This window comes from Vigna umbellata, chromosome 2 (genome assembly GCF_029865625.1).
Source record: "Vigna umbellata cultivar VRB3 chromosome 2, Vumbellata_1.0, whole genome shotgun sequence".
Taxonomy (NCBI): Eukaryota; Viridiplantae; Streptophyta; class Magnoliopsida; order Fabales; family Fabaceae; genus Vigna; species Vigna umbellata.
In genome coordinates this window covers 3,773,800-3,845,888 of record NC_142166.1, presented here as the reverse complement: position 1 = coordinate 3,845,888, position 72,089 = coordinate 3,773,800, and the positions used below count along the sequence as shown (strand labels likewise).

At 32.0% G+C, this 72,089-nt stretch overlaps 6 protein-coding genes across 12 annotated transcripts; 3 read left to right on the top strand and 3 right to left on the bottom strand.

Annotated features, from left to right (window-relative positions):
* Nucleotides 1-1,052: 1,052 nt before the first annotated feature.
* Nucleotides 1,053-3,256, bottom strand: LOC124824846 (isoflavone 2'-hydroxylase-like). The gene is made up of 2 exons (XM_047297352.2): nucleotides 2,184-3,256; nucleotides 1,053-1,801 (listed from the first exon to the last, which is right to left on the bottom strand). Exons 1-2 carry the CDS (start codon nucleotides 3,072-3,074, stop codon nucleotides 1,193-1,195), a joined length of 1,500 nt encoding a protein of 499 aa, XP_047153308.2. The 5' UTR covers nucleotides 3,075-3,256; the 3' UTR covers nucleotides 1,053-1,192.
* Nucleotides 3,257-14,157: 10,901 nt separating this feature from the next.
* Nucleotides 14,158-21,824, top strand: LOC124842234 (Transducin/WD40 repeat-like superfamily protein). Of its 3 annotated transcripts, none has more exons than XM_088105777.1 (13): nucleotides 14,158-14,325; nucleotides 14,427-14,551; nucleotides 14,658-14,810; nucleotides 14,890-15,020; nucleotides 15,866-16,099; nucleotides 16,759-16,937; nucleotides 17,409-17,509; nucleotides 18,646-18,792; nucleotides 19,801-19,856; nucleotides 19,962-20,019; nucleotides 20,752-20,872; nucleotides 20,953-21,063; nucleotides 21,163-21,824. In XM_088105777.1, exons 1-13 carry the CDS (start codon nucleotides 14,310-14,312, stop codon nucleotides 21,255-21,257), a joined length of 1,527 nt encoding a protein of 508 aa, XP_087961903.1. In that variant the 5' UTR covers nucleotides 14,158-14,309; the 3' UTR covers nucleotides 21,258-21,824. The 3 variants fall into 3 exon arrangements, with proteins under 3 accessions (XP_087961903.1, XP_087961902.1, XP_087961904.1); XM_088105776.1 differs by having other exon boundaries at nucleotides 14,652-14,810; XM_088105778.1 differs by having other exon boundaries at nucleotides 14,165-14,325; nucleotides 14,678-14,810.
* A 12,284-nt stretch (nucleotides 21,825-34,108) lies between these two features.
* Nucleotides 34,109-35,799, bottom strand: LOC124820649 (peroxidase 7-like). Its single transcript, XM_047292390.2, has 3 exons — nucleotides 35,395-35,799; nucleotides 34,961-35,303; nucleotides 34,109-34,631 (listed from the first exon to the last, which is right to left on the bottom strand). The coding sequence occupies exons 1-3, from the start codon at nucleotides 35,782-35,784 to the stop codon at nucleotides 34,225-34,227; spliced, it is 1,140 nt and encodes a 379-aa protein (XP_047148346.2). The 5' UTR covers nucleotides 35,785-35,799; the 3' UTR covers nucleotides 34,109-34,224.
* A 4,426-nt stretch (nucleotides 35,800-40,225) lies between these two features.
* LOC124820648 (uncharacterized) lies at nucleotides 40,226-44,708 on the top strand. Its single transcript, XM_088105775.1, has 2 exons — nucleotides 40,226-43,900; nucleotides 44,112-44,708. Exons 1-2 carry the CDS (start codon nucleotides 40,477-40,479, stop codon nucleotides 44,480-44,482), a joined length of 3,795 nt encoding a protein of 1,264 aa, XP_087961901.1. The 5' UTR covers nucleotides 40,226-40,476; the 3' UTR covers nucleotides 44,483-44,708.
* A 2,457-nt stretch (nucleotides 44,709-47,165) lies between these two features.
* LOC124820651 (uncharacterized) lies at nucleotides 47,166-51,965 on the top strand. Its single transcript, XM_047292391.2, has 7 exons — nucleotides 47,166-48,934; nucleotides 49,029-49,150; nucleotides 49,649-50,350; nucleotides 50,500-50,929; nucleotides 51,023-51,161; nucleotides 51,245-51,341; nucleotides 51,435-51,965. The coding sequence occupies exons 1-7, from the start codon at nucleotides 47,840-47,842 to the stop codon at nucleotides 51,550-51,552; spliced, it is 2,703 nt and encodes a 900-aa protein (XP_047148347.1). The 5' UTR covers nucleotides 47,166-47,839; the 3' UTR covers nucleotides 51,553-51,965.
* Nucleotides 51,966-55,867: 3,902 nt separating this feature from the next.
* On the bottom strand, nucleotides 55,868-60,993 carry SOS5 (Fasciclin-like arabinogalactan family protein). 5 transcript variants are annotated; one of them, XR_015784032.1, is made up of 4 exons: nucleotides 60,107-60,993; nucleotides 59,439-59,967; nucleotides 58,888-58,963; nucleotides 55,868-56,170 (listed from the first exon to the last, which is right to left on the bottom strand). XR_015784032.1 is itself a non-coding variant. In XM_088105773.1 (4 exons), the coding sequence occupies exons 1-3, from the start codon at nucleotides 60,956-60,958 to the stop codon at nucleotides 58,899-58,901; spliced, it is 1,422 nt and encodes a 473-aa protein (XP_087961899.1). In that variant the 5' UTR covers nucleotides 60,959-60,993; the 3' UTR covers nucleotides 55,868-56,170; nucleotides 58,888-58,898. The 5 variants fall into 5 exon arrangements, 3 of the variants coding, with proteins under 3 accessions (XP_087961899.1, XP_087961900.1, XP_047160686.2); XR_015784033.1 differs by having other exon boundaries at nucleotides 55,868-56,165; XM_088105773.1 differs by having other exon boundaries at nucleotides 58,888-58,939.
* Nucleotides 60,994-72,089: the final 11,096 nt, after the last annotated feature.

The following is a 72,089-nucleotide window of genomic DNA, read 5'->3' as shown; positions in this document are numbered from 1 at the left end:
TTAAAAGTAAAATTTGAGTAAGCTATATGTCAAGAAATGTCTAGGGAGGAATTCTGACTCAAGTAGCAATTTCGGGCTTTATTTAAGTTGTCCCTTAAATGATAATTTTACATATATATATATATATATATATATATATATATATATATATATATATATATATATATATATATATATATATATATATTTGTTTTTAAGTTTGATATGTGGAGTGATAAGTTGTAAGACTGTTTTTATATAATTTTATTTAATTTATATTTTATTTTTTATATTTTATGTACCGTATTTTTAATTATATTAGTGATATTTTAAATAAATATTTATGGATTTATTTTTTATATTAAAATATAATTGCCTGTTTTTGTTTGTGATGATGATAAATTTGTTCTTAAAGTTGATTTTGACATATAAATTAAAATAGTAAATTAAAATGAAATATATTTGGTAAATTTAAAGTATAATTTTACATGGAAGAGAAGTAAAATATCATTTATATCAAGTGTAGAATTTCTAATATTTATTTTCTGGAATTGATTTAAATTTACTATAATTTACTTTTGTTCATTTACATGATAAAAATTAACTTTAATCACAATAAACTTAAGTCTAAGTTAAAAAATTCATAGAATTTTTATCATGATAAATAAAAAAATACATTTTCCAACTTAAAAAAAACTAAGCATTATTTTTAAAAATATACTTATTTAATTAAAAAACACAATTAGTATATGTAAAAAAACTCAGTAATAAAAATAAAAATGAGACTTGAATATCAATAAAAAATTAAATATATAAAAATCGTCTTATAACAGACAACTTCTATGTAAAATTACCAAAAAGAAAATGATTAAGTGAACTTTAGTTTATGAAAAATGAAAGTCATTATTAGACTACCCAATTCTGTACGGTAAAGCAATAACTTTAGTTTTAAAAGAAAGTAATTCTGTACCATTTATCTAAATTAGATTTCATAAAATAACAAAAAGTTTTTGCATTTCCTTACATCAGTTACGAATGAAAATGTCGCTGTAATTAATTAATCTAAGTTGAAGTTAACTAAAATTCCAGATTTTTTATTCTATATCCGACAAAACCTGACACACACGTATTTGTGATATATATGACAGGTCTTACCCTCGTACATGACAGTTATTATGAAGTTGACAGATAGAACATCCAGTGATGAACATCATTAGTTGAAGCTAATCTCGTTAACAAGTGGTCGAGCTTTACACATGGCATTCAATGGAGTTAATCTCGACAAGGTGAACCAGTTTGCCTCTCTCATATCGATCTCATCCTCATTTACTCGTTTCCAATCAAAGCACTGAATCAACAATCCCAAAGTTAATCCAACGTTTTGCAGAGCCAAACCTTCTCCTGGGCAAGCCCTTCTTCCCATTCCAAACGCAACTACCTTTTTCTCCAATCCCTCTTCATCAAACCTCTCCGGTTTGAAACTTGTCGCTTCAGTCCACGTCGCTGGGTCTCTGTGCATGGCCCAGATGTTAGCCATCACTAGGGTGTCTCGTGGAACGTTGAATCCCTCAATGATGACGTCTTCCGAGGACACGTGTGGTATTGCCAGTGGAGCAGGAGGGTGCAATCTCAGTGTTTCGAGTATTATCTTCTTAAGGTATGTCAGTTTTGGAAGGTCTGACTCGTTTACCAAGCGATCTTTTCCGACGTTAAAGTCCAATTCATCTCTTGCTTTTTTCAACATTTCTGGGTGGTTTAATAAATTTGACAGTGACCATTCTAACGTCACGGCAGAAGAATCTGTGCCCGCGAACAGCATTGCCTACAAATCAAACCCAATATCTTTTCAAATCGTTCAATTATTTATTATCAACATATTCTTTGTTATAATCTTCAACTTTGAATGACAATTAAAAGTGCAACATCATGACTAATTAAAAAAATCATAATCCAATAGTTTTTTTTTTCTGATTACATTATATATATATATATATATATATATATATATATATTTAATATAATAAAAGCTTTGAATTTACAAAGTATGACTATATTTTAAAAATTGTATTATGTAAACTATATATATTAACTAGTTAATTTTTTAGTCATAGAGAATTGGTTAATTAAATCTTATGGAAAGTATAATATTGAAATTTCTATGCAATTATCAAAATTAAATTAAGACAATTTTATAAAAGCATTACCAGAACAAGGCCTTTGATGATATGATCACTGTAATATTGAGGCTGTGATTCCTGCAGAGTGAGAAGATGATCTATCATGGTATTCTCCCTCTCCTTCTTGTTGCGTTGCTCGTGAATGAGTTCATCCAAGAACGTATCGAATCTCTTGTTAATACTCTTCAGCTTCTTCTCCAGGTTCTGAAAATCGAACCACCGAAGGAAGGGCAAATAATCTGCCTTGTTTGACACTCCCGCCAGTTGCAGCAACTCCTCCACCGTCTCTCTGAACTCCTTCGCCTTCACCAAATCCTGCGCCCGAATCTCCTTTCCGTAGTATCTCTTCCCCGACAGCATTCTCATCATGCTGTTATAAGTCATGTCGTGGAACATGGAACTCATCTCCACGTGCGCGTACTCCATGCGCGAGGCCTTGGCCAGGGCGTGGATCACCCTCTCGGTTTCGTCCTTGCGGATTCCCGCGAAGGAATGGATGCGCTGCGTGGAGAGAACGTCGAGGGAGGTGATGCGGCGGAGGTTGCGCCAGAGCTCGCCGTAGGAGCACGACCCCACGGTGGTGTAGTTGTAGAAGATGTGCTTTCCGGAGAGGGAGCGAGGTCGGTTGGCCAAGGCGACGTCGTTTTTGGTGAAACATTCTTGGAAGGCGGAGGGCGATGAAACGATGACGGCGAGACGGGAACCGAACCAGAGGGAGAAGACGTGGCCGTGTGTTTGGGACATGCGTTGGAGGAAACGGTGGAGGGGGCGTTCGAGGAGGTTAAGGTTGCCGATTATTGGAAGAGGTGGTGGGCCCGGTGGAAGGTTTTTGTGGTTTGTTTGGAAGAAAAGTTTGAAAATGATGAGAAGAGAAAGGAGGAAGAAGAGAGAGTACGTGAACAAGGGAAGTGTTTCCATGGCTGGTTACTGCAGTTCGTGGTGGATATTATGGTGAAAGCTTGAGTTTGCAGAGAACATACTGCCTAATGTTTCCATGTGAAGCAACTTTTATACAGCAATTTGGGTTGAGGAATTGCTTTAACTACATAATATTTCTGTTTCTTTTTTTATATTTTAAGTGGAGACTTTATGTTTTTATTTATGGATAATGATATTTTAAGAACATTATTTACGTATGATCTATGTTTATGATTATTATTGACTGTGAAATAATATTGGAATAACGTACGTTAAAATGTCAAAGTATCATTATGTTTTATTTATTAATAAGGTTTGATTCGACTTAAAATAATAAGTAGGATAGATCATAGTCAAGACACCTGCGCAGTCTTGAAAGTGAAGAAGATTCAAATTCTAACATGAATGAATTTGCCTTCATATTTTAGTCAAATTAATTAAAGGAATTTGTCATTTTGAAACCACTGCCTTGGTTTTAGGTGCGAGGAAATTAAATGAATGTGACTTCTGGAAGCAATATATTTTCTTATCAAATTTCACGCTAATATATTATTTTTAATTTTCTAAATTATCCTCTGAGAATACGTAGCCGTCAAATGAATAAAAAAATTCATGTAAATTAAAGGAAAAGAATAGTTAGATAATAAATCCATATATATGATAAAAGGAACTAAAATATGAGAACCAACTAAATATAAATTTAGGTGATCCTAAATAGTTTCTAAAAAGATCGTCCCGTAGAATAAGAGTAAAGAGTGTAACATCCCAAAATACAGTAATTACCATAATCAGGATTAATTACAATTAACAGTAAAATAAACAGTCTTTAATATTAACAGCATTCATTAATCCAAAGCCGAACGGCTTCATTACAAAAATAATGAGTGTATCAAAGTAACAGGAATTAAAGCGGAACGAACGGTTTTACAAAAGAGTAACCGAACGTCCCAAAACGAGCTAACACTAACTGTCTATCATCTACGAGCACTCTAAGGCTCGGCCTTCACTTCAACTTCGACCAGATTTGCATCATCCAAATTTTCTTCTTCTAGCATTTCTTCAAGAGATGCACCACCATCTGCTCACATCCACAACGGATGATCATTGCATTTAGACAAGACGGAAAATACATGGACAGGGAACAACACAAGGAACATGGCAAGGGTAAGCTTATAATATTTAATTTATACAATCAACACATATATTCACGTTTCAAAACACACATACAGCATGTAATTCATCAAATAATAATCATATAAAGACATATAATAAGACAGACCGTCCGGACTGTATGAACCATGTAGTTACAGGCGTCCTTGCACCCGAGTGGTGTAGTAACTGATCAATCCCCAACTGCCACTCGAGGTTAACCCTATCTGTCCGGAGTACTCAATGGACTAGAGCCTCCTGCCATTCCCACGCATGACTACCCCCTTCTACTTGAAGAGATGTATCACGGAATATCAGGATGGACCAAGCCAGCATTAACTAACCACAGTCATACCTTACCAATTCAATATTCAATCATATAAGAGACGTTCCTCCCTGGAACGCTCGTAAAAATCCAATTCCAATAATTCGTTCAACATATCATTCGTCCACATTAAACATTTCTCATTTTCACATTTTCATTCTATGTTCCACTCTCTTAAATTCACGAATGTTCACCATTTAATCAATAGGGACCAACATGTTACAGTACTCCTACCTTCTCGTTTCTGAACAAAAGAAACGAACCATTTATCCACTTAATACGTTTCGACACTTAATAATTTGAAGGTACTGATCTTAGAAAATATGGATGATACTTAGAAAGATTTTTAAGTGTAAAGAATCCAGGTAGAATCCAAAGGATAAACCAGTAAGAAAGTATTTAGATAAACAACCAAATATGAACTGATTTCAGAAAACAACACTGCCAGTCAAAGAACGAACGTTAATTAACAATTTGGACGAACGCCAGTTACGTTCGCTCAGAATTCAATGATAAGGACGAGCGTTCAGTTATAAAACCGAACCCTCCTTGGACGAACGCTGGGTCAATGACCGAGCACAAATCAGAACGAACGCTTGGTATAAATCAAGCGCTATCTAGGACGAACGCTTCGGTATAAGACCGAGCGCCAATTGGGACGAACGTTCAATAAAATGACGAACGCTCTGTAAAACGAACGTTCGACATAAGGTCGAACGACATTAAGAACGAACGCTCGACTTAAGGCCGAACGTCACGTATTTACAAAGTTTCAAGTATTTATCTATACTGAGCTGAAACGAACGCTCATTCACAAAATGGGGACGCTCGTTCTCGAGCAGAATTTATTCCAAATGAATGAGTTCCAACTAAGTTATTCTAATGAAAACCGAACGGTCTAAGACCGTACAGTGACGAGCGTCATTTTTCAAAGGGAAAGATTAAAATTTCCAGATTTCTCAAGCTTAACAGAATTTTCCAGATTTCCAATTTATAAACTTTATAACTTTCATTACAGATTTAATTCACCAACAACATCGTTTCTCATACAGATCTCAACATTTTAATCATTCCAGCTCTACCATAACCATACTCCAATCATACATAATCAAATCAACATGCATTTCAAACCACCAACAACATATACAATCCATGCAACAGTGATCGTTCATGACAGATAAATCAAAATCAGAAAACCAGATTCCATAACAGTAGTTAACCATACAGCTCAAACACCATGTTGTTCATACATGCACAATAACAGTGATCATCCATACAACTCAAACCTTATATTTTTCATTCGTACAACTCAGATCATACCACATACAGTATAAATTAAATATATAAACTTCCCTTACCTGATCTAGCAGTGTACTTCCAAATGTTTAGAGTTTCTCTCGTGCTCTCACGACTTTCTATCAGAAGTTCACTCAACCACTTCAACTTAATCTAACACACCAAAAATTTTAACATATCAGACGTCTAACTCATGCATGCAACCAGAATTTTGGTTTGCATGAACTAAATGGAAGGAGGCACAGAGACGAGAACTTACCAGTTCAGTTCTCAATTCTGTTTGGATCCGAATGATGCTCACAGTGCAGGGAAGGTTTCTATGGTGTCTGAAACAAGATCAAAGGTTTGCTGGTGAATTTTCTTAGGAAGAAGATGAAAACAGTTTAGAGAGAGGGCAGAGAATTTTGGAAGCATAAATTCTGAGAAGAAGATGAAGCATGCAGGAGGAAGAGGGAGAGTTTTTCCAGAATTATTTTTCTCTTTCCCTGCAGAATAAACTCCCCATCCTCCACACGCCACTTGTCTCCCACTAACCTTCTCAGAATGCTCCAACCGTGACACATGGCAGGCGCATGCAGTGGAAAGGTGAGTGCATTTTGACGTGTCACGGTGCATTAAATAGTGATCAGAGATTGATTTAATGTGTACTAATTATCAGGTTCTCACAAAAGAGTAATACCACACCATTTATACATGTAATCTAAGATTAGTTACATAATTTTTTTTCCTTCAAGAACATAATTTATTTTATATTAAATTTATTTTGATGTTTTGGTCTCATCAAAACCTCCTTTTTCTTTCTTCCTCTTGCGTATTCTTTCTCCAATTTGTTTATTATCTCCCTTTTCTGAATAACACCCTCTCTCCTTTTAATTTTCAAGTTTTCTTTTGAATCTTCTTACATTAATTATGAAGAAGATATATGTAGGTAACATATGTATCCGCAGACAACCTTATTATAAACACTTAATTAATAGAGTGTGAGATGGTCTCTTGATTGGAATATATTTTGAAAGAAAAAAATAAAATTTGATTACGATTATTGAATATTTAAAAAAAAATCATTATTGTTTCATCTATTTATTTAATTTGAATAAGATTGTCTTCAGTAAAAGGCAATTATAATATTTAAAAAGAAAAGACTAATCAATTAGTTATTATTTTAAGATACCAGTTTAAAAAAAATGAAAAAAGAGAGTAGATAATTGTATAATTTAAAAAAAAAAAACTGTGGTTCTTTTTATTAGTACAGTGGTGTTTAAAAATTACAAAATCTACTGTTAGATTTTATTAATTATAACATTTTTTAAAGAAAAAATATACGATTGAGACAGGTGAATAAAATATTTTCAACGTCTGAAGGCAGTGTAATATGTATTAAAATTCAAAATATGATAATGTAAAATTCAAAGTGCCCATTGAAAAGTCATCGCTTTATAATAAAATTCAAACCAGCTGAAATAAAAGGGTTTCTTTAGTTAGATTAATTTTAGGTTATTTTTTCTGTCTGCATTTGCCAAACAGAAAAGAAATATAAGATAAAAAAAATTGAGTGAAAAAGAAAATAATTAGGTCAGAAACGGGCACGTGGTAGGTGGTGCGAAGAGTAACAGAATCTGGAGAAAAAAAATCTACGTTGGAGGAATATTTGTGAGTTAGTATTTAAGGAAAATGGTCATTTGAAATACTTCTTTGTCTAACTTTTAGACGATTTGACTTTAGAAAAATTTTTCTTTTTTCTATTTAAATTATTGAAATGGACACATTCAAAAAAAATTACGAAAATAAACGTGAATTTGATATGATTTTATTATAAATTAATTGTATTAATTTGATACAATTTCTTTTAATGCATTATAATATAAATTATATTATCATTATCTTGCTTAGTTATTGGCTAATGTATTGAGTTATTCTCAAGTTGTATATATTGTCGAATCAGTGTGAAACTATAATTGAATTGTTGTCAAATTATCTATGATAGAGCGGTGGGACTTTGACACAAGAAAACAATAAACTAATTACATGATTAAATAATAATATTTTAATTATAATTATATTATATTTTTAATTTAAAATCATATTGGTAACTTTGAGTTAACCCAACCCATCTACTTATTAACGAGTTGAAAAAATTTTAACCCAATTCGACCCATCACCATGATCAGTGGGTTAAACGGGTTGACTCATTTAATTATAAGTTTTTTTTTAAATAAAAAAAAAATGTTATTGTTTTTAATTCAAATCTAAATAAATGTCACTCTAAAATGATGTTAAACTCTAAAAACAATTCAAAATAAAAAAATTATCATACAAATAAATTTTTAATATTGATAATTTTTGTATCACTTGTCCATTTATAATATTAGAGTCTTGAATAAATAAATCTATAATATTTTTCTCTCTTAGAAACATCTTCTTTATTATTATTTACAGTATAATAAAAAAAATGTTAACTAATAATATTGAAACACAAAATAATAAATAATTAAATTAAATTAGGTGAGTTGGTGAGCCAACCTGGCTCACCATGGGTTCAACCCGGTGAGCCGGGTTGAAAACTGGCTCACATAAACAAATTACATTTTTTTCAAACCCAACTTGGCTCAAACCCATGGTGAGCCGGGTTGACCCTCGAATTACAATCTATTTTGACAGCACTATAATATATATTATATTATTAAAAATAATGTTAAATGAATGTTTTTTAATCTGTGTCAAACAAACTTTTTTCTTTATGATATTTTGTCTGGTCGAATGTGTCATATATTATCTGTAACACCCCGATTTAGGCGTTACAATTTATTTTCCACAAGAATACATATATAATTTTTTTTTTAACACCAACATAATATTACGTTCTTTATTACAACACAAGTCTTCTGAAAGTAAAATTCCACACAGTTAATAAACTTCTGAAATTTAAAATTTCACACAGTTCGGAAATTCAAACATAGATTTATTTTAGAAATTCCCCATGTCTCCTTTTTCCCCACAGATCTCTCATCTTCTAAGCATGTCCAGAACCATCTGCTAATTCATCTGATATAGTTTCTGCTCCCGTATAATATCACACATTATACGATCATTGCATTCACATGCACAAACACAAACAGTAGGGTGAGCTAACCAATTCAAGAAGTATGCATCATCCACAATCTTACTAACATCACAAGTGTGGCAATCAGTCAAATACATGCATCTCAAACATACTCAAAAAAACCAACTATTACACTGATACTTTATAATATTTCTTCAGTCAAAATCATCAGTCGATTCACTAGAGTCAATACAACATATTATTAATCTGCTTACTTACCAAAGAACAACAGTCAACAATCCTTCTGTTTACTTACCAAAGTAGTATAACCATGATATACTGATTACTTACCAAAGTAATCTAACAAGGTGATTTTTATTATCTACTTACCAAAGTAGTATAACAAGGTGATATTGTCTACTTACCAAAGTAGCACAATAAGGTGATATCGTCTACTTACCAAAGTAGCACAACATGGTAATACTGTCTACTTACCAAAGTAGTACAATGAGGTGATATTGCCTACTTAACAAAGTAGCACAATAAGGTGATATTGTCTACTTACCAAAGTAGCACAACAAGGTAATATTTAGCCTACTTACCAAAGTAGTACGGTTTATGTTAAATTCACCTCTCATTTTCCCACCTACTTACCAAAGTAGTTTCCGGCTTCAAACCTTTCCTCTCTCGACTTACCAAAGTCGTAGGAAAATAAATAAAAATTCAGATTTACAATTATGGCAATAATGTCTATACTACTCATCCAAATTTACCATCAACTTATTTACAATTCATGATTTAACTCAAATAATTATGACAACTCAGAATGTTCAATATAATTAAATTTTATAATATATAATATATTATATTACTCATCCTCCAATCTCCAAAATACAACTACACATACAATCTAAGGATATAATTATCCAAGTTTTTTACTCAATGCAAATAAATTTACTATTTCGTGAAAAGATTTTTCTTCACTCATATCATTAATTACAGATCTGAATCAATCAAACTAATAATCAGCATGTTTAACTCATATGATAAAATTTTCAGTCCAATCCAATGGTTAATGAGGCGGAAATCATAATTTTTGTATAAATGATCCAAAAACATAAATTAAGCAGTATTGAGATCCCTGAGAAGATACGAAATTAATATCTCTAAATCTGTAACTCCGATCTAAAATCCGAACGGTCGAAGTATTCCACTATCTCTTAGGAACAACATACTAAAAATTCATGGTAATCTAACGGCTAACTAAGTAGATATGGAGGTTTTACCGAGGTAACTCAGAGACAGAAATTTAAGTGGTTCTCGGTTTAACTCAAAATGCAGAATTTATTCCTCTAAGAACAGATATCCAATTCCAAATCTGAACGGTAAAAATCACCTAATATGTCTTATGAACTACATACTAAAGTTTGGACTCAATCTAACGGTAATTGGAATATATATAAAATATTTACCATTATAACTTAAGAACAGAATTGCAGTGTTCATCAAATATTTCAAACTTTCGAAATTTCTTTCTCTAAACATAGACCTTCAATTCCAAATCCGATCGGTCAAATTATAATAATGTATTCTAAGAATCATATATCCAATTTTCAAGTTGATCTAACAGTCCCATAAGTCAGAATCTATACTTTACTAAGGGAACTCAGTAATAGAACTGCAGGGGTAATTAATTCACTCAAACATGCAGGATATATATCTCCAAGTACAGACTACTAATTACAAATCCGAACGGTCAAAGTGTATTAATATGTCTTAGGGATCATATATCAAATTTTTAGGTTGATCTAACGGTCCAATAGGTCAGAATCAATATTATACCGAGACAACTTAGTAACAGAACTACAGGGGTAACTAATTTACTCAAACTTGCAGTATTTATTTCTCCAAGTACAGACTTCTATTTTCAAATCCGAACGGTCAAAGTTTAGTAATAGGTCTTAGGATTCACATACTAAAATTTTAGCTAAATCCAACGGTGAAAACAATTAATAAAAATTTTTCACCACAGTAACTCGAAAATGAGAAATTATAATCTTGAAAACCAAATTTTACACAAATCAATATATAACTACCATTACCAATTTTAACACATGCATACTCATATTCATTATCATAATCAAGAAAGGATTAGCTCCCCTACCTCTTTTCCAATGAAGATTTTCCAACTCTTGATGCTTTAAATCTCAAGCTTCCTCCTTTGCTTACTTCCAACAACAATCTCTCCTAAGTTTTAGTTTGTGTTCTTTAGTTTTATTAAGGTAAGAAACCATGCATTTAACCTTGAAATCAGCAGCCTACCTTAGTGTTTGGTGGTTCCTACCACAAAGAAACCACTACCCCTTAGTCTATGCTTAATGATCACCACACCATTATTTCTACTTTTGTAAGTTTGTCCTATTTGGTTTCATTGGGTAGAAGTTTTGAGTGGAGTCAACATTTCAAAGTTGTTAGGTGAAAAGAAATGCATTATGAGTGAATGGGAAAAAAAAGATAAAGTCTCATTATGGAAGAGAGAAAATTAATATGGTATATTTTCATTAGTCAAAATAATGAGTATTTTTACTATAGAAAACTCATATACTAGATGTATATTCTAACTTGACAAAATATTGATATATATATACTCTAGTTATACAATAGATTAAAATAAAATATTAAAATCATATATTCAATATTTTAACATCATATTATTATCATATAACAATAAATATTTATTAATTATGCAACAAAACGAAATAATACATCTTATCACAATAATTTTGGGTCAAACAACTTTCACTATACATTTTTCACACCATAATTAATTATTCAAAACCACAACATATATAAATTTTTTTTTTTTTTTTAATGGGTCTTACATTATCAAATTTCATAACCAATATTTATAAGAGATGTTTTCTTTCCTTTTTTTATGTTTAGTATCTTATTATTTTTTTCATATATAATATACTTTTATATGCAACTATACATATATATTACTTTTTTGGCTTAAATGTTTACTTCGTCTCCATGTTAAGAGGTGAATTTCTATTTACATACAAATAAATATCTTAAAATTTTGGGACACCAAAGCATAGTCCATTCACATAGACAACATCATTTACTCAATCCACATCATGCCAAAAAATATCAGCACACCAAAATGGACAACAAACAAAAAATAACATAGTGCGACGAAAGCCCTAAACCCCACAACAAAATACCAACAACAGTATGGATGACGAACACAAATTAAGAAGTGAAACTCACTTGGTCAATGATATACCCTTTCAAATTTCAACAAACGATGTTTACAATCTACCATACCACGCTCACCACCACTTAATGTTGACAAAATTTTTAAACCCCAACGCAAATGATTTTGTTGGAATAAGCCTTCAATTAAAAAAAACTAATTCCATGTCACACATTGCCTAATGTGTCAACTAAGCAAAAACAACATAATCCATTTAAATAATGCCACCTTGTACACTCTTTGGTTAACAATTTAAATGTGGCCATGAAAAATGATCAAATTAAACAACATTTATCAAAATAGGGACCTAATTGAATGCACACAAAAAATGAGGATCACATTGAACATGTCCACTTCTGGTGATTGAATGTCTTTTTGAAATTTGTTTTGCCACCATGTCCACAACTATGATCACTAGTACAACCACAACCACGACCAAAGCCACAACTATGACCATGAAAATACGAATCAAAGATATTGTTGTACTCACTTGTAGGAATAGAGCAAAACTAGTTAGGCAAGTCTCATGATATTGTTGTTACAGGAGAAAATTAGTTACTCAAATGCTTTATTTCTTTCTTTAATGGGATTATCAATACTCATTGCATCTAAACGTATTTTAGCATATAATATCCAAGATAAGTAATTCTTCCTTGTAATGGTCACAAATTCAAAATTTCCAAGATTTAACATGTGTAGAATCAACATATAAAATATTAATAATAATTACTTTCAATAATAATATACAACAATATTAAATATTGCAATAATAATATACAAATCTAATTAATAAATCATAATATAATTAATAATCATAATAATAATAATAATAATAACACATAAAAATTGATAAAGTCAAAAAATTACTATTGGAAAAATAAAAATATAAGATAAATTTGTAAATGAAAAAAATAAATAAAAAGAATCTAAATTGAGACACGTAGGAAACCGATAGAGAGAAAATACCCCATTAGATTAGAGCATTGTGATGATAATATGTTATAAAATAAAACTGATAGAGAGAAAAGGAAAAAGTATTGCTGTTAAAATGGGTCACCCGGCTCGACCCACCACGAGTTGGTGGGTAAACGGGTTGGTTCACTGATTTACTTACTTACAATTTAAAAAGAAAAATTACAAACTTTATAATTCAAATCTAAACAAATTTTACTTCCAAATTTCACTCCTCGTGTTTAATTAATTTTGAAAAGAGGGAACTTAAATAATTTTTTCAAGCAAAAAAAATAATAAATATTTATTTATAAAATTAAAATTAAATTTTAATAAAATAAAATTAGGTAGGTGGGTTGGTGGGTCAATCCGGTCCACCACGGATCCAACCCGCATGAGCCGGATTTAACCCAGCCAGGTTGAAATCTGATCCTGCATAAAAAAAATATAATTTTTGGCAAATTCAACCCGATCCGAACCTGTGGGACCGAATTGACCTACAGGATTAGTGACCTATTTTGATAGCTTCTAGGAAAAATAAGGAGGAAAAGAGGTTAACAATGAAAATTAATTTATCTGTATATAATAGAAAAAGTTTTATTTATATATATAAAACGCAAGCCAAAAATGATATAAATAAAGTAGTTAATATAAATATTTAAATTTTATCAAAACATAATCAAGAATGTGTGTGAATAATTGTAGCAAAGCAATGTGAATAAATATAAGAAATTAATGAAAAATTATTAATTTATAACATTAATAGTATAATTTTTTCTGTAACAAATCAAGCGACAATCAATCTTGTAATATTTTTTCTATCTCTAAATTAATACTATATATCTCATTATGAAATTAGACAAAAGAATAACATTAAATATTTTAAAATTAAAACACCAAGTTAAATAATTTGACTGGATTTTTTTAATGAGAACTGAAATCTAAAAATATTTAAAATCTCAAAAGAATATATTAAAATTATAATCTTATAAAAAATAACCTAATAATAATTGATTATTATATTTGAAAATTTAAACTGTAAGTTCTAAAGGGATTCAGAGAAGTGAAAGCTGCAAACTTATTTCGCCGCTTAAAATCTGTGGTACCGTTATTTTCCTAATTCCCAAACCTAATTACCGGCAAAGTGTTTCCTCTTCCGACGAGCGAACCTCACGCTATTCCGACGAGCGAACCTCGCGCTATTCCGACAGATATATGGCACCGCCCCGAGGTTAATCAATTCGTTCCAATTGTATTCATCCTTATGTTTGTTTATTCAAATTCATGGTTAATTATTGATGATAATGTAGTAATTGTCTATTTTTGTGACAGAGCTTCAGGGCTTTTACTATGATCCTGAGAAGAACAGGTATTTCCCCATCAAAGGCCCCATTCCGGGCTCTTCTTCTAAACCCAAGAACCCTACTCCCAAAGGTCCTCAAACCCCTTCCAATCAGGTATTTATAATGTTTGTGAAACCATAATATTGTATTATATGTCTTATTAGGGTTATATTTGAGTGCTTGAAAATTCAACTCAAAATTGGAATGATTTTAGTTACAGAGTGGTAGGAGTTCTTGCAGGAAGCTCAGAAACAGAACCTTGCCGAAGCTGCTTCAGGCTAGAGAGTTGGAGGGTCGCCATGTCATTTATCCTCATTATTGCAGATGTAACTTTGCCGATGAATATGAGAAAATTCAAGCATCTAAACCTGTGGTGGGAATGACTTTTGCTTCATTTTTTCTGCGGTTCAGTCTTTCGAGTTTTGAATCTAATCTAAAGATGGAATTTGTAGGTCTGGAGATACCGGGGAACAGATAAGATGGGTGTTTGTGCTTTGAAACACTTGCGCGTTGATGTGCAGACTTTGCAGGGGCAAATTGAAACTGATGTTTTATTGACGGGCAGCATAAATGGCTCCTTGAGGTAACTTGTTTCGATTGTGTGCATGCATTTACATTTTCTAGTTTCTTGTTGTGTTTGTTTTGCATTTTGTAATGTAATTATTTGATTGGAAAAATCTCTATTTTTTAACTTTTCTGATTTAATCATTGTTAAATGAATGTAAATACGTTTTATCAGTTGTTTCTAACTATTATCCAAGTTAAATATCCTCTTTCACTTCGTTTTAAATAGTGCTGATATAGTGCAATGTTTTAATTCTAAAAAATTCCTCTGAACAGAGACATTGGGGCTCTTTAGGGGTTATTTCTGATATTTTTAATAAATGAAATGTCAGCTAGTAGTGAAAATGATTAAGAAGTTACCTTGGATTTAAAGGATGATAATTGTTGATTCCCATCTAATAAACTTCTTTTTGCCTTTTGTTGGTATTGCTTGTATGATTTGTTTAAGACACATGTTTTTTTAATGTTCATTATGAATGTCATTAATTTTCAGTATTTTATTTTTATCATTTTTTATAATTTATAATGTAACATGCTATTTATAGTTTTTGAAATAGAAGCTATCCTGTGTACCACTAGCTTGCCTTAATCAATTGGTGTGTATCTTTTCTCTTCACATCAAATTATTCATTATTTTTTTCATTTTGCTTTAATATTATTTTGCAACATTGCCCTATTACTCTAATTGATACTGATATCAACTTCCCTGAATATTTTCTGTACTTTGATGATCCTGCTTACTAATAGAGCGACACTGGTTGCATTTGAACCTGGATGTTGGTTGTTCTTTGTTTGGTTCTTGTTGACATTGATGCATAATGTGGATTACTGTTTTCTATTTGATTTTGAAATTTTTATTTGCAGTTTTTCTGAAGTTGGAGGGGTTGGGCAATATTTTGATGACGGGACAAAATGGATGGCAGATTGTGTGAGGAATTTTGTTAAAGGGAAAACATTTGAGCGTGATGAAGTGCGTAAGCCAGTTTTCAGACCTAATCGAGCTGCATTGCTTATGCCCTCCAGAATATCTTGTATAAGGTTGGGTCCAAAGTGCTCACCTCAGGCAGAGAATGATGGTTCTGTTGCAGGACGTGTTTTGTATCCTTTTTTGGTTATTCTTCAGTAAGCATTATATAGTAATGTAAATATATATGGTCAAAATTAGAACATTTAGTCCTATGACCTTCAAGTAACTTCTAATCTTGATCATCCATGTGACATTGTATTACCAAGATTTTCTATAAGGTTCGTCTTATCTCTGGCCAACTTCAAATGAAAATTGGAGATTCCCTTCCCTCGTCTGCTCTCACTGCTCATCCTATCTTACCCTTGGCTGCTATGCCATCCTGATAAGATATCAAAGAAAGAACTGGGAAAGAATCCACAAAATGGGAGCCCCTGAGCATAAAGCTCTCTTATCCCAGCGAGTAAAGAAAGATAGGGGGCGAAAGGGATATGAGTATAGAGTGATTAAGATACCTTACCTATGGAGTAAAATAAGAAAGAGAGAAGTAAGTGGGAGTACTATTCTAAACTACAGCTATAGGAAATAAAGTCCCTTTCAGAATGGGTTTATTGCCTTAAGGCTAATTGAAGGACAAATGGCCTTCCCTAGCACCTTTCGCCTGCTATTAGGTTAATCACGCATCTAAGAGAGCTTATTTGGACTCCTCATTCTATCATGATTATTGGAACAATGTGTTTCATTTATTTTATTAAAATTGATCTTGAATTGAAAGATCTTAACATGAAAATAGATTTACTACACTGGGATCAGAAACGTCAGGTGGATCCGTTTATACTCTTGGTCTTGTTGAACCGTTAAATCTTGGACCAGGTATACTGAACACGTGGAGTGGACTTGAGGAAATTGCTTCTTTCAGATGTACCCTTTGGACAGCAGAATATGATAATAATAGACACCGGGCTGTAATTGGTAAGTGACATATTGCTCTTCATATTTTCTGACACACATTGGATTGTTGAGGGACTATATTTGCTTATGTTTACTGCACAGATTTACAATGTTTTGGTATTTTTCATCCCATGCGAATTTGTAATATGTTAAGTCTCTTCACTGTTTGATTTTCAGCTTAGAAAATTTTGCTACATAGGATGATGTTGTCTAGCCAGTATCGATATGGCTGTGGGTGGTTGGTTTTCTTTTGTTTTGTGTTTTAGTTCTCTCTTGCCTTCAATTTGTGTCTGTTTTTGTCACATTATGAGGATATAATATGTGGCATAGGGAATGGTATGTTAATTCTTGGTAATTTACGAACAGAACTTGTGATATATGCCATCTTCCATGAGAATATCTGAACAAACTTTTAGACATTACAATTTCCCCCTTGTAATTTTTGTCTAATTTTTTTGCAAGATATTTATTGGTGTTCTATATCTTTATTAGGTACAAGTTTAGGAGGTGCTTCAGTGGATCTGGAAACCAGGATGGAAACATGGTTTTTACGTTGCAAAAGTGATGTTTTTGCACAACAAATTATTAATTCTGTAAGTTATCCCTTTTTATTTTAATAAGTTTGCAAGTTACTCTTTTTAAATTTCTGCCCGGGACATTTTCTTTCAATCAAATATATAATTAAATTGAAGAAAAGATGAAATTTTCATCATGTCCTTTGTAAATGAAAATGTTCTTGTAAATTTAAGTATCACATTCATGAATATGAACCAAAAATTTACCTAGTGTACATAACTGCTGGAACTTGTACTACTATTCCATATCACTTACACTATTCTTATTAAACACTTGAATTAAATCAGAGTTATTTAATTGTTTTTTGCTCATTTTGCAAAAGACATAATAGTGATAAGGTTCACAAGGAAATGCTATGCTTGATGTTTGGAAAAAGGAATCTATTTTTAGCAACTAGATACCACATTTAGGTAAAAGGTGATGTCCTTTCCATCAGATGTTTACGGGGAGTACGAGTTCACTTGTTTTTGTATTTTGTTTGGTCTTATATCTAGATCAGAAATACAGAGACTAGCACAATGAGATCTGTATGAGAGCAGCATTCAATTTAATTAGCTGTCAAGAGTTTACATATTATGCTTCATCCTGTAACTTTTTTTTACAGTGTCTATAACTAATTGAGTCCATTAGTTAAAATGGTAAATGTTAGGTAAAATAGAAGGGCAAGTAAGAGTCTAGGTAACAGTTGTTTGTTGTAGGAATAATGATTGTAACAGCAGTCAGTAATTGAACATCTGGGAGTTAGTTTGAATAAGTTACACGTTTTATTACACTGACGGTCCTATTTATTTATTTGTGTGTGTTCTCTTCTTATATTTTTGCTCTCAGAAATATCTTATCCTCTGATTTAGTTCTATTCGTTCTTTCCTGTCTTTAATTTTCTTTAGAGTTAGTTTTGCAGAGGGATTTGTGAGTTTTATTACATTGAGGATCTTATTATTTGTCTGCTTGTGTTCTTTTTTATTTTTATTGTTTAGGAAAATATCTTATCCCCTGGTTTACTTTTATTCCTTCCCCAAAAAAATTATTTTATGTAAAATGAAATGTGATATAATGCTGTCATATTTTATGTTTTATAATTTCTTAAAAAATCACTGACATATCTTTGTGCATATTATGTGGTTAATAATATATTTTCTTATTGTTGTTGCAGGGAAATGTGATTTTATGTGGGCTTAGAAATGGGGCCATTGTCACTGCAGATTTTCGTGAGAAAAGAGAAAGTCTTTCTGATAGACTTATTAGCCATCGGATACCATATAGTTCAAGCATTGGAGGGTGTAAAAAGGAATGGTTGAAGGTATTTTTTTTGCTATGAAATTAGAAGTGAGGAGAGATAGAGCAAAAGCAAAATATAGCGTAATAGAATATTGTAGAGATGTCAAAATATATAATGTAAATATTGATTTAAAAATTATGGGGTAAAAACTGTAACAATCTATTAAAAAAAAAGTTGAAAACTAAGATTTCTCATTGTGTGCCAAATGATGCATGCTTGCTGATTGAAAAAATAATCCCATAAATTGTATTTAGTAATGCATACTAGTAGTATCAATATAAAATTTCAAACAAGATCTTTTCTTTGATTTTTGAATTCATCCTTACAGAGAGTAGTAGTTTGAAGGCACCCAATTTTAACATTATCTCTACAGGGAATTGTTATTGACTCTTTTGTATTAGAAGTTGAAGAATTTATTTAAAATTTACTTTCTTGACCAGTAAGGACATGTTTCATGTGGCAATTGCATCATTAACCTAAAGCAAACTAATTAATTTATGGTTGTCACGGTACATTACTTTCTCTTTCATTATATCAGGAACAATATTCGCCCTCGTGGTACCATTAAAGCAAACTAATTAATTAATGGTTGCCATGGCTCAAATGAATGTTTTACTCAAATTTGAGCAATTCTGTTGATAAAACCTTAAAAAAGGAGGAATAATAAACTTAACAGTAGAAATTAAAAGCATTATAGGCTTGGTTACAATTTGGGTAAAAGATTGGATGAACTATATCTTTGTAAACAAGTTCTTGAATGACTTTTACATGTTTTAGTAGTTTCCCCATTTACTTGTTTAAAAATTGAACTTTTTTTTTCATTATTTAGTTATTATTGCCTGTTAGTAGTTCCCTCTGTTTTATGCGAAACCGTTTAAGTTCCTGTGCAAATTTAATTTTTATGTGTACTAATAATTTCTTGTATTGTGTTCAAAATTTGTTCTTTTATGTCTAATGATTCACTTCATGATTCTCGTTACTATTAGCTTTATCTATTGTTGACATGCTTATGTTTCAACCTAATTGCAGCTCAAAGGAGACATATTTCCTTCCCACACAATTAGGATGCCTTCATCTATATCTTCGTTAGTCATCCTTTTTCCCTGCATTTGTCTACTTTTCATGTATCTTCATTTGAATAATATTGATTTTTGACTATTTTCTGTAATTTATTTTGGGTTTGACGCCAGTTTGGTGTCACTTCAGTTTGATGAGCAGTACTTTCTAGCTAGCGCAATGGACGGATCGGTTAGTACACTTTCCGGGAAAATTGTTACCTATAACATTCATGTTTGATGTTACGTTTCATATAATACCAAAATGTTGCATGTATCTCATGATTAGCAGTTGCATGTATTTATTCCTCATTTAAATTGGAGAAAAATTATTTACATTTAGGTTATATTTGGACAAACTTCTTCATAAACACTTCTAGGAGAAAAAGAATACAAAAATATAAGTTTCTCCAGGAGTTAAAATTAGTTTATATACAAGTTGAATAAAAGAACTCGGAGAAATCATGAGAGAACTTTTATGAATTAACTTTGAAATGGTTGGAAGTAAAGTATATTTGTGACTGAAAAACTCACTTTACAAGTCAGTTTTATAAGATTGAGTTAGGCTTAAAGTACAATTCCTAATCGAAATAATGTAATTTTAGTTTATGGAAAATATCATTGTTTTTCTTTTAATTCCTAAAAGTTTTATAGGAGAAATTTGTCCAACCAAATCCTTAGTTTACAGATTGTAACAAATCCTGTTTAATTGAATTTTCTTTTTCATGGGACATTTTATTTACTTTATCCTCTAGATCTAGCGTCACCTTGATATACAATGATCAATGAAGGCAATATATGTTATCAGAGCTTACAAGACAATGGGTGAAACTGTTGATTTATGTTATATTGGTTGTCACCATTTCTTGCGGTCTGCATATCACGAGAGAAATTACTAAACCATAAATATTCTTTTCCTTTACAGATTAGGCTATATGATCATCGTCTACTTCAGAGGGGTGCTGTTCAAAGTTATGAAGGGCATGTGAATTCTCATACTCGTATACAACTTGGTGTCGACCCAACTGAGAGATTTGTTACGTCAGGTGGGTGTTGTTTCAGTGACGTTCTCAGTGACGTTCTCTATTTTGCATTCTAGGTCTAAATATTTTGTCTGACATTTCAGGTGGAGAGGATTGCAAACTACGGTTATGGAGTCTCAAGTCTGGTGAATTGATTTTTGAGGAGAAGTTCTCTGATTCAATTATCTCAACTATGTGCTATAAAACATACAGTAGTGAGGACGATAAGCTCTCAGCCTTTCTGCTTTAAGTTTTATAAATTGTACCATATTTTGTTTGTCAGCTGGTTGTTAATTTTAAAGTTGGTTGCTTAGGTTGTAAAGCAGAAGAGGGAAACCAATACAAGCTTGACTCCTCTCAGGGTGCATGGCTTGGATCACATGAAGGACTGTTTTATATGCGCTGGTGATGAGTGTGAATGGTTCTGCATCTGCAGGTACAGAACCTCAAGCTGTTGCTGAGCTACCCTATGCTCACGTGACCGAAAACACGTGATCAAAAGGTTTTAGTCTATGGAAAATGGAAAATAGGTTATTGCTGAGAAGATCTGATATTGGGTTTAGAATTTAGTGTTTAAGATAACCGATAGCTCGTAGATATGTGCTTACATGGAAAAAATTCCTGTTAAAGGCTCTTTGGGAATTAAAGCTGATACTAGCAGGAGCAATCACATAGCAGAGATGGCCAATGCTTTGTAGAACACACTAGGAAAGATAGGCCAAAAAGAAAAAGAAAAGCATTGTGCTGCTAATGGCTTTTTAGCACCAAAAGTTTCTAGTTGACGTTGTGCCTCTACTTTGAGAACCATCATATGCAGGCCAGCCTTAGTAGAGTTAGTGGCCAACATGGTTTTGTTAATTAGTGGTTAAAAACTTTCAATATTTATTTTGCTTTTAGAAATTGAAATCAAATGGCTTCAATAAATTCTGCAAACTTTATTGAAATAGAATATAATAACGATGTTATTTGTTTTTAACTCACTGAGTAAACAAATTCACAAGCAATTTTCAATATTTAAACTGTAATCAAGCAAACAGTATATTTTTTTATAGGCTTAAATACGTTTAATTTCTAAAATTTGTTGTAAGTATTTTTTTTCTTCAAATTTAAAATTGATTTTTAATCCGTGTAATTAAAAAAAATGTTTTCGTTTGTTTGTCTAAATACCAATAAAATAAATGTTTGAAAGGAATACATGTACGTGGTAGGTTGTTTTTATAGTAAAAGTGCAAAATTAAATTAGACCGTCGTAAAAGTAATTTATAATCTTCAAGTTATTTTATGGGATTAAAACATAATTTTCTTTTTCCTTAAAATTTCAGAAACTGAAAAGTTGAATTTTAAAAATTTAAGGAACAAAAGTACAATTTTAAATTTAAAAAGGTATTTATGTAATTATATCTTTATATTTATGAATAAAAAAACGCAGAGTTTAATATAGTTTGACATAGGCTTTATACGGAAAAATCGCTCTATTACCCACTTCTAATCCTACCATCGCATGACTAGTGAATTTCAAATTCACTACTTTAAAATCATATTAGTATCTTGTAAGAAAATAGTTACATAATAACTAATTTTAAAAACAAAAATAATTATTAACTGAATTTAAATAATTTTATAAATTAAAATTTATTTCATATTTAAAATAATCCCTATTATAAATAAAAAAGTTATAATTAATTTATGAATTAAAATGTAAATTGGTCTTTTACATATATTTTAATTATTTACTATTATTTTATTAATTATAAATTAATTTTAAATTTTAAGTGACATATTAATTTAAACAATAATTCGATGATACCTAATGTTAGAAATTAATCCTCTAATTCATAAAATTAACTATAATTTTTTTTATTTATAATAGAAACTATTTTAAATATTAATAATTTTTAGTTTGTAAAATAGTATCTAAATTAATCAATATAATATAATATTAATTATTTTAGTTTTTAAAATTAATTATTATTTAATTAGTTTTTAGTGCATTTATTAGATAGAATTATAAATTATTATAAACTCCTCACACGTGTTTAATTTTTACTGATTAAAAGCATTGACATTCATTAGTAAAAAGGAGTAACTCGAATTAATATAATTTGAAAATCTAGTCCATATTAATCACTCCGAAGAACTTGTTCATGACAAATTAATCAGGTGTTAATTTTGTATCTCTTCTTTTATCCTTCTGTTGGTAAGTTTTGCTCCTTTTGGATTCAACTATAATGTCAGTTATCTGTGATGCATGCAGCTTTGCACGTACTAAGCTTTGTCTGGGGCTAGATTTAGCACTTCATCTCAAATCCTAACACAACTCCTTCTTTAATCCATTTTATGCTTACACAGTAAATGAAAGAACGACTGAGTTTACGTTTCAATACCACTTTCATCACTCAAATCCCTCGTCCACGTAGTAATACATATAGAGAGTTGTTACTGTCACTAATTAAATCACCATTATTTAATATACAAAAGAAATGAATATGTTAATGAAAAGTCAAGAAACTGGTAGAACTCAAAGTCTACTCTGCATATAGCAGATGCTCTCATTTTCCATGATCATGAAGTTTAAATTAAATTACTTTTGAAATAAGTATTTAGTATTTCAATGTTTGTTTTACCTAGATACCCATATGGAGCTGCTCACATGTAATCACCAATGAGAATCAAAATTAATTTGAGTGAGATTATCATGGAGGTTTGTTTTATATTTCTATGAATTTTTGTACTAATTAAGATATCTTACAAAAATCCAAATTAAGTGATTTTAAAAAAGGAAGTAAATGTTTATGATTTGACATGCAAATTTTAATATTTAAAACACTGAAAAAAAAGTTTTGTAAAACTTGATTTAGGATCAAAGTAATAAGATTAAATGCTTTAAAGAAGAATCCTAACGAACTTTTTTCTCTCTCTCAAAGTAATAACAAAAACATTTTATGTATTTTATTCATTTTCAAATTATTTATACAATTTAATTATTTTACGTTTAGAAGTAAAAATAATATAATTCTAACAAGATAAGCCTAATGAATACTTTAATGATTAAATGATTAAATGAGACACACTTAAACTAAGATTAGGGATATGAATCTTACTGTAATATTTTAATATTTTATACACCTTTTTACTACAGTATGGACAGGTCTTTCCATATTATAGGAGAGACGTGATTTTCAAAATCTTTAAAGGGCGACGTTAATATTTTATGTTCAAAAAGTTAATATAGATATTTAAGTTCAGACAATAGTCTAAAATTCAATGAAAAAGTTAGTCAATACTTTAAAACTATAATTTTGGCTAAAATATAGTTTAAGCAAGAATCGAGTTACATAACTTTTTTAGGTGAAGTTACAATGTTGATTATAGGAATGTTTACAACGTTGTTTTATTTATTGATGTCTCAAAACTGATAACAAGAATATAACAGGCATCACATCATATAACAAAAAATTGACATGTCAGTAAGTAATTTACTTTTAGAAGAAGAATCAAACTACACAAGATTTACCCTTTGCAGAAGTGAGAACAGAAAAGAAAAAGAAAGGGAGATAAAATCTTGAATGAAGATGAGGAAGAATTAAAAAGGAAATCTAAGTAACCAAATAAAGAAAACAGTCATGAAAAGAGAAAGCTGTGAAGGCACTTTGATAGCTTTTGTCAAAGCAAGATAACAGTTCTTTTGATATCTTTCTGTTTGACAAACATTCTCAAACCAGTAGCCATGTATGCTTACCACAAAGCTTTTTGAGTTGAGTCTTGCTAACAAATTATTAAAGCGACAAGACCCCTTCAAAACAAAAGTGAAGGCAAAATCATGTCCAGAGCCTACCCATATATCTCTTTTAGCTTGCTTCTCTAACATGTACCTTCATGCATGTTCAGTGTTTTTAAGATAAAACAAAAGATTAAATGTGATGGGACAGCAATGCAGTGAAAAATGTCCAATGCGTCACACCAATTAAATTCACCAATGAACTTGGTAAATGGTACTCCATCACATGCTTCCAATGTCAATGCTTTTTCATTCCATAAACTGCTAAAAGATAATTTATGATGATTAATTAATTAGCAGTAAGGAATCTCGGTAGCTATATCCCAAAATTTGAAATCATGATCAGAGCATATAGCTACAATTGAGCTTCCAAAAATTCAGTAAACAGATTATTAGCTAGTTCAATTGTCCAAATCAGTTTGGCAGTTTCATCTGATAAACAAAACAAGAAGGTACTATCAAGAGGAAACAGACAGTGATTTATGCATATAAAAATTGAGTCGGCCTGTAATGGTTTATTTTTTAAAGGAAGGGGACAAAGGATACCATGGAAGTGTAGAGAAAATGATGAGGACATTTTAGGTAATTGAGGATGAAAGATATTGACCCTTCAAACACTGCTTTGCATGACAAATCCGTGTAACTTTTTCACGCAAAACAATGCTGAATGAGGGATGTTTCTGCATACTTTTTTTAGGAAAATATTATTTGGACAACAAAAGTTTGACACAATTTTGACAACGGCGACGTGGCAGCTGTGCATTGGCTCAGTGAATTGAAAACAAACCAGAAAAAACCCAAAATACCCCTCACCCCGGTTCACTGAGCCAATGCACAGCTGCCACGTCGCCGTTGTCAAAATTGTGTCAAACTTTTGTTGTGCAAATAACATTTTCCCTTTTTTTAACCCCAATTCCCCTTTCATTATTGTGTGCAATAAGCAACTCCTCGTCGTAAACAAAAGCCACATTCATTGTAACTTGAATCATTATGTCCGCTTTTATTCTTTTGGATTATTAGTGTCCAATAGGCAGATTGATAGAAAACCTTTGTAACCAGTAAAGGGTATAGTATGTTTTTCCTTATTGTTTTGTTACGTATATTAATACACATCCACGGACCTAAAAACAGAAAAGGTTGGATACCCTTTTTCAAATATAAGATGTCAAAAACTAGCCTTCCTATTAAACAAATGCAGTTCTAAAAAGTACTCACTTTTATTCTTCCAATCTTCCTATTTCAATTTATAAAAGTCACTCAATAAAATATCAGTTTGTCTTTGAGGAAGATGCGATATCTTCTTACATGTTACCGGCAGAGTTGTATAGGGCGTCGCATTATTTACTTTATCGTGGACTCAGTTTGCTAATTCAGCAAGCCTAGTTTAGCCTTGTAAAGACTACTAACTGGAGGATCTAGTGAAGATAAGTTTGACTGTAATGGTTAAAAATGTTAGTGATTGAGAAAATCTCTAGTAAAGAACGTTATTTTTAGTAAGATAAAGAGGGAAAAAATATGATGATCATTAAGAAAAGAAGCAACCTTATATATACATATATGAACATCATGATGACTAGAAATAGAATCTCATGTACACATATCCTCATGATTAAATGATTGGTACGTGTGGTTCAGTTTCGTGACAACAATATGAACAGAACTGCACTCACATATCAAACTGCATGTTTTTAATCCTTAGCTAGCTAACACCCCAATTCAATTCTTAGACAAAAATGAACAACAAAATAATAAAATGATGATAAATAACAAGGAAGACAACATAAACAACCTGAAAACAGCGAACCTCTAGGTTGGTAATCTTAATTTTTGTGTCGGGGGTTCTACCCTGATGTTGAATATTTACCTGTTTGAAATGGGGTTTGGACCACTAGGCACTTCATGCTTATTAGCATTGAAGATCTTGTTTTTCCATTTCAATGGAGGGCGTGGAGCTCGAGAGCTTCCTCTTTCAGGGCCCTTCAAGAGATCTTGTTTGGTAGTTTGTTTTGGTGTGATTTCCGTGTTGAGATTTTGCGAGCTTCCGTCCCTAGATGAAGCTGCGACCATGGTGTTTCTCTTCTTTAAACCATCTTTTATGGAAGCCAAAGTGGATAAGCTGCGATCTGGGACGGCCATAGCAAAGTGAAATGCCAAGAGCAAAGAGAACAAGAGGGTGACCATGGAAGTGGTAGAGGGAAAAGCTGCATCACCAGCCATGCAAAACGAAGTGCCTTCTACAAATCATCCAAGAAGCGTACACAGCATATTAGGTTGGCAAACAAGAAATCAAGAGGGACAGACAAGGGTTGAGAGTATAACGTATGTGAATGTTTTTAAAGCTGGAAGATAATTTTTCTGGAGAAGATATCTAGGTTGTAGGGTTTTGTTGTATTGTAATGATAAAGAAGTTCAACTGAGAGAAAGAGAAAGAGAAAGAGAGTCATGAAATATGAAAAGAGGAAAGGGGAGATTGGTGAGCTTCTCCTTTGACGGTGTGTTAATTGATTGTTAGGTACATAGCTTTATCAATATGTTCTGTCTTATTGAGCAAGGAAAACTAAAATACAAATGAAGATTTATAAGTTGAATACATACATATGAGTGGTGTGTAAAGAAAAATCGATTAAGACAAATGATGTATACTTTGGTGATTTTTTTATGGTTGAAAGAGACTAATCTATAGATGAGGTAGCTTTCTTGAGAAAAATAATTGGTAATAGATGTGATAATTGGAGCAATTAACTGAGAGGAATATTAATGTTAAGATTAGGAAGGTTGAGGAAAAAGTGGGATCCATATACAGTGTAACTTTTTTGGTTGAGAAAAAAGTGTGTGTGAAACACAAGACTCTAAAGGGAGAAAACTTGGTCACGAATCACGATCTGTAAGAGAGGGAGCGCGCGGTCAGAAGCAAAGATAGCCCCCACACATTGTGGGAAAAGACACACACAGAAAACACCACAGAAACAAGTAATATCAATGTTTATGGTGAATCATGGACAACATTAGATGCTCATAGATATACACAAATTTTGTGAAATAATTAAATAAATGTATTATAGAATGTAGTTAACTTATGTTTTCTTAATTTTATGTTTTTTTTAGCTTTTTAAAAAATAATTTAAAGGCTTAGTCTAAATAAAATTGTACCGTATTAATAAATTACAAAGAGTTCATGTGTAATTTCTTTTTATTTTACTTTAAGTTAAAGTATTATGTGTAAATTAAGGATATTTAAGTTTTTTTTTTATAAGTATCCATAAGTACACCTTATCTCCTCTCTGTTAGGAAAATACGTTTAAAAATGTCGGGATTTTATATGCATATATTTGGGAGTGCGAAATGTAAGCATTTTATTAATTCTACAATAACTTATGGCTTTAATATAGGTGTCAAGGGATCTTTTTTTTTTTTTTTGTAAAAAGGAATTGAGCACGTTATATATTTATAAAAGTTTATGAACCTAAATTAATGGAGTTAGAACTTGTAATCTATAATTTCACAGAAGGATTTTTTTTGTACAAATAAGAATTGATCATGATATATATTTATAACAATTTATGCACCGTATCCAAATAATTAAGTTAGAACTTTTAATTTACAATTTTACATTAACTAAATATATATGTATTTCTAAAACTTGACAGAGCTTGGTAAGGTGTGTATTAAGCTATCTTAATTACAAACATATAGAAGTGTTTATAACACTTTCACATTCTTCATTTTATAAGCAGAGTTTATCAAAATTGAGACATATATAGATTTTTAAGTCTAAATTTAATAATGGCAAAAGTAATTTTTCCTAACAAGTTTGGTGGGAAATTTAACAGTGTTTTAATGTATAGGAATTTGTCTCTTGCTGAGTATTAGTGGTGAAATAAACGTTGAATAAAGAGCATAAACTATTGCGTTGAACTTGTTTTTTTTTTTGGTATAGCAGATAGAACTGTTATAAGAAGGGAACTTTAGATGGCTGTGTTAGTTCCCAGCATTTAGAGTTTTACATTGTCAGCTTGGAAGGGTTGGAAAAAGAAAAACATCTCATTTCGACCTTCTGTTGTTACCCATTTGGCTAATAAATTTGAAAAGGGTAGAAAAAGGGTGTGAAAAAGCAATACGTGCATGAAAAAGAACGCCAAAAGTGAAGCTCATTTAGAAAAGTAAAATGTATATTTATCAAATTATCATGCTTTTGAGAGAGATATATATGCATTATGCATATACCATTCCTGTGGTATAAGAGAACTTGTTTGTCAGAAACCAGAGCACGGAATCAACCATAAAAACGATTTTAATGACTTTGAGACATGCATGTTGTGAACATTAACAGTTCATACATGTGAATAATGCCGAATGTTACGTCTTACTTTTTGACAAAGTAATACATTGTATTGTTTTTAATTTAGCAGTTATGTTTGAATTTTTGACCTGCTAAACAAATGGTATAATGAGATTCTATTTGGGTGGTAGTTTACTTGGTTAGGGTTAGATTTTACACTGCATCGTAGAAAAACTCTGATGAAGGTTTGGTGCTTTTGTGGTACAGATATATATGTGTATGATAATAATAATGAATAAGAGAATAAAGTAAACAGTGGGTAAAAGGAAAGCTGTGAAAGCACTTTGGATAGCTTTTGTGAAAGCGGAGAAGCAGTTCTTTAGTTATCTTTTTGGTTTGACAAACATTCTCGACCGGTATAGTCACAAAGCATTGTTTGGTTTGAATGAATTCATAAAGCGATTATGAGACCCCTTAAAACCAAAAGTTAAGGCAAAATCATGTTTCACCATCTTCCTGCCTTCTCTTTAATTACCTCTTTCATCTAACTCCTACATATATTGTATATATACATAGATTAGTTATCAACAAAAAAAAGAAAATCTGAACTGAAGGACTGAAAGTTATACACAGTATCTGCTGCTATTTATACCACCTTTTCTTCTTGAATTGCAGGCAATTAAACTGCTTGTTCTCCCCTTAATGAAGCCTTTAATATCGATTAGCAAATCTTCATTTAATATATTATTGAACACCCCATCTATATTAGTAACCATGGTTGCTTACTCCTTCATCTGTTTCTTTCCCATTGCAATTATAAAAGTCTGATGGGTCTTTGTCAAGGAGAGTTAATAGTGAAACTTCAATTCTGGTGAGATCTAAACTCAATTCATATAAATGATTGATATCATCATTCCCAATAAAATTTTCTTAGATAAATTGTTGTTATAAAAGGAAAAGAAACAAATAAAAAAACATTAAATTAAGCTAACATCAATTTATATACTATGTTTATAGTTTTTTTTTTTTTAAATATTATAATATAAGTTTATCTTACTTTATAGTTCAATATATTTTACTTTCTTTGTTTTCTTCTTCTACTATACATACATATATATATATATATATATATATATATATATATATATATATATATATATATATATATATATATATATATATATATATATATATATATATATATATATATATATATATATATATATATATATATATATCGAAATTTATATAAATTTACTTTTTTCTTACATTCATTTTTCGTGGTTTTTAATCTTGTCTATCGTAGTGAAGTTCGAGGTTATATAGTTAGATTTCAATTCTACAACTAATTACTAGTAACTTTGACGACTAAATTTTCAACTTTTTTTACTAGTGTCATAGATTAGTTCATGGTTTCCAATCAAGTTTCTATGGAACAATACTCTATTTATATATACTTTTTTTACTTAGGTTATATATTTATATTATTAGAATTTTGTATATTTTGATGTAATTTTTTTACTAATTTTTTATAAGGAAAAAAAAAGTATTTCCAGTTTTTTTATTGAATTTTTTTTGTCTACCTTATAAGTTGGGTAATAGGTTGAGAAATTTGACTAATAAAATGGTGTTTTAAGCAGCATTTGGCTTGAGAAGCCAATAATACGGTGAGATGATAGGTTTATTGGAAGTTATGTTTGAAGAAAAGAACTGCAAACGTGTTTCATCTCACAGAACAAAAAGACAACAAGTTATGATAACAAGTTTGTAATCTTGGCAGCTTTGGTCCAAAATTTGAAATCATGATCAAAGGCAGCAGCTAATAGTTTCCAAAATTAAAATACTGCTCATCTTCTAAACATGCAGACCCAATAATTACAATAAATCTATGTCAATAGTGTTATCTTAAAAAATGTGAGGTTTTATTTTATTTCTGCAGTGGATATCATTAAAGCCTGTTTCGGGTTTTTGTTTTTGTTTTCCTTCTAATTTCCTTTTAGTTTATATATATTTTCTAGATTGATGAATAAAAGATTAAAAATATATTTTTGTTAGTATTATAAATGATACTAGATGAAAGGATGCAGCACAAACCTATCCTTACAAACCTTTCCTTACAAATATCTACATTACTATATTAATGAATACTCCAAGAAATTACAATTATTAATATATATATATATATATATATATATATATAGTTTTTGAACAATTTTCATTTTTTTTGTGGGGTTCTCCATCGTCACCTTAATACTATTCATGACTACTTCTGCCCACATGTGTCTAGAGAATATTATGAGTCTTGAGTACACACTTTTTTTTTTTTTTCGTTTTTTATAATTTTTTTAAAAATAAAATTATTTTCCTACCTTCCTCTTGAGTACAAAACTTGTTTACCTTATTGTGATCTTCAGCTCTAAAACATATCATGATCACAACATTCAAATATTCAACTCAACTTTTTCTCACCATATGATATAAGACACTTAGGTTTTTTCACATGATTTGCACTTCATTTTGCATGGTTGTTGGTGCTGCATTCCCTTTTACATGAACATGTTCTTCTGCATTACACTTAACTACATATGTATGGCCTTCCCAAAACATCATGAGATGGTATCAAAACGAGGAACATCATGATGCATATCTGCTTCAGCTAGAAAAGCCAATTTGCACAAACTACAAAGACAGATATGACACGAGAAGAAACTGTCGCAACCTTTCATGCATATTTCCCTCATCAACTGCAAGCTCTAAGTATAGAATGCTATAATCATAAACCACTGTCGTAATCATCAAACACCATCTTCAATGTTCGTGTGCATTAAGTTTGGTCCAAACCACGCTCATTCCCACCATTATAGTAATTAGTTTAACTAGCAAAAAAACACACTAATATTTAGATTTTTTTTTAAAAATAACTATTTTTTTCTTCCTTCTGTTGTGAGCTATTTACAAAGGGTTAGTTTGGAGTTCTAGGGTTTCAAATCAAAGTGGATTAGTTCACAAGTGTCTATTCATATTTTTGTTTGACGCTCAAAACTTGATCATGTACCTTCAACACGAAGATATATTTTGTATGTGAGATTCTACTTCAAGTAATGATTATGTTTAGATATATAATTGCTGCTTTTCAGAATCGCCATCATATTATTGTGCCCCTTTCTATCCATCGATGAATCATGCATACGTGGTTTTGTTTCTCCCAACTCACCATTTTATTAATGAGTTTTTTTTATCTAATATGTGTATATATATATATATATATATATAATATTATTTAAGTTGGTGTAGTTGTTTACTATTTGAAAAATAAAACTTTTACCTTAATATGATAAAATCAATTTATAAATTAAGATTTATATATTATAAATTTATTTTATTTTCAGTTACGGAATATTTTTCATATTTTTTGTGTCGATATTTGGTAAATTTTATCAATATTTAACTTTTTGTGTTTGATATGTTTAAAGTATATTGATAATATACTATTATGTTTTCTCGTAAGTTTCTGTATGCAAAGCAATTTTTCTGGAATGGATATTATTATAAATATGGATATTATAATAATACCTATACACTCACACTAAAGAAATTTGAACATAACCAATACTTTACTCATCATTGCAGAGATGTTCTAAGAATATAAGCTGTTAATAAATTTTAGTCCTTAAAAAGGTAGTGGTCCTCCTACTACAGGCTTTAATTAGATTTTACCATGATCAAATTAATTTAAATAATTATATGAGTAGGTTATTTCTTTGTCTGTTAAGGACACCTGATGAACGTACTGCTCCAATCCAAAGTAAAACACTTAACATATTGCAATGTATATATATATAGAGGTTTCAAGGAATAGTTTAACTGTGTTTTGCTTTTTTATTTTTATTTTTTTCGTCTGTTTTCTGTTTTCTGTTTCTAGATATTTATATAAAGATAAAACAATATTTTCTTTACATCTCTTGTATAAATATTTAAAAACAGAAAATAATATAGATTTGATAGTATTTTTTTTATGCATAATTAGTTTGGAGAATTATCTGTATATGTAAAACGTTGGTCAGAAAATTGGAACAGAGGCAAGAGAAGTAGTATGTAATAATGTTAGTATTTGAAATCTGAACAATAAGGAAAATCTGAAATTTTATACGATAATTAAAATTTAATTAATTTTAAAAAATCAAATCAATGGTAAAAAGCTTACTGAATTTTTCTTTGAAAAATAGTTTATTGAATAAAATTTACATATGTTATCAGATTTTTTTGAAGTGTCACATCCATTTTATCAAAAGAAAAACGAGGGTGAATGTCATTAATTGTGAATTTCTGAAAATATGATATCATTTTCTCTGCAACTCGCATGGTACCAACTGTCTCCTTCTTTCAAAACTGATGCAGACAATTAGAAGTTCAGTCTTTCTCTGTTTATTTATAAATATCAAATCCACTGTTTCCTTCCTTAATTTATTTTTTAATTTTCTATGCTGTAAAATTTTTATAATTATATGACTTTTAAATTAAACAGAACAAATTCAAATATATACACCAATTTGTGATTGAATAATTTGCACACAATTTTTAAACTACATCTAAACCCAGTTAAATAATAAAATTTGCAATAGGATGTGGTTTTTGTGAAGAAGAAAAAGTAATATTATATATATATCCAAAAATATTATGAAATACTTTCAAAATATTTATAAATAATATTTTATAATATAATAATTAATTATTTGATTATATTTCTAAAATATTTATAATAATTGATTTTTTAATATATATATATAATTATTAATTTCAAATAAAAAAAATGAATTTAATATATATGTTTATTTATAACCTAAAAAATCCATAAATACAATATCTCATCATATAGATTACTTACTCAAGACTCAATAATCAACCATGAATCATCAGACTCACTCATATATCTCTTATATTCACTATTAATCTGATAGAGATCTTAAACTATTACTAAGTAGGAAGGAACAACTAATCTGATAGAGATCTTAAATTATCTTATACATTATAACTGATTATGTATAAAATTACTTTATTTAATTCTTATTTTTCAATATAATGGTTGCAATGCTTATTTTCGTTATTAGTATATGTATATATATAATTAATATAGGAGTTACGTTATTAAAACCAAAAACAGTCAACGAGAGATAGAATGAAAGGAAGAGAAAACAAAGAAAAAGAAAAAAGATGTAACAATTTGAAAGCATTGGCATGCAGAAAAGAAGAAAGTGGGAATAAACAAATCCCAAGTACAAAATAAAAATAAAAAATCATGGGAAGCAATTATAGATTAAATCAATAAGCATTAACAAAATTGCAATTGGTCCTGATTTCTCCTTCATCTTGGTCAGTCAGAACATCAACAATGCCAAGTTTTCCCATGGACACTGCAAATTGGTGTTCAAAGACAGAATGCGTAGCAGTCAATGCTGAAACAAGAGGTGCAGTCCTTGGATCTGAGTACAGCAACTGATCAGTAGATAACAACCCCATTTTCTTCTTCAGATTTATGTAATAAACATTGTCAAAGATCTTTGGTGTTGTAGCATCAAGATCCACATACTCTGAGGCCCATCTGCACTTCCTTTGCAAGAAATTCAGATACTTACCATCTATTGTTGGGTCTGGTTTTCCTGTTCCTTGGTAATTGTATAGCCTATGTTGAATGGACCCACATGAAGTTCTTCCAATAGTATGAGCCCCTAACATAATCATCATCACATACATAAAACCATAGCAATCAGAGGAGCATTTTGAAATAAGTTGCTACATCAAACTATACAACTTGAATAAGCAAAATATATTAGTATTTTCCATTCACCAACACAAATAATCTTACATACTATGATAACAGACTCAAGAGAATGATCATATAAACTTCGTTACAATAGTTTCTGATAGGTGGACTTAAACTGAAACTTATAAATGGATTATCTAAGGACGAGTGACTTAAAATCTGTTTTCTAACATGGTATACAAAAGTTGTTGTTTAAGACAATAAACGTAAGAATGGTTCATTTAGTTTATTTACCTGAGAGAACGACCAAGTCAAGCACAGACATGCCTCTGGACTGGAAAAACTCAATCATGGAAGTGATGTTTTCATGGCCCATAGGCACCAAAGCTGCTTCCTCAGCAATGGAGACCTTACCATCTTTCCTACCGTAAGGGACGGCCCAATAAGGTCCACCTACCTCAACTGTGGCATCCCGTGCAGCAGCAGTGAGAATGTCAGCACAAGACACAGTCTTGGGACATTGTTTCTCTAATTCTGTCTTGATATCATCCACCACTTCAAACCCTCTCAGTGTCTTGCTAGCTTCTGCTGTCCTCTCACTTCCATCATGCTTCAACAGAATAGACCCGTCACATCCCTGCATTGTTTCAAATAATATTGATATACTGTGTTATTGTTTGAGTAAAACACTTTTTCACTCTCGGATAATGATAATGCATGTTATGTACCCTGACAGAGCAATCATGGAAGTGGAGCCTCATGAGACTAGCTCCTAAACTGTAGTCCTTCTTGATCCATTCTTTCAGTTTGTTGTGTAGGATGGACTCAAACTGGGGGCAGCTTTTACGGTAGTAACCAAAGGATAGAAGATCATCGAATGTGGTTTCATCTAACGTTGGTACTTTAAGAGAGAAGACAGTGTCACTTGTTGTGGTTGTGTATGAAGATGATGAAGGTTTATAGTCAGAGTTTCCGTAGTAAGGATCAGCTGAGGCTAAAACGATGCAGAGAACCAAAAGAAGAAACAATGGGAGCGAAGAGTTACACATATTCTCTCTTTTTTGGGTTATAGACACCACAAATGAACTGAAATAAGGTATATATGATAGGTGTGACATGGGTGATAGGTGAGTGATTTATACAGAGAAGATGATCTTGGGATTATTTTAAGGCTGAGACAAACGTGCCAAGCACAAAATGGAGCAACACATGACATGTTAGCATGTTCCCTTGTTTTCTGTTATTGTTCACCTCAAAATCTAGCACAACTCTTCCATACTTTATCTCTCTCCTATTATTATGACGAAAAATGATACTTCTATATAGCTAGGACATGACTGAATAATTCGTTAAAAAATACTAGTAGTACAACTTCCATATAATTTTCCAAAAGTATTCAAGGATAAAATTAATTGCTGAAATGCTTTATTATATTTTTAATGACATCACTAATCACTAATATTTATTGTATCTAAATTTTTTAGTAGAATATCTAAGATAATAATTTTTCTTTAAAATATCAATGGTCACAAATTTAAAATTTTCAAGATTTTACATGTATAAAATTAGCTTATAAAATATTAATAATAATAATCTCTTTTAATGTATAAAACTATAAGATTAATATAACAATATTAAATATCAGAAAACTAATTAAATATAAATAATAACTATAATAATAATAAGGCAGATGAAAATTGACAAAATCAAATAATTATTATCACAAAAATAAGAATATAAGATAAAATTATAAATAAATAAAAAATTAGAAAGAACATGGGTTGACACACGCAAAGCCGTATCTAGAGAGAAAATACCCCAATATAGGTTAGAGTATCGTGTACATAATGTGTGAGAAAATAAAACAAATAATAGAGATAAGAGAAAAAAATGAAGAGAAAAGTATTACAGAGAATGAAGACTAATTTATGTGTATATATTAATAAGAAAAGTCTTATTTATATAAAATGTAATCCAAAAATGATATAAATCAAAAAGTTAATACAAATATTTAAATTTCATTAAAAATAATCAATAATATAAATAATTGTAACAAATCAATCCTATGAATAAATGTTACAAATTAATAGACAGTAATTAATTTATAACATTATGCTATATTTTTTCTATATAGCTATATTTTTTCTATGTAGCAAATAAATGGACAATCAATCAAAGAACATACAATGTTTTTTTTTTTCTATGTCTAAATTAATACTAGATATCTTATTATGAAATTATACAAAAAAGTAACAAGTTTCAATTCAGCAAAAATGAGTATATGAGCCTAAGTGCAGCAACTCATGTTCTAAAACTGAATTTGATGCTGTATCACTGCCGTATATTACTTTGCTGTATCAGCTTTCAAAAACAAGTTTTTTTGCACAAGCAGCAAGATCGACAGTTCAATAGTATCAAACAGCGTGTAATATAAGGAGTGTTTGCCTAATTAATCACAATTAATGAACCAAACTGGTCAAAACAGATTGCACAACTATCCAAAACCAGATATCTAAAAGGCTTAAGAAATCTGAAATGGTCAGATGTGGTTAGTTTCAATTCTCCATCTGTGAATGTCAATTAAATCAAAGGCTGCACAAATCTAAGTAATTAGCACAATTCAGATTTAGGAAAGAACTTTTTCAGCAATTGAAATATAGTGAAGAGTTTCTCTCGGCCCAAAGCTATTTGGCTTCATGTGCATTCACTCAAATCTCACTTCCTGTACTGTTTCAGGTGTTTTATCTCCACTAGCAACTTTCTTTTAAATGATAGATACTCAATCTCACCATCACTCAACTGTTTGGCTTGTATCTCAAAATTTGGCTAGTGAAGTTGCCAAAATTTTCACTGTTTTTCTTGCTGAAATGTTGCTGGAACAGTGGCAATTTCACTTGCTGGTCAGCACTCTCATGCTACCATTCAACCCCTTCTCCACTCCCTAAAATGCTACCTTGGTAGGTATGGTTACTGAGGCTTTGAAACTCCAATATGACGTCACAGCACCAATGAATTCAGCCAACACAAACACCAAACAGAAGTAAATTCACGGCATCAAAGTTCTCAGCATAACAGATTTGGAATGGACATTCTAGAGGTCAAGAAATGCAAAATCAAATGATTCTAGGAGTTGAACAACAGTAGGGACACAAAAGGAACCTGAGAAAGGTACTAGAATGGATTAAACAAGCAAAGAAATCAAAATCGCAGATCAAAACACATCCAGAATCAAACTGTTTGATATTTTGCAAAGTGTTTGATAAAATGCCCAAATGAATTTCAGATTTTGAATTTTTGAGTTTTAGGGCCTCTAATCTGGATTGCAAGGTTCTATACGCTTTCTATCACTTGATTATACTTCTTTTGATCATTTAATTTCGATCTAAACACTGAACCAGCTTTTTCCACAATCCAGAAATGAATTTGAAGAAGAAATACCAAAACAGTGGCTGGAATAGCTATTCTGCACCAGAAAAATGTCCCTGGTTTGGTGGTTTAACACTCAATTTCGTATGGAAGTGATTCAAAAGCACAACTGACTGTTTAAGCAACTTTCTTTAATGATTTTAAATGTGCCTAAACTCTGAAATGAATTATAAATCGCTTGCAACTCAAAATCACTACTCCACTTCCATTTTTTAACCCAAAAAGTGATGGTTTAAAAAGCAAATTTGCACATAGGCCAGGATATGATTAAATGAACTGTGCTAGCAAGTTTCAAACATCAAATTAAACTTGTTCAAGCTTTCCAACAGCACAGAAACAACATAAACCGAAATCACACCTTGCTATAGCCAATTATGCAGTAAAAAATTCCATCACACCACCAAAATCAGGTTTCCAAGAATCAAAAGGTTTAAGCAACAGTGAAAATGGCTCAAAGAAGTATGAATGCAATGAACTAAGCTAGAATTAGAATGCTTAGTATGACCAAACTCAGAATAGACCAAACAAATAATATTAGCCCGGTGAATAGCTGGAATTAAAAACTGAACAGTGAGATGCTATTAATTGTGAGCAACCAAGCTATGGAAATTGCATTTCATTGCTTGTAATGGTCTGCTACACTTTTAGCAACCTTCAACAACATCAACCAAGTTTGTATAAAGCACCAGAATCAAAAGAAATCAACTGGAAAACAGATTCATGATTTAAAACAGAATTGAAATTCTGCAGCAGAGTTCAACACAGATTTGAAATCAAAATGGATTTATAGTGCTTTAGCTTGTATCACCAAGGCTAGAACAAATTCTCATTGCCTTTATTGGCTGATATATGGCTTTAAGGATGATAACTCAAAATAAGAGTTTGAAAGATTTATGAAGAGAGACAAGAAAGTTCTTTAATGAATGTGCTAGATACGATTATAATTGTTATCATGTGTTCACATCCATTTGAATCTGTGTTAATGTACAAATTTACAACTACCAATGCAAACCTTTTCTGTCAATTCAACAAAATAATTAATACACAGTCAAAGAATCTAACAACATATACTCATTTAAAAGAAAACATTTTAGAAATCAATATATTATCAAAGTTGAATAAAGACTTAATTAAAATTTTCGAAATTTATGATAAACTTAAAGTTTAATTAAACTTAAAATATACTATTACTAGTTTATTAAGTAATGCTACAGTTACAACAGTAACCTTGTTGGTGGACAAATCGGAAAAAAAAAGACAAGACCAGTTAGATCAGCCAAGAGGGTTCAGTGCATGCAGAGTGTGACGAATCAATCAAAAAGACGAAAGCTCTACAAAACCGTGTCTTGGTTTGGTACATCAACCCATTTTAAGCTTCCCAAGAAGAACAACAACAATATAACATCAACAATAACAATTTCCATGCATAAAATACACAACTTTTCTTCAATTTACTGCAATATTTTTACTTTCTGTTTTATTTGTTGGTGATGCGCGTTACTTGAAGAACTGCACAACACAAATGTTAACCATTGATTGAACCCCTTACGTGGCTTACGTATAATATGACAAACACTTTGTGGGGACTCCATTGACTTAGTAGAACAGACAAACTACAGATGCAGACACAAAATGATTTTGAAGGGAAATTTACCTGTTCACTTTCTTTCAATGGGGTTTTCTTCTTCTTCAAACCTTGTAAAATCCAACAAATGATATTTCCCTGTTTGTTCACCCAACCACTCTATATTTTCACAACTCTAACCTCAAATCTTCATGACTTCACCTTTTTTTTTTCTTTTTCTGTTGTATCACATCACAAATTCTTAATGAGATATTTACTATTGGATCATTTGTTACCACCTTTTCTTTTGATACTATTTCCAATGCGCTCTTTTAACCCTCAGTTTGACCTTCTCAGCTTTGAGCTCTTTCACATTTAATGAATAAGCGTTATTGCCATAAATGGTAATTGGTCACTGTTGCAGGTGACTGACACAGTTGCATGCTCATTTATAGTCATTCATGGATGATACGCATGCTTTATCAACATAGTCTCAGCTGCTACCAACTCATCTATATATCTCCAATGCATGTCATGCAGACGCATCATAATCAAACCTCTCAGTTTTCTTACACGTATACACACTTCAAGAGAACATGTGAAAGCATGCACCATTACCATGAAGCTTGGGACTTCTATCTTCTGCCAATAATACATGCTCACAATCCAAGAACAACCACTACCGCTTTCCAACCCACAACTACACCATTAAATTTCACTTGTCTTCATGTGTCTTTCTGTTAATAAGAGCAACTATTTGAGCTAAAGAACAACCCACCACCGCTTCCCTCACTAACTCCTTCACTTGTTCAATCCCAAAATGAGAGAAGCATCAATGAGGATTTCAACCCTTGGCATTGTGCTCTTGTGTTTTTATTCTGCACTCCTTTGCCGTGGAAATGAGAGCACCATGAGAGTGCTTTTGGAGGTGAAATCATCGTTCACTCAAGACCCAGAAAATGTTTTAAGTGATTGGTCAGAGAACAACACCGATTACTGTAGCTGGAGAGGAGTGTCATGTGGATCAAAGAAGCTCAATGCTTTGGATGATGACGACGACTCGGTGCGAGTGGTGGGACTCAACCTTTCCGATTCGTCACTCGGTGGGTCCATTTCACCTTCACTCGGTCGTTTGCAAAACCTACTCCACCTTGATCTCTCTTCTAACCGCCTCGAGGGTCCTATTCCATCTGCCCTCTCCAACTTAACTTCGTTGGAATCTCTCCTTCTCCACTCTAACCAACTCACCGGTCATATCCCCACCGAGTTAGACTCGCTAATGCAACTCCGAGTATTGCGAATCGGTAACAACCAACTCAATGGCCCGATTCCCGAGACACTTGGGTATATGCCCAGCCTTGAGTACCTTGGTTTGGCCTCATGCAGACTCAGCGGTCAGATCCCGGCCCAGCTAGGTCGACTCAGTGAGTTGCAATATTTGACTCTGCAGGAAAACGAGTTGACTGGGTCGATTCCGTACGAAGTGGGGTACTGCTGGAGCCTTGAAGTCTTCAGCGCCGCTGGGAACAGACTCAATGGCTCGGTTCCGAGTGAACTGAGTCTACTAAGGAAACTTCAAATTCTGAACCTCGCAAACAACAGCTTAACCGGGTCAATTCCGAGTCAACTCGGGCAGCTGAGTCAGCTTACATATCTGAATTTAATGGGTAACGAACTCGAGGGTCGTATTCCACCGTCTCTGGCTCAATTGGGTAAACTTCAAAATCTTGACTTGTCAAATAATACGCTCACTGGGGAAATTCCAAAGGAGTTAGGGAACATGGGTCAGTTACAATATTTGGTTCTCTCTGGGAACAAACTCCATGGAACCATTCCAAGAACCATATGTTCCAATGCAACAAGTTTGGAGAACTTGCTGATGTCAGATTGTGGACTTCATGGTGAGATACCAGCTGAGTTGGGTCAGTGCCAATCCCTGAAACAACTTGATTTATCAGGCAATGATCTCAATGGGTCAATACCTATTGAGGTTTATGGGTTGATGGGGCTAACTGATCTCTTGCTTCACAACAACACTTTGGATGGTTCAATCTCTCCCTTCATAGGAAACCTCACTAACATGCAGATTCTTGCATTGTTTCATAACAACTTGCGGGGTAATCTGCCGAGAGAGATTGGGAGGCTTGGGAAATTGGAGATAATGTATCTTTATGATAATCAGTTATCAGGGAAGATTCCTTTCGAGATTGGTAACTGTTCAAGCTTGGAAATGGTTGATTTTTTTGGAAACCATTTCAGTGGTGAAATTCCCTTCACTATAGGGAGGCTGAAAGAGTTGAACTTTTTGCACCTTAGGCAGAATGAGCTTGTGGGTGTGATTCCCCCCACACTTGGGAACTGTCATAAACTGACTGTGCTGGATTTGGCAGATAATCGGCTCTCAGGTGGCATTCCTGCAACATTCGGATTCCTCAGAGAGTTGAAGCTGTTCATGCTCTACAACAATTCTCTTGAAGGTAGTCTTCCTCACCAACTTGTAAATGTAGCAAACCTGACCAGAGTGAATCTTTCAAATAACAGACTGAATGGTAGTTTGGTTCCATTATGTAGCTCTAGTTCCTTTCTTTCTTTTGATGTCACAGATAATGAATTTGACGGTGAAATACCCTTTGTCCTGGGAAATTCACCTTCCCTTGACAGGCTGAGATTAGGTAACAACAAGTTTTCTGGTGAAATTCCAAGGACATTGGGAAAAATCACCGCATTGTCATTGTTAGACGTCTCAGGAAATTCACTCACAGGTGGAATACCAGACGAGCTTTCTTTGTGTAATAACCTGACACACGTTGATTTAAACAACAATCTTCTAACTGGACACATACCACCATGGCTTGGAAGTTTGTCTCAATTGGGAGAGGTTAAGCTCTCCTTCAATCAATTTTCTGGGTCTATTCCACTAGGCCTACTCAAACAGCCCAATTTGATTGTTCTTTCCTTGAATAACAATTCTCTCAATGGAAGTCTCCCAGGTGATATTGGTGATCTTGTATCTCTTAACACCCTCAGGCTGGACCATAATAACTTCTCTGGACCAATCCCTCAAGAAATAGGAAAATTGAGCAATCTTTATGAGCTGCAGCTATCTAGGAATGCCTTTAGTGGGGAAATACCAATTGAGATTGGAAGTCTCAAAAATATCCAAAGCATTTTGGACTTAAGTTACAATAATCTCTCTGGTCATATCCCATCTTCACTTAGCATGCTGTCAAAATTGGAAGTACTTAATCTTTCTCACAATGCACTCACTGGAGAAGTGCCTTCAGCAGTTGGTGAATTGACTAGCCTGCAGAAGCTTGACATCTCTTACAATAACCTTCAAGGAGCATTGGATAAGCAATTCTCCCGCTGGCCTCGAGAGTCATTTGAAGGGAACCTTCATCTTTGTGGAGCCTCTCTTGAAAGATGCAAAAGTGGTGATGGTTCCGGCAATAAACGATCAGTCTTCAGCAGCACATCAGTGGTTATTGTCTCTACACTTTCAGCTTTAGCTGCAATTGCTTTACTTACACTTGTAGTGATCGTCTTCTTTAAAACCAAGCAAGAATTTTTCAGGAGAGGCAGTGAAGTGAGTTTTGTTTTCTCCTCTTCATCACGAGCACATAAACGATCGTTGATCCCTCTAAACGTGCCTGCAAAGAGGGATTTCAGGTGGCACGATATCATGGGTTCCACAAACAATCTAAGCGACGAGTTCGTAGTTGGTTGTGGAGGTTCCGGGACAGTGTACAGAGTCGAATTGCCCTCTGGAGAGATCGTGGCTGTGAAGAAGATTTCAGGAAAAGATGATTATCTGTTGAACAAAAGCTTTATAAGAGAAATCAAAACTTTGGGGAGGGTCAAACATAGGCATCTGGTAAAACTGATGGGTTGTTGTAGCAACAGAATCAAAGGAACAGGTTGGAACCTATTGATATATGAGTATATGGAGAATGGGAGTGTTTGGGATTGGTTACATGGGGTGCCTCTCAAAGCAAAGAGGATCCTTGATTGGGACACAAGGTTCAAAATTGCAATGGGATTAGCTCACGGAGTGGAGTACCTCCATCATGATTGTGTGCCAAAGATCATTCACAGGGACATCAAATCCAGCAACATATTACTAGATTCCGACATGGAGGCACACCTGGGAGACTTTGGACTAGCAAAATCACTTGTTGAGAATCCAGAATCTACTGCAGAATCTAATTCTTGCTTTGCTGGATCTTATGGATACATAGCCCCAGGTAATAGTTGATCACACCATTGACTTGAATTGTTCTTTATCTCATTCTTTTACGAAACATAGATACGATTAGAACTGAAGTTTTGTCTTTTTAATGCAAACTTTTAATACCCTGATGAAACTTTAATTTAATCTAATCAGAATCTCGTTCCAGAAACATCTAAGTATCTTGTCCAATTGTTAACCATTGATTGACATTTCTATATTTTTAGAGTATGCATACTCACTGAAGGGCACAGAGAAAACTGATGTGTACAGCATGGGAGTGGTGTTTATGGAACTTGTTACTGGAAAAGTGCCAACAGATGCAGCTTTCGGAGCAGAGATGGACATGGTGAGATGGGTGAAGATGCAGCTTGAGAAGGAAGGCATTGCGGTTGAAGCAGTGATAGATCCTCAGCTGAAACCCCTTTTGCCTTGTGAAGAGTTTGCTGCATTGCAGGTGCTCGAGATAGCCATACACTGCACAAAAACTGCACCACAAGAGAGGCCAACATCAAGGCAAGTATGCAATCATCTCCTTCACGTATCCAACAACAAAATTGTGGATTTTGAGAAGAAAAATCTGGATCGTAACTGGTGATTTTCTTTCCGACATTCAAGATGAAGGAAGACATGTTTGCTAATGTTGCTGTGTGTAAGGTTAGCATATGTTTCTGCATTGCTTCTTCCAAAACTTATCCTATATATATATATTCAGACACAGATTGTTGTATTTATTTAAGATTATTTCGTGTTTGGAATGTAACATTGGCAATGCAGGTGTCTTCTTTTTAATATTTAGTGTCAATATATAAATATTTCTTATATATATTGTTAAGTTTCTTTTACAGAAATCTCTTGTCGTTTAATTGATAAAAGTAATAATAAAATGTTTATATATATATTTCTTATATATATTGTTAAGTTTCTTTTACAGAAATCTCTTGTCGTTTAATTGATAAAAGTAATAATAAAATGTTTATATATATATATATATAATATAACACAGGAATCAAAATCAGTTATAAAAATATAAAAGAAAAGTAAATGCAGTATACCATGCTAAGATATAGAAAGTAAATAATCCCTGAGTTTTCTTTATCCAAAAATAAAACAATACAATTGTCATTTAATTTATCAGTAAAATATCTAAGTTACACTATTTTTTTTTGTTTTTAATATAAACAATTTATTTTAAATTAAAAATGTAAGATAAAAAGATAGTATAGTATTAACAGTCATTTTGTTTGTGTGTGGGTGTATATGAAATCTTTAATGAATAATACAAAAATGACACATTATAAAATTGCAAAATTAATAAAGAATATGGTAATTGAAATAATATTAATGTGAGAGTAGAGAACAATGTTAAACTAAATCTATGTTGTATAAGTGAGAGGAAAAAAATAGAATAACTCAGTTTTTTGTTCTTGTAACTAAATGCTAATATGTTTATCTAAAGTACATTATGATAGATAAATCATGTAACGGTGACATAGGTTATCTTTTTAAGGATGATTACTAAAAATATTTAAAATGAAAAAAAAAATCACTAAGATTCAAAAATTGATATGATTTTACAATCCAAACATTATTGAACTTAAACTTTTATGCAAAATCTTCATTTACATTTACATGCGATACAAAATATTTGTGGAATAATTTCGGTTGACCTTTAAAATTTTGACTCTATTTCTCAAATGTGATTAATCTTGACAATTTTTTAAGTATATAAATTTATCAACATATAATATTACTTATTTCTCATTGATTCATGAAAGTTTAAGAAATTGTATTAAATACCTTAAAAACTAGTATATTGAGCGGAAGAATCTTATATTAAATGTGGTTTCGTTATGATTTGCATATGAAATCACATGAATCATTCTAAAAATATCTTAAAATTTGAAAAGGTAGGTCAAATTTTATCTTGAATTATATTTTATTTTTATTGTGATAATTTACTTGAGTCTCAATATAAAATCACGTCTAGCTAGTTAACATTTCAACTGAAAATAATGATGTTATGTACAGCATATATCATAACCTAACTATTGCTTCTAATTAATATACGAAATTCAAATTCAAATTTAAATTATTCCCACATTTCAATAAAAGAAACTACAAATTAAAATTCAAGCTATAATTGCTTAATAAAATGATACACATAAATGAAGACATACACCCACCAAAGTAGCTACAAATTAAAATTCAAATAATATAATTGCACAATTAAATCGGACACGTCTATAATAAGCTACAAATTCAAATCAAAATCGTTTCAAATTCATCCCTACTTAAAATAAAATTTAAATGATTCTTTCAAAAGTAATGCCCATCAACACACATTTATTAGTATTCTAAAATGAAAAAGGAAGCCATTTTAGTAAAAAAAATGAATATTTTAATTAAATCACAGGACAAGTAACATATTATAAATCTAAGAAAGATATTTAAAATTGATATTATGATTAGGACAGTAAAAGACTCTCAAAATTGTAAATAGTGAAATTGTAATATACCTAAACTCTAAGATTCTAAAGTCTTAAGATTTTACTTTTCGCAAAAGTATTATATATACATATTATTGTATTAAATTTTAATCCGGTTTTGATTTTATTTGAACTAAAATCACTAAAAAGATAAAACTGATATGCAATGAACAATTTAAAAAAAAATACAATTCACGCAATTTTAATCTATGATTCTAAGAAAGACAATGTAAAATCGTAAAATCTTACAAATCAAATTTCATTTTGAACTTTATAATCTTTATATTTTTTATTTAAACAGTATTTGTGCCATCATGTCAACAACTTATCTCTTATTAACTTATTAAATAATATAATAATACATATATCAAATCGTACTGGAATTTTTATTTTAATAATATCACAAATTAATTATTTTTTTTAATTTAAAAATGGTAGAAGTAAATAATTAAGTGTGAATATCTTTTTTATTTCAGTCATTCAGTTAAAAAGTAATTAAGTGTGATAAAAGAAACATAAAGGAAAACAGAAGGAAAAACTGAGCACCAGAAAACAGTTTGATTCCTTCCTGTAACTATTATATTTAGCATTTTTTTTATATCTAAATATACTATTTCAGTATTATTAGTGATGAAATTTGGTACAAAAATTTTGCAAAACTGATGAGATTGTTCAGGAAAACAAAATGAAAAGAAGATGAAAGTGTGAAAGGAAAGTGCATAAAGTGAGTGAATGAAAGCACAAAATCAGAGTTGCTTGTGAAGTTAATTTGGTCAACAGAATGAAAAAGTAGAGAGTGATCTGCAAATAGAAATAAATAAGACGCTCTCTTTCTCTATTTTTTCTCTTTTTCTTTACCCCACAATCAACGGTTCAAACTCAACGTCTCTCTCTCACTACACCATACTGTTATATTCGTCTATAACAATTCTAAGTTTTCTAAGTTCTGTTGCACTTTTCCGAGACTCTGTTTCCTTATTCTTCTCACATCAACCAAAACAAACCTCAACGACGACAAGCCTTCTTCCATTTTTAGCCACACCCCTCTCAACCAAAAGACACGTTCCTAGGTACCAGGAAACAAACATTATCAGCCAACGTTATTTTTTGTTTTTTTTATTTCTCTACTTTCGTTACGAAAGAGCTCTAACTATAGGCAAAGAAAACGGGAATGAGGTTAAGATGATTTGGAGCATTAATAAGCCATAAAAGCCTCCCTATTTTCCGTTCCACAACTCGTTTCTCCTTCGTATTCTCCCTCCTTCACTCCCTCCTCTGTTTCACTCTCCCCTGTTTTCTTTTATTTTCTGTCTTTTTCTGTGTTTCGGCAAAACGAGAAGAGACTTGTAAGGTTGCAATGTCTCCAATATCTCCACCCGTTTCCCTCAAATGGGTTACCTTGTTTCAACGTTCACACGCTCCTTCGTAAAGGTTTCCACAAACCAAGACAAAACAACAACGGACACATGGCATCTTCCGAGGTTGAGATTGCTTCTTCCTCGCCCTTCGGTTCCGTTCTTAGAGACCGCAACCACCGCGAAGAATGCAGGGAAAGCAACGCCAAGGGCACGCATAATCATCATGCCAAGTTACAAAGAAACAACAAGAACTTTGTCACGGACATTAACACGTGCCGGGGGGTGTCTTCTGATTCCGCAACAAACGAAAACAACAGCGGCGGCAGCACGAACAAAGGCGTTAACCAGCGTAAGGCTCCCAAAAACAGTCGCTTGGAGAAACTTCGTTTCACACGAGCCAACTCCTTCAATGACAACGGCAGCAGCAACAACAACAACAAAAAGGAGACCTCTTTGTCCATGTTGATCAGCCCCAGACACTCACAGCTTCTCGATCGATGGGCAGCGAGACAGGCTCGGGAGATGGTGTCGAATTTGGAAAATGGGGCTGAACTGTTGTCAATGGATGACGTTGACATTTTCCCAAGGACACCCAGTTCGACATCTGAGGAAGAATCGTGCTCCTTGGAGATCCCTAATATGGCTGCCTCTTCTCTTGTTCAGATATGGGAGAAGAGACTGAAACAATCGGGTGTCTCCAAAACGAACACATCGTCTGAGAAGATTGGTTCGTCCTCTTCTCCCACGAATGAGAATGCTAATGCTTCATTCCCCGAGGAAGAATGCTTTGATGGACCCTCAGGGAATGAAGAAAGTTCCTTTCAGTCCTCACTTCCTGAGTGGGAATCGAGTGACCATTCCATTTCGCCACAAGCCAGGTCTGAGAGTGGTGTCAGTGTTGCTAGCATCATAAAGAAACTCACTTCTACCAGCCAGAATCAGAGTCCAACAGCTTCCTTTGTTGATGAGAATGACCAAGAAGGGTATTTTAGTAGTAGTGTGACAGGTTCTCCTTGTAGAGAGCGTGAATGTGGTCAACAACAACCACCTTCGGAGCATAAATTGGTGTGTCCCCTGCGAATTAGAGGGCGTCAGGCATTCAATGATTTGCTTATGCAGATGGAGAATGACAGGCTCAGGGAGCTCAACAACTTGTCAGAGCGTGGAACCGTGTCTAAGTTCGCACAAAGAGGTCGCATTCAGGTAAAACAGAAGCCAAAGGGCGGTTCTTCTTCTTTTGCTATGTTATGTTTTTTACTAGATCTGATTCTGACTACTTTTCTATGCATGAACGCAGGCATTGCTTCGGATTAAATTATTGCAACGTGATCTGGTGGCTAATGATCGCTCCCGGCAGAATTCAACATCATGTGAAGTAAACAACAGACATTCACAAGGGTCTGCAATTATGCAATTAAGGTTTGACCATTTCAGAACTTCATGATTGATGAATTCCTTTGATTAAACCATACCTATTGATTTGCCTTGTCTAAAAAAGAAAGCTATTGAATTTAAAGGCAGTAGAAAAATGCATTGAAGAATATAATTTTAAATGTGATGAGAGTTGAGAAGAGAGTAAATGCATTTGGATTAGCATTTTCTTTTGTAGCTGGCTTTTTGTTTCAAGAATATTTCATTTATCAAGTATATCAAGTGACCGCCACTAGGTGCACCAGATACATATAGTTTGCACTCATTATATGCACAAATTCTTATCTATAAATCTGACCCAAGTTGGTAATTTGGTGAATAAACAATTTTAATTATTTTGCGTAAGCTTTTGACCATTTAATTAAACATAGAGTTCATTTTTGTGCCATCTAAGTTTAGTTCTTTAATAAAATGAACATTGCGAGATCCCTCGTCATTAAGTTTTCCTGAAAGATACTAAATGAGAAATGTTTTTATGACATACAGGGAAAGATTTTGCAGTGGGGTTGAACCTAGAATTCCGGTCCATGCAGAAGTAGCTAACCCAAGAAGTCCTCAAAGAGAGGCAGTTAACAAAACCACTCAATTGGGTAACTCTGCCACCACTAATCAAGTCAGAAAAGACACAAGAAACCAGACAGCTCATGGTAGTGCAAATCATGCCACAAAATCCCCGCAAAAGTCTGTTTCACATACTAGAATAGATCATAATACAGAAGAAGCTCCTCCAAGTTCAGATGTCATGATCCAAGAAACAAATCCACGTTCAGATGCCAAGGCTCAACACAATGACTCAAAAGAAACTAGTGAGGCAACGACGTCCATGACTGATTCAGGTCTAAAAGAGATGACAGACAGGGCAGAAGCGAGTAGCGAACAGAATGCTAATACTAAAAGTAGTAATGATGAGACAGTAAATGAAGAAGATATTAGTAACGAGCAGTATGCTGAATCCAGTTACCAGGAGACAGTAGAAGAGGCAAGTAATCAGAATTATGCTGAAAGCAGTTATGGTGATGAGATGGAGGGAGAGGAAACTGACCAGAATTGTGACTATGAAACTAATTATAACTGGATCAGTGAAATTTCTAGGCCTAAGAGCTATTGGGAAGAGCGCAGGCAAGCCTGGTATAGAGAGATGCTTGAAACTGGTTCTCAGAATGAGGATATAAGGAGGCTTCTTGAAAGGTACATAATTTTCTATTAAATTATTCCTCGTGTCAGTTGCATAAATGACTAGATGGACAACAAAAGAAGATTTTTAATAATGTTCTATAGTGAAACTATTTTTTTGTATAAACTTCATTCATCTGAACATTAGTATATTATTTTTGCAGAAGAACAGTGTCAAGTTTCCTTTCTAGTGACTTTCGGGATAGAATGGATAGATTGATGGAATCTCATAGGGGAACTCAAGCACATTTAGTCAATAGCCAGGACTATGAGGAAAACAGCCAAGAATTGATGGCATTTTTACAAGAACGCTTGCATTCTGCAAGAGCTTCTCAAGATGGAAGAGATGCAATTGAGGAAGAAGAGGAGGATAATGCAGATGAGCATGAGCATGAGGATGAGAGCTTGATAAGCGATCCATATCATGAAGCCGGTGGTTATTCTAATCGTTCCTCGTCATGCAGTTGCAGGGACAATGAAGCCGGTGACGATTTTGATAGAGTTGTTTCACCATCCCGACAACCTTATCAATCTCAATCTTTCTATCAGGACAGTCGGCAATCTGCATCTCCATCCACCAACCATCATTCAATGGTGAGTTTGCATTTGGTATGATCTTGATACATATGGTGAATACAACCGGGCTCCTAAATCTCTTGTTAAATGCAAAAACTTCTCTGCATGCAGGAAATGGAACTCATATATGATTTGAGAGGGCACATGGAGCAACTCTATCACGAGATGTCTGACCTGAAGAAAATCATAAAGGGCTGCATGAATATGCAGATGGAATTACAACAAACCATGAAAGTAGAGATTAACTCAGGTTTGTGTTCATTTCTATAATCTTTTAATTCTCAACGTGAGTGTGTTAATACAATTGATGATGCAATGAAAATACCATTACAGTTGAAAAAGAAAAAAAGAAATCCCGTAACAGGACTCCAAAAAAGAAAGGCAACTGCTGCATTTGCTATGAGGTGAAAGTTGACTCTGTTTTGTACAGGTAATTAATTAATTAATTGCTTGTGAATGAAAAGATTTGTTTGTTTCCATTTTAGGAGAAAAAATCACTCGTGTCTCACCAACTTCATTGCAGGTGTGGACACATGTGTGCGTGTCTCAAGTGTGCCATCGAGCTGCAATGTAACAGTGGAAAATGTCCCATATGTCGGGCTAAAATAGTGGATGTTGTTCGAGTATATATTGACGGTTAGGTGTCACATTCGACAGAATCTCATCACTCCATACGACTATCCTTAGCAAGCTGCTACAATTAACATCACAAACCATACACGAGTTTCTCCTTTTTTACATGTACTTTCGTCAAGGGAGTGTATGATTTTTTTGCGGAGAAACAACATCACTGTACATTATTTCATAGTTTTAAATTTAACCCTTTTTTTTCTTGTTCATGTGTCAGTGTTCAGCATAATAAAGTCCGAGTCTTGTATTACAAGGATATATATAATAATAAAACTAAGACAAACGCTTACACAACACCCACATGTATATACAGAGGAAGGGTGAAAAACAAATAGCATCAAATCAAAAGAATGATATGTAAGTTACCTCTTTTTTCTTTTGAAATTAGAAAGATCTAACATTAGTGGCAGCTATAATCTAATAGTGCATGAAGTTAGAATGACAATAAAAACGCGGGAAAAATTATATTGTTACTATACATGTTCCTGTCACACTGGTCATTGTTTATTATACATATATCTTCTTTTTTTCATTTCTACTCCTATTAAATGCAAGTTCATAAGAAATAATTCTTCTAGAGGGGATAAACTTTCTGAAAACTAGACATATCATCGTAGAGAATGCTAATAAAGTATAGTACGGTAGTCTAAAATAAATGGCATTATAGCGATTGTGAAAAATCACGTTACTTAGAGAAGGGACTAATTTTTGTAACACCATCGTGTTGACAATGGCAACATACTTCTTGAGGTAGGTATATTCATTATTCAAATTTCCCAACTTAATGGATCAAATTTTGTATAGATATAAACTTGGATGCTATCTACTAAATTTAAACAAATTTATTACTGTCAACTAATTAACAGGTTTAACCCTTGCAACGGAGTTTACGAGAAGAATTAACATGATTAATAAATATGAATTTCAAGAATTTATTTGACATATTTCTAAATCGAAAAACTACTACAAAGTCTGAAAATTCAGGTAAGGGTAACCCAATTTGCAGGTTTTGGGTTTAGCGTAGAGGACCACGAAGGAGGTCATTCTCAATCGCTCTCATTGAATCATCTTACAAGCTGGACTGTACCTGGATGTGACCAAGCTAGTTCTTGCTACTTGCTAGTACCAATCTGCCTAGCTACTCCCATCATCTACTCTTTCGTTTTCTGTCTTTTTCAGAGCCCAATTCCATAAGTAGACCTTATTATCAAGACTAACTTTGAACTGTAAATTTGGCTCAACTTACATGGATTGAGATAAAAAAAAAGTTCCAGGATTAAAATATCCACACAAAATATTATATGGATCAGTATCAACCTTGTGTTATTTTTTGAACATGAAAAATATCGTTTTTTAAATATATAATTAGATATATAAGCAACACCTTAGTATTAAAGGTGGGTATGGATTGAATTTGTTAACGTTAGATATATTATATCTTTTATTTTTATCTTTTATCTTTCACTTAGTTTGTTATTATTTATTATTTGTATTTTGGGCCTAGTCCATATTTTTTCTATTATAAATAGAAAACCATATGTGTGTTTAACACAAGGGAGATTAATCCAAATATAGTTTTTCACTATATTTAACATGGTATCAGAGCAGATTTTCTGATCTCTTTCGGTGGTCTTTGCTGTCTGCCGGTGGTCAGCCGTCATGGCCGCCGGCAGCCCCTAAAAGTTTCATAATATTCATTTTCTCTTTTTCTTAAATCTCAGTACCTAGAATCAAAGAGAGAAGTCTCCTGGGAACCACTGCCTCCTCTGAACCAGTCACCGCTCAATCGATTGCCGCTCTCTACTGCCACCGACCATACGTCGTCGGCCACCGTCACAGTTTCAACGGGTGAACAGTAGATCTGGGTCGTCTCCTCGAGCGACGGCCAACCCCGCCGGAGCCGAGATCGTATTTCGCTCAACGCGCCTTCACGCGCTGCCTATCTTCACGCGTTGCCTGTCTTCAGCTGGTCTCGGGTGCTTGTTTGTCACGCGCCGCCTTCTCGCCGGCTACAGTCACAGTTCTGACCGGTGACTAGTGGATCTGGACCGTCTCTTCAAGCGCGACCTAACCCTGGCAGTCGTCGTCTTTGTCTCGTCTCCATGCGTTGTCACGCGCCTCCACTCTTCGGTAGATCTCGGACGCGTGTTCATCACGCGTCGCCTTCTTGGCGTCGGTATCAAACCGCACCGCTGCCAGTCATCTCACCGAACCTCCCTCTATCTGTTCAGACCTTCCAAAGCAGCCATTGCTGCCATCGACATCTGTCTTCTTCTCGCCGCATGCTTCCGCATCTTCGGACCTCCTTCTTCTTTCTGCGTTTTCTTGTGCTTCGTCTCCGCCGTTGATGCACCAGCGTCTAGTGCTATCTTTTCTGCTTTCGTCATCCTCCACTCTGCCGTAGAGGGTTTCGCCTCTGTGTTGTTGTTCTTGCCTTGTTTTTCCTTTCTCATTGTATCTGCCATAGAGGGTTTCGCCTCTGTGTTGCTGTTCTTGACTTGTTCTTCCTTTCTTATTGTATCTGCCGCACAGATCTGCTGCATTTATTGCCTCCTTCTCCGCTGCTCTCCTTCATCCACTTTTGAAGTTGAAGTGTTTATTGCCTCCTTCTCCGCTACTCTCCTTCATTCACTTTTGAAGTTGAAGTGTTTATTGCCTCCTTCTCCGCTGCTCTCCTTCATCCACTTTTGAAGTTGAAGTTTCACAAGCTGTTGTTTGTTCATTGACATGTGATAACCCATCTCTGTTTGCCTCACACTCTTGAAGACAAATCATCTAGTTCAAAACCAAGTTCAGTTATTTCAAGCTTGGTTCATACAATTTGTATGCTCCAGCTTGAGGGGGAGTGTTAGATATATTATATCTTTTATCTTTATTTTTTATCTTTCAGTTAGTTTGTTATTATTTATTATTTGTATTTTGGGCCTAGCCCATATTTTTTCTATTATAAATAGAAAACCCTATGTGTGTTTAACACAAGGGAGATTAATCCAAATATAGTTTTTCACTATATTCAACCGTTAATATCAACTAAATCCAATAAAATGATTTGGATCTAAAATATAAATTTAGTCGCTGCAGTTAAAATAAATTTGGATTAAAATTTATATCTATTTTAACTAAATAGGCTATATTTGAAATTTTTTTTCAATAAATTTAAATTAGATTAAAATTAGATTTAATCTACTTTATCAATGAAATTAAATTCAATAAGATCAATCCAATATACTTACTTATTAAATCAATTAAATATAGATTATGTTAACTCAACTTATATCAACTCAATTAAACCATTTAGTTTAGGTTAACTTAACCTTAAGCTACGATTAATTCGACTCAATTTTAGATTATAATTGACTCAGTTTAGTCTTTGATTGGAGTCAATATAATCCAACATTCAACTGAGACTAACTTTAGTGAACTATTAATTGATGTCCACTTTGACAAATTATCCGAAGCCGACTCGAGACAAACTCAACAAACCATCAACTAAATTACATTTTCAACCAAACTAACTCAAAGAGGATCAACGCGAAATTTAAAGCCAAATTCCATAAGTCACATTCTAGATTACCTTATTATCGAGACATAGCACAATGAACATGTGTTGCAATCATTATCGCTTCCCTCTCCGCAAGATATCACGTAATTTGTTAGCTTTTTAATCTAAACATTGTATCTTACTGCATGGTTTGTCTTGGATACTGGAGTGAGTTTACAGTTACCTCATCAATGCATATAGCCGAGCCAGCCAGCAAGGGCCCAGGTGCACTCCCGAGACAAGTCCAGCTACTGATCACGAACGTCCATATTCCAAGCCGCAACCAGGGGACCAGTATTTTTCTCTTAGATCGAGGATTGGGCCCGTCAGTATTTTCTACAGCAGAAAACTATTGAACTAATCTCCAGGTAATTAAAGTAGAATATAACTTACAGGTGCTACTCTATTTGCATAACCAAAGAACAAACCTTGTCATTTGCTTAAAGAACCAAAATTACAATCCTGTGTCACACCTTTGTGGATGTGAGGGGATCAATATGGGATCATCTAGGTGAAGTAGCAGTTAAATTTATGGCATATTACTACCAAGAACGTGTTCAACTGGTATAAGATTGTTTCAACTAAACAGAACTTTCAAGTTTAAATCATGGATGTAGAACTGCACAAAACACTTAGCTGTGTCATCCATAGTAATCTTGGTTAACTCGATGATATTGGACCAGTTTGTTTAAACTTAAAAGGTACTTTTTAAAAAAAACCTCTTATTTAAGAAATAGGATTAACTTGTTAAAACAACATAAAGCTGTCCATTTAAAAGAAATAAGAAAATAGAAATCTATTTATTTTATTGAAAACGTACCTTTCAAGAAAATTAAAAACAAAAATACTGACCCTTCTCTCCAATTAAAAAAAAAAGACCCATGGTCTACGAAGAAAAAATGATGACATATTTGTTCTTGTTTGTAAATGGTGAGGTTGAAAAGGAGGAGCAAAAGCTGGATGCAGAAAGTACGCGAAGCAGCCCCACTGGGTTTCCTTACTTGAAGAGCACGTATGAGCTGCATTGAAAGGGTTGAAGTCCACACATAATTAATGCTGTAACTGCTTTGTCAGCTTTCCTCCCTTCTCTTCAGACAGGGCATGTACATCCAAAAGAAAGACATAGTAAATAACCATAAAAAGAGAAGGACCATATAATACGGCCCATAATAACTGCCAACCCAGGAAATGGAATTGGAAAATATATTAAATATCAAAACTACCATTCTCAAGTTTTTAATAGACATCAGAATAAACAAGTGCAAACGCACTCCACTCCTGATTTTTGGAAGTGGCCCAATGTTGACCCATCATTCATTACTGATATATAATGCTACATCTTTATTCAATGGATGCCAACTAAAAGACACATTACCTCTAGTTGGAATTTAATTTCATAAAATTAATTTATTCCTTAACTTTGATTAATATATGACTAAATTAATCTAAAACTGATCAATAAAAAAGTACAGTGATTGAATTTTTCTAGCTTTAAAACAAACAGAGGAAGTTGAAATAGATAACTTCCACAACATAGATCCAAATCCGTACTTGATGTACAATGATAACATCCTTGTACCTACTAGTATCATTAAGATGTTCCAATTAGACTTTGGCATTTCCCTTATATATCATGTATCTCATTCTTGTGTCTAATCATATCCTTAATAGTAGTCACTGATTATGTGATCAATCACTTTAATTTCTGGCTTCCTAAAATCAAGATCTAAAATAAAAAACAAAATGTAAAGTCGGAAAATAAAATTATAAAAGTCTTGGAGTCTAGTTTAAAAATTTACTCCACTTCTATTATCATCCATCACAGTATACAATCGTACATATAAACTTATTAAAAGTCATGGTTCTGCTCAATCTGATCTATGTAGTTGTCACTTTTCAGTATCTTTATCCTGACCATAAAGTCCACAAAGTGTCGTTCCTGGTCCTAAAACAATGACAACGCTAACTCCAGCTGTACCCAGCTTAGATATCAACCACCAAATACAGCTACTTTTAACAATAGGCAAAGCTAATCTTACTGATATTTGAACAAGCAAACTAGTAATTATCACCCGTATCCTAGGAGTCATTTATGAATTTGACTTCCTGAGTATGATGTGGCAAATGCACTCTTGACGAACGAGTAGATTTTTGTTTTGTTTGAAATTTGAAACAGACTTATGTAGTGTTACACTCACAAGGAAAGTAAACTCCAAAAAATGTAGAACATCCCTATCAATTGAAGAATGATCAATCTTAAGACAAGTGACCTAGATCTAACCAAAACCACCACCAACACACGTGATATTACCGCATATTTCCATGACAACACAAAGAACAAAAGAAAGGGAGCAGAAGATCATCAACACTTTATATGTAGTATCAAACAATACTTCCCTTGTTTTGCAGTAGATGAAGCAACCCAAAATATAAAGAAGCAAATCCTAGTCTAAAAGAACCAAAAATATACAATTGAGGGAAGAATTTGATTGGGTTTTGCACCAATAACTAAAGCCTTTTCAACTTGGTGAGGTTAGCTAAATTGAGTTTTGCACCAATGGCATAGAAAAGCGTAATCTAAAAATGTTTCACATTTGCGTCTTTCTTCTATTTCTCTCCCTTATTTTTGTACTGGGCGTAAGCCAACCGACATACAAATAAATGGCCTATCAATACTAGTTATAGCCCACAGAATCGTTAGGCATATGGTGATCCCAACTGTCTAAGACGAGGGTGGTAGGACATTTGGCATTCTGGGTTTTGCACATCAAATCCTACATTTTAACTATTTCTCCCCTCAATTTTTGAACTAGGTGGAAATTAACCAGATACAAATAAAATGACAGTGATAGGACATTTGGCTTTAGCATGAGCAGATAAGACAACTACATTCAAGTTTTATGACAGGAGTAAAAATATAAATTAAAAAGGTTTATAGAAGGCAAATGAAACCCCTAATAGATTAATCTCTCCCACAAAAGGCTAAGTCAAAAATGCTCCTTAGATCCTTTTAAAACCAAACTTACACCACCAGGACTATATCATCCACAATGGCTCTCGAGATCTAAATAAGTACGAGGGTAACTTCATGCATATTAAGAATCTTCAAAATTGTGTTTGCATTGTATGAATCTAGCAATCTTAGATCTTTACTAGCAACAAGTTTGCGGCACAACTCTCTAAACTTATTCATATTCTATAGTCTTAACTCAGACCAGTTTATTAGCCCCAGTTCTACAGTACTTGCAAAATAGCAAACAATGAAGACCATAAATTAATTCAATCAGAACATTGAATCAGTGGTCAAGAAGAACATGTAATGCGTTCAACGACAACAGATAAAACTAGCAGCATAATATGTGATCAGTTTCGAGTGCCATAACACGTCAATTCTATTCAAGCATCTAATACACAATTGACCAATCTACTTGAAACTGGGTCATTGCAATTATGTATTTTTAAACAGATTACGATTAACCATTAAGTCGTAAAAACAAGAAAAGTCATTCCTGTATAGTGTAAACAGAGCACTAGCAAATGCTAAGCACAGCTCATACTATAACACAAAGCTACAGCAAGAAATTCCCTAAATTCTGAAAAGCTAGAAATAAATGCAATGCATTCGGCAGATAAAATCCAACAATTACAAAATTGTTGACATCAAATTAACTATTTCTCTTCTAACAAATAATATGATGTAACTTCCACTGTATGATGCTATTTTGTATTATTTGCACGTAGATTGCTGGTCAAGGCTACTACTGAACATGTAATCCTCAATTGTAGTTTAAAAAGAAAGAACTACCTGACGGTCATCTAGGTGTAAGATAACAGTAAGAAGCAACCAGCACAAACTCCTGTACCAAACGAAATTAGCTACTCTGCAAGGCACACCCTATCAGCATAAGATCACTCGAATGTAAAAGGGTTTTGATAACAATAGAAAAAGTCGCAGTCAACCAAATCCTGAGGATTGTCTAAAACAAGATGATAAGGCTTATTCAACTACAACTTACAAAAATTGAAATTGCAGTGTACTGTGTATATCAAAATACAAGGGAGGAAACGATAAAAGCAGAAAAACAACATTGACCTCCTAAATTAATTACACTAATTATTAGATCAATGTCACAATCGAAAATTTTATAATAAATAGTAAAAATGAAGATAACAAAAAAGCAAGAAAAAGAAATGAAAAAAGGCTGCATTTGCAACCTAATAATGCAATTAACCGTGTACAGAAGAAGGTGGAGAAAATTAAAACGAAACCCCACAAAAAAAATAATAATAAATAATTCTATACCACAAGATACAATCCTATACAGCAAAAAACAACAGCAAAGGACAATCCTATACCACCACCATGTGACCGCACATCTTCGCGAAACCCCGGCGGTGATGATAAATGCGAGGGCTGTCCATCTAATCCCGGCGAATTCTCTGGTGACAGCGCATCCTCATCCGGCGGAGGAGCACCTTCAATAGGCTTGGCAGTGACAGTCGGATTCCTGCCAAAAATCTCCCTCGGCAAGAGAACCTTGGAAACCCCAAAAATGGCAACAGGGTTCTGATCAAAGACGGTCTGCGTGACTGAGGCCTGTACAATGCCGGTGTTGATGGCAACAGAGCCATTCACACGCGAAATGTTGAGTGTGAAACTACCAGCACCCATGGCCTCAGTGGCGAGGGTGGGTTGGAAGGGGTTAACAACCGATTCAAGCGAGCCAAGAGGGTAATAGGAATGGAGGACATGGAATTTAAGAACCACCCCTTTTTTATCTGCAGGTAGAGACTGAAGGGCCACAGAGGGTGGAAGATCAGCAAAGGCATCATCCACCGGTACGAAAAGAGTGATTCCAGCACCACCCTCATCAGCCTCAAATTCCTAAAATTGGAAATTAAACAGTTAGTCAAATGTCAAAGTCTAAATAATGTATATATGATAGAGAGCCTCACATCAGTAACATCGTAACATAAAACTAGCTAATAAAATTCAAACTCAGTATCTGAATCACCAACACTACCTGAACTACGCCGGAGGCCGCGAGCATTGAGGCGGCGACGTTGAAGTTGTGGCCGTCGATTAGAGCTTTGGTGATGTTGAGGACGATGTTGGGGCGGGTTTCGGACGCCATGAGGTCGAGGCCGTAGGGAATGAGGAGGGAATTGACGGCGAAGATGGTGACATTGTAGGGTAGGGTTTTGACGAGGGACAAAACGGTGACGTTTGAGGGGGAGTAAGGGGCGGGGGAGCGGATCGAGACGAGGCCGGATTGGGGGTCGCGCGTGAGGTTCACGGAGCCGAAGTTGTCGGTAGCGCGTCCGGTTGTCTGGAGGAGCGTGGTGACGAGTTTCCCGGAGGAGGGGAGGGCGCGGAGGTCAGACCAGGAGAGGAACTGGAGGAGGACGTGGTAGCGTAGGACATCAGCAAGGGCGGCGGGGGAGAGGTGGTGGCGGGCGAGGTGGTCATCGGCGGCGAGAAAGGCGTTGGGGACGGCGAGGATGGAGAGGGAGGAGCGGTCGGAGAGATCCGCCGTTATAGACGTCGCGGAGGCGAGGAGCGCGGTGAATTGGGAGAGGTCCGGGACGGTGGAGAGCAGCGCGGTGAAGTTGAGAGCCGTGGACGCAGGTGGGTTGGTGAGGATGCAGAATAAATAAAGCAGGGCGAGGGCATTTTGGGTAATCGAAAATCCATGGTGAGATCGAGAACGCATTGTGTTGAGCAGTGTTGCCGGATTGAGAATTGGACGGTGGTCTGCGATGTTAGTTAGTGGTTGTTTTGTTTGTTGTGTTCTGTTCTGTGTCGTGTTGAGTTGAATTGAATTGAGATGAGAGAGTGAAGTGAGGTTGTGAGTGTGTGAGCATGCAAATTGCATATTGCAAGCTGTGAATGATGAGATGAGCACTGGAGAAGTGATGCAATCATGATGTGGATTGTTTATGTTTTTGCTTCCATTATTATTATTATTATTATTATTATTATTATTATTATTATTATTATTATTATTATTACTTTATCACATATACCATCTTCTTCCTCTTCTCTGTTTTCTCTCTCTTCAACCGATCAATAATCAATGTTAATAATTTCTATCTTTCTTTCTGCGATCTATTCAACCAAATTTATGATAACTGCCCCTTCAATACTACCAAACATAATTACAACTAGTTTTCAATTTTCTGTTTTCAATTTTTAAATCTACAAGCTCTTTCTTAAACTAGCTGCTAATTAAAAATGGTTAAGTTAGATTAGCATTAATTTAAAATTATTTGATAAGCGTATACGTTTATGGAAAATCTCTGACTACAAAATCCGACCCATGTCAACCTTTCTTGCTTTTGAAAACAGCTCAACCCCACAGACCAATAATGATTCATTGTTACCCCAAAAAACATTCCAACTTTTTTTCCTATAAAAACATTCTTGTTAACTACCGTCATCTTTTAAAGACATTAATTTTAAAAATAGTAATTGTACTACTCATAAGCTTTTTTTCTTTCTCCTTCCCATCACTTATTAACGTTTAAAATATAATGTTAAATTTAAATTTAGAACATATTTAATGAATATTTCTTAAAAAGTATTAATGAATCCTACTACGAATGTGGTTCGTTAAAATTGAAAAAGTAATTTTAAAATAAGTAATTGTTTAATATTTATTTACGACATACACATTGAAATAGTTTTTTTTTATTCATATAAATTTATTAAATTTGTATTGCTGTTATTGATTTTGGGTTTGGCAAAGGATTTGGTCGTAATTAGAGAAGGTTGGTGGCATTGAACCATTATTAGGAAATATTGTCACTTCATACCTATTGGGGCAATAATCCAAAGAAAAAGGATGCATTTGAAATATAGTAATTTATAGCTGGGAATAAAGTGTTTTCCTATATATCAAGTCTAGGATGTAGATCAGAAGACGAATGGTGCAATCGATGGGAATGTAAGACAAGAGAAAACATAAATAATAATAATAATAAGTTTAATTTTGTGTCTTTATAAAACTCTTACGAAGATGATTAAAAAGGTTAAACTTAGACTTTAACGACTGATATTAAACGATGAAAAATGTGGATAAAAGAAGATATCGAAAACCTTGTGACTTGGATAAATAATACAAATACACTTCAAGTTAGTTGCATAGATTAAAAAATAAAGTTAAATAAATAATGGTTTGTCTATACATGAGATTATATCCGATTTTTGAGATGCCGGTTAGATTTTACTAACATGAATATTTTTAGTGGATAAATAATGTTTATTGTCTTTGCTTGATACTATTTTGATAAAGTTTTCATTCAACAATGTCGTAATCATATTTTGTAGACTTTTCTTTTTCTTTTAAACTATCTCATTTTGTTCAAATTTTGACATTGTTGAAATGTTCATATAAAAAAAGTTACGAAAAATATAACTATTCTCACCTGATATTATGAAATCTACATTTTCAAATTTAATGTTATAACCAGTTTCGATACTTGAGATGCAGAATCTTATTTTTTATTTGTATTCTTTTATAAAATATCTTAAAAGAAAAAATCTTATGACTACTCACGTAAATAAATAAAAAATATATATTTTTAAACCAGTGTGGACTAAAAAAATGAATAAATACTTAATATTTTCTCTAAAAGATTAAGAGAAATTTTCACGTAAATAGATTCTTGAATTATTCATTTCCTTGTATACAAGTGATTTCTTTGGCAAAACTTTCATCACAAGTTCATACCAACTATTAAGTGCTACATATACAACATTTCTCTTTAAGATGACTATTATGTGATTCCTTGAATACAAGACACAATACAATGGCACTTAAATTAATCTAAAGAAGAATCATTAGCTATATCACTATGTAAAATATCCACATGAGAAAACAAAACTTGTCTGTTAAATAAAAAATTAAATCCTTCTTTATAGAGTTTAAAAGAATATTACCAATTAATTTACCTTTTAATGGTCATTAATGCAAACCTTAATTGTTTAACACTAGTCATTATCACATTTATTTGTTCATTAACTCTGTTAAACGGTTGTCAGAACGGCTGAGAGGTTCTTTCCTGCATGTTGATCATTCGGTTCCTTAGGGTCGTATGTCATCCTAATCGACCGGTAGTATATGAACCCAAAGTAACGTAGAAGCTCTCCTGCACCTTTACCGTTCCGTCGACAATGAGCTCATAGTAACACTTACATTAAAAAGTCTTACAGAAAACTCTAATCCTTGGAAACAAAAATGTTAAATATTACATGAAAAAGAAAAGTGTTAGAAGAAGAAAAAAGAAACATTATCTACAAAGGGAAAACATGATAAATAAACGTGAATTATTGTGAAATCATTTAGAGCATAGTGTTAGGATTAGGAGAGAAAAATTTGTGAACAAAGCATTCAACTCAAAAAGTAAACTCAACTATAAAATCTAACATTGAATCCAAATTTCGTTTATAAATAACTTGAACAAAATGGAGCAAATTTTCCCTTCATTTCTTAACATTCTGCAATTCATAAGGCCAACTACAAAGCGTGGATGGAAGGAAGTGCAGGTCAGTCCGGCGCTCAGAAAATAAATGAAGAAGAAAATTTAAGATTTTTAATAAACAATGAAATCGGAATATTATAATTTACGGGATGCAGGAAGTAAAAGGGAGGTGTATTAAGAAGTTTCCTTTAGACAACAAAACAAAGAGCCCATTTTGATAACTTTATAAGCTACAAAAACATAGGAATTTGGGCACAAAAACAATTGACAACTAGGAGCTGAGATGGCCATAATTACGTATATTTCAACAGGAAGATTAACAAATTACGGGGGTGTAAAGAGAACATATTGAACAAACAATGGTTCAATCCATTTTCCCAAACTAACGTTGAGTGTTGCTTCCTCCATCATCTCATACCTAATTTGTCTTTCTAATAAAATGGATGTCAACATTCATTTCACCTTCAAAGACGTTGATATCCGTCAATAGATATAACCACATCCGTAAACTAGAAAATAAAAAAAATTAAAGGATGTGACACATCCGTTTAACTAGTAATATGAAAAATATTATAATAATTAATTAAATAATAATATAAATTAAATTAATAATAATTATTTTATTAAATAAAATAAGATTAATTTATATATAATTATGTAATAAATTTAAAATAAAATAAAATATTATTAATATATTAATTTAAAATATAATAAATTAATAAACTAAAAAAACTTAAGGATGTGACCACATCCGTTTAACTAATAATATAAAAAATATTATAATAATTAATTAAATAATACTATATAAATTATATTAATAAAAATTATTTTATTAAATAAAATAAAACTAATTTATATATAATTATGTAATAAATTAAAAAATAATAATATTTATATTAATTTAAAATATAATAAATTAATAAACTAAAAACTAAAAGAAAAAAGTATTAACGGATGTGGCATATTCCTTTGACTAATTATATAAAAAATATTAAATTAATAAACTAAAAACTAAAAAAATACTTAAACGGATGTAACCATATCTGTTAACGGATATGACATATTCGTTGAAATATTTTTTCTTTAATGGAAGTTGATATCGTTAAAAAAAAATATGGAGTGTGACATTTTTAAAATATAAAGGATAATTTTAGAATATTTAAAAAATTTAGTAGTGCAGAAAGTAATGGGATGATGTCCTCCCTAACATTTAGCCCTTTATTTCTTCCACAAGGCCCTGAGAAAGAATTGGCATAACCCAATTTACCCTAAAAATTTAATATTATTATGAGTTTTTATAAAAATAAAAAATTGACACTAATAAATCTATATAAAATATTAGAATATCACTTTCAACTAAAAAAATTAAAACAATAAATACATGGATATTTATACTTATTTATTTTTACATTCAATATAAAACTGTTAAATCACCTAAAATTCCTAACGCTGCATGGCATGTGTAAAAAGCATGAATCTATGTAATGTCCCTTAAAAGAGAAGCTAAGTTTTAACTAGTTGGAAGCACATGATCTGATGCAACAATTTTCAAAAACAACAAAATTTGTACATAATTGAATGTTCGTATGAGATGTTTACGCTCAACAAGTTAGACTTATCTCAAAAACGGATAAAATATATCATATGCTATGTCTAAGGCGGTTTGCTCTGTTTTCTTTTTCTTCTAATACTCAAAAGTGAATATCTAAATTTACAAAAATTAATGAAAATTCAAGGAAAATGTGATGTCCACTAATTAAATCTAGGACAAGAAATTAATTTAATTTTTAAAATTATGAAAAAAAGTATATTCATATTTAACAACAACAAAACCAAAAACATGGTGTCATGTTAGGATCATTGAATCCGAAAGATGCGCAAAATGTGTAAGAAAATTCCCACGTTCGTGGGTGACAGACCAAAACAAAAGTAGTAAGAATCATTATAAGCAAAAGAAAATCAAAGGTAATAATCTAAACAAGGTCCCACTAAAATAATGATTGATGGAATAGATGTTACACGTGTGCAATCCTTCGCGTGACATTTGTCAAGCCATGATACGTGGCAGAACAATAATAGAGACTCGCCAAATCTAGAACCGTAGAAAGATTGAAAAGAAAGAAACATGGACCCAACACGACACCGTATAATGATAGGTACTCGAGTCTACCGCAGTATTATATTATTCAGTATTTTTATATTACAACTTAATTTATTAAGCAATTATTTTATGTGTTATTTTTAATCAGTATAAATTATATATTTCTTTTATGAATAACGTTACAAATTATTAAAATAAACTGTAAATATATCATTAAATACTTTTAAAAATTCTTCGAGATAATATAAGTAACTTTGTTTTAAAATAAATTCGAACAAGCTATCAAGAGCTTAATAGAAAAAAAGTAACATTGGTTAACGTCAATTCTTTCTCAACATACAAAGAGGAAAAGAAAGAAATGCAGACCTAATATATCATATAAAAATTATATTTTGATGGAGCCTATAATATATAAATAAATTCAAAAATTTAAAGCTATCACACGTTTAAATAAATTTTATCTATGCAAAATATAACTATAAATTAAATTTTATACATAAATCAACTAGAACCAAATTTTATATATATATATATATATATATATATATATATATATATATATATAACAAGTTTAAAGAAGACTAAAATTTTGTCGTACCTCTCTCCAAAATTTCCTCCACAAATATTTCGTCTTCATCTATTTATGTTCACTTGATGATTATAGTCAATACATCAAAGTAAGAATATCAACAAAACATAAAGAAAATGGCAAGTTGTATAAATAGAAAAAACACGTAATAATTAAATTCTAACATATAACACATCTCAAACCAAGAACTTCACACATTCAAGAATCACACCACAAGCATAAACCTCACTCATTCAAGTATAGTATGAATGTCAAGCTATGACAGTTCATGCACTTTAGTGGTGATATAGCTGGCTCATCTCAAGTTACCACACAAGGTTAATTCGTTAACCAACACCCTAGGCCAAGGTAAAGCCTCTAGGTTAAGATTTCATGCTACTCTCACCATATGTCTATCCCTCTGTACTTGAGAATAGATGATCATTAGAGTGTTAAGATAAACCTCAAGACTGACCTTCCTACATTCATACTTATGATACTTGAAACCACCAATAAGAATTTCCTCCATGGAACTCTTTTTCACAACTTTTCATTCATAGATAAAACCTCATAAAACATCTCATACAATTTATATGAATTAATAAACATTCATAAAAAATAAGAAACCACTCACCAAGGAATCTCAAAACATCACATAAAACACCTACAGGGTAGCGCTCAAGTGTCCAAGAAGTGACACTCATGCTCTAGCTACTGAAATCCGACGCTTAGTGTCCCAAGATTGGCGCTCAACGCCAGGGCTAGTGGAAAGTGGTGCTCATGTGCCTCGACAAAGGCGCTCAACGCCATATCAGAACTTGATACACCTAAAACTTAACTTTGAAACTTCCTACACATGTTTAACTTATTCTTAGGACCCTCTAGAAATTGTGAAACATTTGAAAACACCTTTCTGACTCAAAATAGCTACCCCAAGCCAACTCGAACAATCTAACTATCTAAACTCAATTCTACACCTTCAAATCACCAAATTATGCCACTAAAGGTTTGAACAAGTCATAAATGACTCAACAAGAGACCCCAAACCATCTCTTTTAACTCAGGCCTTCTAATTTAAAATTTCACTAGTCAAAACTCCAAAAACTAGCTTCAAACCAAGCTAAAATCAATCTATCAACTATCAAATAGTCTTGCATCATATTTCTACCATTCTTAAAGTTCAAGCAAGTTTTAAATGACCTAAAAGTTTTGTTTTATATTAGACTTGCTTCCTTTAGATTTTCACCTATAAAACCTCCAAAAATACCTTTGAAACAACATTGCAAATATATAGTAATGACTAACATTTTATTCTAAACTACATATAAGTTGATTCTCAACTATTTATAACAAAGATATGCTCCTTGCTTCTAATTAATGCCACTCAACGATCTATAATAGTTTAACAACTTAAAATACACTCAAACCATCATTTTAGGTTACCAAAAACAACATTACATCTCAACATAAGAATCACACACCAACTTTCATAAATTTTCACTTCAATACACAGTATTTTCAAGTAACTCAATATACTAAAATTCTCAACTCAACCACATTATTCTCATACAATCATAGATTATCACCTATTTATCAAGCAAACTTTAATTAAACTAGCTTCTTTTAAGAACACATACCATTTATTTCCCGCACAAGAAACTCTAGAAACACCTACAAATCACCAAATAGTGATATAGGATCTCAGATTAACAAAGAATTAGAAAAAGAGGTTGTGAAACACATTCGATGAAGGATCATCGTGAATGATCTAGAACTAATAATGAAAAAGAAAAATGAATCGAAACTTACTTGCTCTATACCAGAAATTGATCTGATAGAAATGGAGATTACTCATATCCTAAGAACTTCCTGATCGTCAAACAGATGATCGAAGAGTCAAATATCTTAGGAAGAAGTGAAAGAGAAAGAAGAGGAAGAGTTTTTAGACATATGGTTTGTGTTTTAAGTAATGAGACAAGTTTAGGAAATTCTATTTATATTATCGAATTATTTTAACTTTAAAATATTTGGTTTCATTATTTTAAAACAGTTATCAACTTTGATACTCTATTTTCTACATTTTTAAATTAACAATTCTATTCATTTTTCATTAGGTAATCTATTGTAAGATTTTCTTTTTGTTTTAACTTTTTTTCTATTTTTAATTTTATTAAAATCTCTATATCCATTAAAGATAAAATTAATTTAAAATATTTAAATGAACATAAATTTTATTTTACCATACAATTTTTCAGTTATTGTGAGATTATTTTAAGTTTAAAATTTAATTTTTAATATGATATAAAATTAAAAGTTTCATATCAATTAAAAATAAAAATAATTTAAAATATATAAATAAATATGAACTTTATTTTATAATAGCTTTTTTAAATTTAATTTTGTTTAAATTAAATAAATAAAAATTATCCATAATTATATGGCAAAATTACCTATACATTATTTTTATAATTGTAATTTTATTTTATTTTTGTTATAAAGAAAGTAAACACATGCATGTGTTTACAATATATATTATAGAAAACATTTATTTAAAAGATTTGAACTCAGGTTTTTGTAAAAGGTGAAAATTTTATCAAATATTTAACAATTCGTACAATAATATTTTTTATTTCTTTCTGTCAAATCACTTTTTTCTTTTCTTCTATAAAAAATAGTGTACTTCCTTAATAATAAAATATACAGCCAATTTTATTTCGACGAGAACATATAAAAAAGAATATTTTTAGTTATAATTATTTCTGAATACAAAATATTATTTTGATGTGGATCCTATATTATTTAAATATCAATAGTGGAAAATGATTTATATAAATATTTTTTACATTTATAAGCATTTTTCTTTAATTTTAAGTGAGTTATGCATGTAAAATATACACAATTTAATTTTTAAGTCTGTGACTGACTTCACCTCCTTTTTTTTACTTACAATAATTGATCAAACCGACTTCGAAATGGTTTCCCATATGCTGAGTCGACATGAAAAGTGAATGCCAAGGTTTAGATTTAGTGACTACAATATGTAAGTGTGAGTTTATTTTAAATTTCTCCTTCAAATATACATTAGTTATGAATTGTATTGATAAATAAATTCGTTCTTGCATGTATAATTCTAATTCCTTTTTGTTTTATATCAAAGATTTCAGTATTGACTAGTCCCCGCTATTAATATTCATAATATTAAATTTTTTAAATTGTAATATTGAAGTTTTTAAATTAAATATAAAAACAAAGATAGATATATAAATATTTTTTATGTTCTTTTTATTGTATTTTTTATGTTCTTGTTAACCTTGTTCGAGATGTTTCATCGGTATGGTGTCATTTTATATGTATTTAATTTTTTTTAAAAGAACAAGAAATGCCATATATTAAAAAAAATATATTTTTTTATACAAGATTTGTCTTTCCTCAATAAATAAATAAAAAACCCTAAATCATCTATATCAACTATTTTCTATTATTATTCTTTCAAAATAATCTATATCCTATCACTTAATAAGTATTGACTAAGGAAATGAAGGGAAGAATATGAATGAAATTATAAAAATATTAGATGTATAAGATGATTTGTTAAAAAGGACATCCATAGATAGAGATAGAGACAAATAGAAGCGGCAGCAATGACTGTCTCGTACAATTGGTCATAATCCCCACACTCCGCCACGTGGCACTCCTATTTACAATACTCCACCACCTTCTTGTTCTCTCCTTCTTCACCTACACTTCTTTCTCTTATATCTCTGCCAAATGCCCGTACACCACTTTTCACTCACTTTTATATATATATATATATATATATATATATATATATATATATATATATATATATATATATATATATATATATATATATATTTACAGTTGTTGGTTCTATGAAATTCATCTAATTTAAATTTTATTTTCTAAAATAATATTACAGTTATTTAAATTTATTTTATTTAAGTTTTTTCAGTTAATTATTTTATCTACTATTATATTCTTTTTCAGTTCTGTTGGAAGTCTCACATCAACTAGAGATAAAACCAATTCATAGTCAATAAGTGGGTGCAAACCTTACTTTACAAACTGGTTTTGTGGGGTTGAGTTAGGTTTAAAGTCTACTTCTAACATGGTATCAGAGTCATGTTTAGAGCCTATCCTAGTAATATTTGTTGTTTGTTGGACATATTAGTCCACTCGTTATCGAGTTGTTATCGGACCATCCATTAAAAAATATCTAATCACACACCTTACAAATTGGTTGAGTTAGACTTAAAGTCCATTCTAACAAGTTGTACATTTAAAAAGTTTAATTCTTCCTATTAGGGTATCAAGGGTGTGATGAAAATCTTATTTATAAAATATACATATTTGTTATGAGTATTAGTATAGTAAATATGTTATTAGATACTAAAATATGTATTTTAATTACTATTTTGTGAATAGAGTAGACATTATGATCTTATTCAATTTTTTTTATAAATTTAGGTGATAAAATAAAGTTATTAATAATTAAAATGGTTTAAAATTTAATTTTGTAGATTTATAAAATTAAAGTTGATCGTAAGGAAATTATTATTTCCATATCTTGTATCTTCCAGTAGAATTCATTTGAATTTGTCTTTTAAAAGTTAAATTTATTTATATTAATATTTTATTATGCAATTTTACACGTATTATATTTATAATTGAGATTATGTTTTAAAGGATTGGTTTACGTAATCTTAGAAAATGATCATGAATATCAATGAAAAAATGACAGATATTTTTCAAACACAGTCAAGTTCACATCCGAGTGAGATAATTCATTAAAACCATTTACCCCCAAAATCGTTCAACTTTCTATTCACGTGAAGTGTCGGGGGCTATTAATAACTGGTCAATAACGAAAAAGAACAAGGAACAAAAGAATTTAACCAATTTTACTGGTACTTTAGATTTACTAAGAGAAAAAATTGAAAATAACACAATGCAACTTTAATATACTTTTACATTCATTTAATATAGAATATAAAAATAAAATAATTATAAGTATAAAGTTTTGAACTTTTTTAAAAAAGAAGAAAAAAAAAAGTAAATAAAATAGTATAAAATAAATGTAAAAAATTTAAGTGTATCAAATAATATTTTTTAAATACTAAATATGTGCAGAGTTTATAAGTTTGACTAGATTATATAAAATGGATTTAATAAATTAAAAATTATACACTTATATATAATTTGATTTTTTGGGTTAAAAATGAAGACATCGAGTATTGAAGACTCAAATCTAATCCATTACAAGTTTTTTTAATTAAAAAAATAATTTTTTTAAGGTTGGATTTATGATCAACTAAATATAAGATTTCATTTGTACAAAGATATCATAAAATCTCCTTAACAATATTTTAATAACTTAGCAATTCAAATTTGTTTTTGTATAAAAATTGAGTTACTAAGCATAGATTTGTAGATTTTTTATGTTGCATAATAATTACATATAAAAATAATTTCACCCGAACCTCCATTTTAATATTTTGTAAAATGATTATATATAATTTTTAAAAGTAAACAAAAATACTAAAAAAGTTATAAAGGTACATTTGTTAGTGAAAAACCAACTGCATGACAAGTGCATCGATTGCACATAACAAGTGATAAATATCGTTGTCTCTCAAAAAACTCGTGCAACACTTGCACTCAATAATTCAATTAGATCACAAAGTTCACAAAAACACAATGAAAACTTTTTTTTGTATTTTTATCAAACATTTGGTGTGTAACAAAAAATTTAACATATATTATTTACAACTGTCAAGATTAAATTTCACCGACTTCATTCTCATATATTCATAAACATCTCAATTTCATATTT

Coding starts and splice junctions, on each gene's coding strand:
- LOC124820648 (XM_088105775.1), top strand. CDS start 40,477: ATGAGAGAAGCATCAATGAGGATTTCAACCCTTGGCATTGTGCTCTTG. Junction 43,901..44,111: donor TTATGGATACATAGCCCCAG/GTAATAGTTGAT, acceptor CTATATTTTTAG/AGTATGCATACTCACTGAAG.
- LOC124842234 (XM_088105776.1), top strand. Junction 18,793..19,800: donor GTAAAAAGGAATGGTTGAAG/GTATTTTTTTTG, acceptor ACCTAATTGCAG/CTCAAAGGAGACATATTTCC. Junction 20,873..20,952: donor TGAGAGATTTGTTACGTCAG/GTGGGTGTTGTT, acceptor CTGACATTTCAG/GTGGAGAGGATTGCAAACTA.
- SOS5 (XM_047304730.2), bottom strand. CDS start 60,958: ATGCAATTTGCATGCTCACACACTCACAACCTCACTTCACTCTCTCAT. Junction 59,968..60,106: donor CGGCCTCCGGCGTAGTTCAG/GTAGTGTTGGTG, acceptor TTCCAATTTTAG/GAATTTGAGGCTGATGAGGG.
- LOC124820651 (XM_047292391.2), top strand. CDS start 47,840: ATGGCATCTTCCGAGGTTGAGATTGCTTCTTCCTCGCCCTTCGGTTCC. Junction 49,151..49,648: donor TCTGCAATTATGCAATTAAG/GTTTGACCATTT, acceptor TATGACATACAG/GGAAAGATTTTGCAGTGGGG. Junction 51,162..51,244: donor GAAAGTAGAGATTAACTCAG/GTTTGTGTTCAT, acceptor ATACCATTACAG/TTGAAAAAGAAAAAAAGAAA.
- LOC124824846 (XM_047297352.2), bottom strand. CDS start 3,074: ATGGAAACACTTCCCTTGTTCACGTACTCTCTCTTCTTCCTCCTTTCT. Junction 1,802..2,183: donor TCATCAAAGGCCTTGTTCTG/GTAATGCTTTTA, acceptor TTTGATTTGTAG/GCAATGCTGTTCGCGGGCAC.
- LOC124820649 (XM_047292390.2), bottom strand. CDS start 35,784: ATGTCACACCTATCATATATACCTTATTTCAGTTCATTTGTGGTGTCT. Junction 35,304..35,394: donor TCCATGATTGCTCTGTCAGG/GTACATAACATG, acceptor GAAACAATGCAG/GGATGTGACGGGTCTATTCT. Junction 34,632..34,960: donor TGACTTGGTCGTTCTCTCAG/GTAAATAAACTA, acceptor TGATTATGTTAG/GGGCTCATACTATTGGAAGA.